Below are 72,089 nucleotides of genomic sequence, written 5' to 3'. Positions count from 1 at the left end.
ACCTTTATTTTATAGAAATGCGAAAGCTTTGTATAATTTGAGGCAGAGATCTATTTTCAATTATCAGAGTAATATGTTTTACAGGAAGTTAGACATACTTCTTTCAAAGAGGAACAGGTTAGGAAAACAAAAGTGCATGACCTGTAAGGTCTGTAGGACCTGGCCCAAGTACACGTGTGCAGCCTATGCCCTCCATGTTTTCCATCTCACTCCACCCACATTGGCTGCCTTTTGGTTCCCCAAAGTTTCAGTTTTCTAATTTTTGTGCATCAGTAATTTAGTTTTATCTCATTTTAAACTAGTTTCATACTTAAGCTCTTACTTTTTCACCTCCTCTTGTTTGGTTGAACTAATAGTTTCTACAAGAAGACTACATGGATTAGAGATATTTTGAAGAGTTTATCTGATAAAGTCATGTGCCTTTGCACATGGAAGACACTTTATTGGGTATGAAATTCATGATCTTTTTCCAAAGTCTCTAGGTAAGATGATCCAGAAGTTTCTGACATTTAGCATTGAAGAGATGAGTCCTGTTAGGGTAATTTGTTGTTATTGTTCTGCATGACCCCTTATGAATTTTTTCTCTTACAATTAAAAAATGACAATTTAGATACTGTCTTTATCTAGCTGGTACAGTTCTGTTTTATTGGTTTTGCCTGACAGGGAAAGCTTACTTTCAAGCTGCATGCAGAAGTCTTTCCTTAACTCACTAATGTTTTATTCTGTTATGTTGTTAATTATTGTTCTGCATTCTTCTGTAATGCTTACCAAAATCTGCAAGTACATATTTATTTGTGTATTTGCTTCTGTACTATCTAATTAGATAGAAACTTAATTGAAGGAAGTAATCATATTTAATACGCTCATTGCAGCCTATGCAGCACATAGCACAGTGCACAGCACATGGTAGATAGCTCAATAAATACATGTTGAATATATGGGTGAACTAGTATTATTTTTGTTTCATTATGTCTTGCCTTCTTCAAGCAAACCAATTATCTTTGTATTCATTGTTCTATATTTATGATTTTTTTTTCCTTCAGTGTCACTTTTTAGCATATTTCTTTGCATTCTGGGAGAGTATCTTTACTTTAACATGTTACTATTTATATTTCCCTTGACATAACTTCCCTATACCAACAATATAAAGAAGTATAGAATATCTTTATAGAAGTATATAACAATATAAAACAATACATAACTTCCAATTTCAATGGAGATATTGGTTTTGTTGCTGAGATTTTCGTTTCCATGCAATACTTCCTTCTCATTCATTTCTTTTATTTCACTTTCTTTTCTTCTCTTTTTGTTGCCTTATCACCTTAGCCTGCTCTCTATGACTTTATGCTATTGATTCCTAGAGACTCTGTGTTAGTTCTTTCTTACACTGCTACAAAGAAATCCCTTAGGCTGAGTAATTTATAAGGAAAAGAGGTTTAATAGACTCACAGTTCTGCAAGCTATACAAGCATGGCACCACTATTTGTTTGGCTTCTGATAAGAGTGTCAGGAAGCTTACAATCATGGTGGAAGGTGAAGTGGGAGCAGGCACATCACATAGCAAGGCCGGAGCAAGTCAGAGAAAAGAGAGGTCCCAGACTCTTTTAAATAGCCAGATCTCGCATGAACTAACTGAGCAAGAGCAAGCTTCTCATGAAGGGGATGGTGCTAAAGCATACAGGAGGGATCTATCCCCATGATTCAGTCACCTCTCAGCAGGCCCCACCTCCAACATCGGTAATCACCCTTCAACATGAGATTTGAAGGAGGCAAACATCCAAATCATATCAGACTCCATACTTAGCACTCTATTAAGAATGCTGACTAATTTCTCAGATTTTTCCCCTCTGGGTCCTATAACAGATCATTTTCAGAAGGGTGCTCATCCCTTGAATCTTCTAGATGTAATTCCATTTCCTTTTCCTTCAGTATTTTTTGAAAAACCCACAAGTTGGTATTTTTCTCTCTATCCTCAAACAGGGTAGATCCATAAATATGAGGGTGAATAGATTTCCTTGGTTTCTATCAATTTTTTTTTTCAAATCTCTGTCTGAAGGACATGTTAATGTCAGCAACAGCCAGTGCCAGTTTTAGGAAGCCTTTTGTGAAACACTCTACCTGCCTAGTTATCTGTGTTCTAAATCATGTATCACATGAAAACAATAATTCTATAGGTAGACTTTTATTAGGTTTATTTTCTGTTCTCTGTACAGCCAGTGGTGTTTCTCTGGTGGTTACACCTCTCAGAATTGGTTACCTCATTTCCGTTATAAATTTCATCACTACCATCATAAGCAACCATCAGTGTTTCAGGTGTAGTTAGTGTCTGGGATTCGCAGTCTCTGCCTAGAAGTGGATAGACAAGGTAACAGAAGCAAGGTGGGGACAGAGGAGAGGGATGGAAATACGAAGTTACAAAAAGAATATAATTGTTCTTGTTTCGTGGAGAAGCCCTTAAGAAGGCCAGTGGGCAATGGCTCTGGAACTCTGGCATATTCATTAAGTGTATGCTTACGCACTACTTCTCAGGCTATCTCTGTTTTATGAGAGACGTGGAGAAGTTCTTTATGGCACTGGAGTCAGACAGGATTTCTTGACCAAGACCTCCCACAAAGTACAAATTAGGAAAAAGTGATGAATGTTATTATCACATAGAAAGTCAAACTTCGGTTTAATTATAATCTCCCTAATTAAAGTAAAAAGACAAACCAGAGAGTGGGAAAAGATATTTGCAATATGCATGCCTGACATACATAAAGAACTTCTGCATATCATTTAGAAAGAGATCATCAACCCAACAGAAAAATGGGCAAAAAATATGAGCAGGCAATGAACACAGGAGAAAACCAATGGGTCAAAAAAACCTAGGATAAGGTGCTTAACTTCACCAGTTATCAAAGAAATGCAAACAAAAGCAATGAAGCACTATTTTGCACCTATCACTTTGACATTTTAAATCTTATAATACCAAGTGTTTGCAAGACTACAGCTTACCAAAAATCTTATTAACTGCTTATCAAAGTATAAATTGGCATAGCCTTTGGGAAGGTCATTGGCGATGTCCTATAAAAAGTGAGTTGCACTTAACCCTGCAATGAACAATTCTACTTCTAGGTTTACACTCTAGAGCTGCGCTTTGCAAACTAGAGCATGCATAAGAATCACCTGAAGGGCCTGTTAAAACACAGAGTCCTGGGACCTAACCCTAGAGTTTCTGATTCAGTATGTCTGGGGTGGGGCCTGAGAATTTGCATTGCTAACCAGTTCCCAGATGATGCTACTGGTCCAGGAACCACACTTTGAAAATCAATGCCCTTGCAGAACTCTTACGCATATGCACAAGGTTTATGTACAACCATGTCCATTGTAGTAGCATTTGTTGCAGCAAAAAGAACCCAGAAAACAATGTAAATATTCATTGACAGAGCAGATAAGTATACTGTGATATAGTCACATGCTGGGAAAGAATTCTGCAATTTAAATGAACAAACTAGATTTCCACGCAGATTGAGAGTCACAGCCTTTCTAACAAGTTTTAGAATCAAATTGTTACAAGCCATTTTGGTTGCATCACTTATTCATTCACAATTTCATTGATTTGTGTTTTCTATCTTTTGTTTTGTTAAACTGGTCAGAATATTTTCTGTTTTATTGTTTTGCCTTTTTCAGAGAACCAGCTTTTAAAGGTATTTATCAGTTCTTCTGCTTTTCTGCTTTCTAATTAATTAATGTCTGCATTTTATCATCATTAATTTCTTTTCTTTATTTGATGTTCTTTTTAGAGCTTATTGAATGGAATCAGGAGCTCATTTATTTTCATTCTGTCTGTTTATTAATGGCAGCATTTAGGGCTACTGATTTCCCATTTGGTAATGCTTTGGGGCCCATTCCACAAATGTTGCTATGTTATTAATTATTCCTATTATTCTAATTATAGTTTGAATTTTCTCTTTGACCCAAGAGTTTTAAAGGATAGCATTTTTTAAATTTCCATGTATTTAGAGGTTTTTGTTATTACTTTAAATCTTGTGGCATTATGAACAAAGAGTGTGGAATAGTGTGTGTGTGTCTCTGTGTCTGTGGGTATTCTATATGCAATAAAAAAGAATATATATTCTCTATTTAGAGAACACAAAGATCCTTGGACGCTTATTTAATAATTTGTATTGATTTATTATTCAAATCCTCTATCATAATTAATGGTTTGCATAATCTTTCAAAGACTCAGATAGAGCCTGTATAATTAAACAGGAGAGTGTAACCACTGATATTTCTTCAGTTGATCTCCTTTCTTCTTTGATCTCATTTCTATTTTCTGCTTTATGGGCTCTGCCTGCCTATGGGTGCCAATGAGGGCCATTGTTATGGACTGAATTGTGTTACCCCAAATTTATATACTGAGGCCTTAAAACTCCATGTGACTATAATTTGGAGATAAGGCCTGTAAGGAAGTAATAAGGTAAACGAAGTCATAAGGATAGGCCTCTAATCCAGTAGGACTCTGGCTTTATAAGAAAAGGAAGAGACACCAGTGCTCTCTCTTCACGTGTGTACAGAGGAAAAACCATGTGAGGACACAGTGAGGAGGTGGCCATTTGCAAGTCAAAGAGAGAAGCCTCTGGAGAAACCAACCCTTCTGGCACCTTAGTCTTGAACTTCCAGCTTCCAGAATTGTGAGAAAATGAATTTCTGTCATTTAAGCCTTCTGGCCTACAATATTTTGTTATTGCAGCCCAAGCTATCTAATACAGTTACATTAACATTAATAACCCAAATTTATCAGCACTTGACCACACATATTTGTGGAAGACCTTAGTTTCCTCTGCAAAGGCCTCCTACCCACCCAGTATTTCTGAGAGTCACAGGGAGTATCACATGGGCTTGTTTCCTGTAGGTACTGTACAGCCTTCAAATCTCTCCCTGGGCACAACAGTTTCCCACTAACTTCTGCTGCTGTCTGAGCCTCTAGATGGACACTGCAGGCTCTTGGCACAGATTGGCAGGGTTCCTCTCTCTGTTTCACTAAGAACCCTGGGGCACCCGAGCCCCTAAAATGACCAGGATTTTTTGTAGCTTGTGGATAGTATCCACTTTGTAGAGAACCAACTCAGAACACAGTCATGTGAAATAAAATAATAACAATAATGTATGTAATCATCATACACGTTTTACTATTTTAATATAAAATATGAACAATATTTACGTGAAACTGATATTATTTTGTATTATTTACTTTTCTACAACAAAAGGCTATTGTTTAAACAAAACAACAGCAGGACTAGCTAACAGCAGCATTGAGCAAATAATCGTAGGACCAATAAAATAAATATGTAATAAAATATAACATTTTTATAATTTTTTTCTATCTTCTGATAGGGCAACTTATTTAAACTCTTTTTTTAAAAAAGCTTTGAAATCAATATTCAAATTTTATAGGCTATATTGTGTATTCTTAACATACATAAATGTAGGACTCCTGAAAAGAAACAGATAATACAATGATAGTTATTAAAGGGACATTATCTGTATTTAATAAAAAATAACAATGAAATTTTTCTTTTTGTTCCATGATACAATAGGGTATTTTTATCCTTGATTTTTCTTTGCCAATAATACTTTTCTGAACTCCCTGGAACCTTTAGGATATTTTTTCTTTTCTTTTATGTAGGGGTAAAACTGAATATAGTCAAACATAAGAGTTACTTTGACTTGTAGTTCTGTTCTTATCAAATGTATGCTATATGGATTCTGATATAGGTTCAATGTGATGACATCAAGCTAAATATACTTTCAAGTCTCAGTGAAAGTGTTTGGCATGGGTTACTTAATATAATAAAAATATTTTGCTTACTAGCAGCAGCAGGTTTTTAGATTGATAGGAATCAGTTTCTAGCTCTTCAAAACAAGCCCGTATTTACCAAATGGATGGACATTTGTGGAGATCTGGAAACTAATTCCTACAAGCTGTTGCTGGTTTTCAGGATAAGATGCATTTTTTGATACAAATGCATTTTTGATAGAAAGTATGACCATTGGTAAGAGCTGAAAAAAATCTGTGCTACACTGTAATGTGTCAACACCAACATCTATTATCAAAATTTTCCATTTGGTTTACTCACAGGACATTATAATTGTGTTTAATTGCTATTTTAATCAAGAAAGGAAATTTCACTCAATTTCAGGTAACAGAGGAATTACATGATAATGCATGTTTGTGTGGTTATCTCGAGTTAATTCAGCAGGTGCTGTTTTCAGCTAAGCTTTATTGTATTGTTTAGAGATGAAAAACTATTGGATTGATTTAGAAGTATGTATCTGTCTCTTTCTGGACTTGAGGGATTCAGTGTCCATCTGTTTTCATATCTCCTTCCCCATCAGGCACAATTCAACATTTTTTTTCACATATCACATAGTATGCTATGTTTTGATTCTTTATCTCCTTAATCCAGTTGTATGTGTCCTTACATCTTTCATTAAAATTACACAGTCAATGAGCCTTTTGTTTTCCCAGTGATGTCAAGGTTATGCTGGCATTTGTATTGTAGTTGTTCTCATTTTTATTACATAAACTCTTAGAAAATGTAATCACACTATTCACAATATTAAAAAATTAAATAAGATTGGACATCCAAATTGTTAAAAGAAGGGCCTCCATAAATCTGCTCTTCCAAAAAGAAATAAAACAGTCCCAAAAATGTTTTAATCAAACTTTTCAGAACTCTAAGATTAACCAAAGCCTTGCAACAACATGAAGACCATTCATTTGATGAAAACTGATTACCCTCAGTAAGAACGACAGGGTTCATGGCACTTTAATTTGACCTACTCTCATTCCCATCTTTCTAACTCTACAGTAGCCTTGAAAATCAGCAGCCATTTAGTCAACATGTACTGCATTTGGAGCTTCTCAAAAAGCCCCACCCTAGGGTGTTGTCACTATGCGATCTACCTCATAGTTCCCTGGAGAAACCCCATGTGCAGCATGCTGTCGTTACTTAACTCAGAGCTCACCCTAGAGGAAAAGCCCTTACTCCAGAAGATTTGTCAAAATAATCAGTGGCAATAGTAACAATAATACATAGTTTCAAATAGCTAGAAGGATAATATTGAATGATCCCAAAGAAATGATAAATGCTTGAGATGAATATGCTAATTATCCTGATTCAAATATTCTTCATTATACAGATGAAAGCATTGCTATGTACCCTATGAATATGTACAGTTATCTTTAGTCAGTTAAAAAGTTTTTAATGAAAAAGTTTTTTAAAAAATCAGTGTCGATTATTTAACATCACAGCTTCCCAAACCTGTAATACCAGTTGAGGTAAACAAGAACCTGACCAATAATTAAAAGGGAGATCTAGGGAGCAATATGTCATAAAGGACCTTGAAAATCTCTAACATATTCCTGGGGACCTAGAAGGATGCATGCCATGCAATGCTATATGCATTGAAGAAAAGACCTGAGAATACCCCAATCACTCCTCACTGGCTCACCTTGAGGCCCTGAGCTATTAGAAAGTAAAGTCTAAGGTAAAGGTGTAAACTGTCTAAGTGTTGAAAGACATGATTTTAAACAGAGTCCCTCAGCAAAAACTGGAATATGTATTGGCTCAAAGCATTAAAAAAAAAAAACTCTGACTGGCCAGGCACAGTGGCTCACGCCTGTAATCCCAGCACTTTGGGAGGCTGAGGAGAGCAGATCACAAGGTCAGGAGTTCAAGACCAGCCTGGCCAACATAGTGAAATCCCATCTCTACCAAAAATACAAAAATTAGCCCAGTGTGGTGGCGGGCACCTGTAATCCCAGCTACTCGGGAGGCTGAGGCAAGAGAATCGCTTGAACCCAGGAGGTGGAGGTTGCAGTGAGCCAAAATCATGCCATTGCACTCTAGCCTGGGTGACAAGAGCAAGACTCCGTCTCGGAAAAAAAAAAAAAAATCTCTGACCAAACATCATCTAATCACTAAACTGACTGAGCAGAAGCTTCACAAACCACAAAGAATACAGACAATAGCAACAAAAGTATGAACAACAACAAACCCTCAGGAAAGGAAGAAAATTATTCCCAAAATTACCATATAATATTATCTAAAGTACCCAATTTTCAATGAAAATTGTGAAACACACAGAGAAATAGGAAGGTGTGACCTATACAAAGAAATGAAAGCAGTTAATGAAAATTATCCCTGAAGGGGGACTAGATGTTGAAATTACCAGACTAAGATGTTAAATTTTATCAATATATTCAAAGAACTAAAGGGATTACAGCCAAACAATTAAATAAAGTATGACAGCAGTGACTCATTATGTAGAAAATATCAAGACATGAATAGAAATTATTTTTAATAAAGAGCCGAAATACAATTATTTGAACAAAAAAATACTATCAGGTTTCAACAGCAGACTTGAGTGGGCAGAAGAAGCAACAAACTTGAAAATCATTCAACAAAGATTATCTAGTCTGAAGAATAGTAAGGAAAAGATGGAAGAAAATGAACAGAGCCTTAGAGACTTGCAAGACACTGTCCAACACATTAAGATGTGTACAATGGGAATTTCAGAAAGAGAGGAGAAACAAAAATCTTTAATCAACACATTCAAGAAGCTGAACAAACACTAAGTAATGTAATCTCAAGGAGATACTATAATCAAACTGTTGGAAGCCAAAGCCAAACACAGAATCTTGAAAATAGCAAGAGAAAAACAATCCATTACATAAAAGAAATCCTTTATAAGATTAGTAGCTGACTTCTCAACAGAATTCATGGAGGCCAAAAGATAGTGGAATGACATACTTAAAGTACTAGAGGGTGAGGGGAAGAGAATGTCTGTTAACCAAGTATTCTGCATACAGCAAAATTACCCTTAGAAAGGAATTTAAAACATTCTCAGACAACCTGAAAGAGAGAAAATTTATCAATAGTAAATCTGCTTTACAAGAAATAACAAAGGAGTTCTTCAGGCTGAAATGAAAGGATATTAGATGGTAACTCTAATTCACACAAAGAAATAACGAGCACCAGTAAAGGTAATTACATAGACAAATGTAAATCACAGTATAAATGTACTTTTTGTAATATTTTCTTCTGCTATCTGTTTTAAAAGTGAGTTTCACAAAGCAATTATAAAATGGTATGGGTGGGCTTATAACATATCAAGATTTAATTTGTGATTAAAACACAAAAGAGTACAGATAGAATCAAGCAATACTGATACTAAGCTTCTAGATATTAATAAAATTAATATTAATCCAAAGTAGGATTTTTTTAGAACAAAAAGAAAACTGTTTTATTACAAAATCAAACTTGAATGTGACATGCATCATAGTCAATCTGCTTAAGAGACTGCAGAGACAGAAAGATGGCCACCAAAATTAGTCCACAAGTGGAAGAATTTACAGCACCATGTCATACATAATTCATCCTAAATTCACATGGAGATTGAAGAGGCTATCTGTGTATGCTAATTGTTTATATTCAATGACAAAAAATCTTTTCACATCTGCATAACAGGAGATAGTTTAGCAGCTTGAAGCCAGGTACTTGCTGAAGGTAGGCTTTCATTCTGCTACAAAAATGGTTGAAAAGAGTTCTATCCTTTTGGCTACTTAATTTTAGAGCAGTGGCTCTGCGCTCTATGGCATTGGCTACAGCACTCCTGCTTGCTTTTCCTGGTTGCCGGTGTCCAAAGTAGGATGTTTTAAGATGCTAATTATAATTCTCAGTGCAACCACTAAGAAAATAACTCAAAAAATATGGTTAAAATGGAATTATAATTATATATTAGAAAATATCCTTTTAAAACAAAAGAAGGCAATAATGGAAGAATAGAGGAACAAAAAGTCATAAGGCATATAGAAAACAAATAGCAAAATGACAGCCATAAATCCTATTTTAACAATTATATTAAATGTAAATGGATTAAACCCTCCAATTAAAAGTCAGAGGTTGGAAAAATGGATTTTAAACAAATATGATTCATCAGTCTGTTGGCTATAAGGTTCCACTGTAGATTCAAAACACAAATAGGTTAGAAGTAAAAAAAAAAACAGAAAAAATGCATCATGCACATAATGGCAAAAAGAAAGCAGACACGTTTGCATTAATATGAGACAAAATCCATTTTAAAACAAAAATTTTTACCAGAAACAAAGCAGGAAATTTTATAATGATAAATTTTCAATATATCTGGTAGACATAACAATTATAAACATATGTGCACCTAACAACAGAGCCCAAAAATATATGAAAGAAAAACTGACAGAATAAAAAAGAGAAATAGACAATTCTACTGTAACAGAGATTTCATTACCCCATCTTCAATAATGGATGCAACAATAGACAGCAGTTCAATAAAAAAATAGAAGACATGAACAAACTATAAACCAACTAGATCTAAGAGATGTATATAGAAAGTAATCCACCCGACAACAGCAGAATACACATTCTTCTCAAGCACACATGGAACATTTTCCAGAATAAACAATAAACATAAAGCAAACCTCAATAAATTTTCAAGAAATCATACAAGGTATATTATCTAACCACAATAAAATAAAATTGGAAATCGTAACAGAAGGAAACTTGAAAATGTACTAATATGTGAAAATTAAACATGCTTCAAAATAACCAATGGATCAAAAAGTAAATAACAGGAAAATTAGCAAATACTTTGACATACATGTAACTAAACACAACAAATGAAAACTTTTGTAATGCAGCAAAAGCACTGCTCAGAGGGAAATCTACAGCTATGAACAGCTACATTAAAAAAGAAGAAGAATCTCAAATCAATAACCTTACCTTCCACCTTAAGAAATGGAAAAGGAAAGAGCAAACTTAACTGAAAGCAAGGAAATATTGAAGCAGAAATAAATGAAATAGACAATAGAAAAACAACAGAGAGAATCAATGAAACAAAAAGTTGGCTTTTTGAAAAAGTCAATAAAATAGACAAATCTTTAACTAGCTTGACCAAGAAAAAATAGAGGAAACTCAAATTACCAAAATCAGGAATAAGAAAGGCTGAGGTGGGAGGATAGCTTGAGCCCAGGAGTTTGAGACTGCAGTAAGCTATGATTGTGCCATTGCACTACAGCCTGGCAACAGAGAGAAGCTCTGTCTCTAAAAAAATGAGAGAGGATATTACTACTGACCTTAGAGTAATATAAAGAATTATAAGGAAATATTATGTGCCATTGTACACTAACAAATTAGATAGCCTGGATAAAATGAACAAATTTATAGAAAGACACAAAACACCAAAACTGACTCAAGAAGAAATAGAAAATCTGAATAGCCCTATAACAAATAACAAGATGGATTTGCCAGTTTAAAAATTATCCCCAAAGTGAAGTCAAGACCCAAATGGCTTCATTAGTGAATTCTAACACACATTTGAAGAAGAAATAATACTAATTTTTTACAAACTCTACCAAAAAGAGGAGGGAACACTTGCTAAAGCATTCTATGGGGCAATATTTCACTGATACCAAAACAAAATAGGTATCACAAGAAAATAACACTACAGACCAATATTCTTCATAAATATAGATACAAAATTTCTTAACAAAATATTAGCAGGCAGAATCCTGCAACATGTAAAAGTGCCCAAGTGGAATTTATCTCAGGAATATAAAGTTGTTTTGACATCCAAAACTCTATCAGTGTAATCAATTAATATGTACATTATAGAATGAAGGACCAAAAACCCTCCTACTTGATCTTCTTAATAAATGCAGAGAAAGTATCTGACAAAATCCAATACCATTTGATGATTAAGTAGATAACAACATCTATGAATAAAAGGGAACTTCCTCAACCTGATAAAGATTACCTATGAAAAACCCACAGTTAACATCATACTTAATGGTAAAAGACTAAATTATTTCCACCTAAGATCAAGAACAAGACAATGATATCCACTGTCATTACTTTTCAATCAACATTGTACTAAAAGTTCCAGCCAGGGCAATTAGGCAAAAAAATGAAATTAAATTAAACTAGAACTGGATAAGTCTAGTTCTTATCCAGACTAGAAAGGAAGAACCTAAACTATGTCTATCTGTAGATGACATTATCTTTTATATAGAAAATGCCAAGGAATCCACAAAACACTACTAGAGCGAATAAATAAGTTCAGCAAGATTGGAGGATACAAGAACAATGTACAAAAGTCAATTTTTTAAAAAATCTGAAAATGAAATTAAGAAAACAATTCTATTTACAATAGCATCAAAAAGAATAAAAAACTTAGAATTAAATTTAAAAAGTGCAAGACTTGTCCAGTAAAAACTGTGAAATACTGTTGAAATAAATCTATAAAGGACTAAGTACGTAGAAATGCATTCAAGTTATGTGGCAGAAGACTTAACATTGTTAGTCAGGCAATACTTGCCAAATTGATCTACAGATTTAGGGTAACCCCTATTAAAATCCCAGTGACTTTTTTTGCAGAAATTTGCAAGCTGATTCAAAAATTCACAGGAAAATATGATGTATCCATAATAGCCAAAACAATCTTGAAAAGGAAAAACAAAGTTGAAGACTTCACATTTTTATTTCAAAACTTACTATAAAGCTACAGTAATTAAGACAGATTGGTAGTGGTATAACAATAGACATACAGATCAATGGAACAGAATTGAGAGTCTATAAAGAAATTCTGACATTTACAATCAATTTTAAACAAGGGTGCCAAGACATTTCAATAAGGAAAGAAAATCTTTTCAACAAATAATACTGTAACAATTGGTTATTCACATTTGAAAAATGATATTGAGTTTCTACCTCATAGCATACACAAAAGTTAAAATGGATCACAAACGTAAATGTAAGAGTTAAAACTATAAAATTCTTACAAGAAAAATAGAAGTAAATCTTTGTGTCCTGAGTTAAACAAAGGTTTCTTAGATATGACACCAAAAGCACAAACAACAAAAAAAGATAAATTGGGCTTCCTCAAAATTAAATACTTTTTACAAAGAATATCATCAAGAAAGTAAAACAAGGCAATCTATAAATTAAGACAACATTTTTGCAACTTACACATCTAAGTTCCTAAGTTACTTGTATCCAAAACATATAAAGAACCTTCATTATTCAGTAATAAAAAGACAAATAACCCAATTTAAAAAGGGACAAAGGATCTAGATAAACATCTACCTAACAAAAATATACAAAAAATAGCCAATAAGCATATGAAAAGATGCTCAGAACCATTATCCTTCAAAGAAATGTGAATCAAACTATAATGAGATACTATTTTACACTCACTAGGACAGCTACAATTTAAAAAATCAGGTCTACCCTCTTTGGGTCTCCTCCCTTTGTATGGGAGCTCTGTCTTCACTCTGTTAAATCTTGCAACTGCACTCTCTCTTGGTTCAGCTCAAGCTGAGTTGCAGCTCAAGCTGAGCTTTCGCTCGCCGTCCACCACTGCTGTTTGCTGCCATCGCAGACCTGCCGCTGACTTCCATCCCTCCATATCTGGCAGGGTGTCTGCTGTGCTCCTGATCCAGCGAGGCGCCCATTGCTGTTCCCGATCGGGCTAAAGGCTTGCCATTATTCCTGCACAGCTAAGGGCCTGGGTTCATCCTAATTGAGCTGAACACTAGTCACTGGGTTCCAAGGTTTTCTTCCATGACCCACAGCTTCTAATAGAGCTATAACACTCACCACATGGCCCAAGATTCCATTCCTTGGAATCCATGAGGCCAAGAACCCCAGGTCAGAGAACACGAGGCTTGCCACCATCTTGGAAGTGGCCCGCTGCCATTTTGGAAGCAGCCCGCCACCATCTTGGGAGTTCTGGGAGCAAGGAACCCCCCGGTCATATTTTGGTGACACAAAGGGACCTCCAAAGTGGTGAGTAATATTGGACCACTTTCACTTGCTATTCTGTCCTATCCTTCCTTAGAATTGGAGGAAAATACCAGGCACCTGTTGGCCAGTTAAAAACGATTAGCATTGTCACTGGACTTAAGACTCAGGTGTGAGGCTATCTGGGGAAGGGCTTTCTAACAACCCCCAATCCTTCTGAGTTGGGAATGTTGGTCTGCCTGGAGCCAGCTTCCACTTTCAATTTTCTTTGGGAAGCCAAGGGCCGACTAGAGACAGAAAGCTGTTGTTCTGAACTCCTGGCATTAGCCAGTTGAGATCATGGCACAGCCAGAAGTCTCTACTCAACAGTCGCCCATGCGTGCACCCCTACCTTTCCTTCTGACCCATACCTCCTGGGTCCCAACCACGACTTTCTTGAAAATGTAGCCCCAAAATTCTCCTTACCTCTGAATCTACTTCCTCTGATTCCTGCCTCCTAGGTACTAATGGTTCAGACTTCTATTTCCTCTAGCAAGTTGTATCTCCAAAGGAATCTAAGGAAGCTCTACGCTGCATCCTTAGGCATCTAGGCTATAAACCCAGGGAGTCTTATCCCTGGTGTCCCTCCCAATTTAGGTATACAGCTCTTGACATGGGCAGTTGTGTGAGACCTGTTCCCCAACACCTTTGCTAGGGCCCCAAGTTTGTAATGGTTAAGAGAGAGAGAGAGAGATGGAGAGAGAGAGAGAGAGACAGAGAGAGAGAGAGAGACAGATGGAGAAAGAGAGAGACAGAGAGAGACATGGGGAGAGAGAGAGATGGAGAGAGAGAGAGATGGAGAGAGAGACAAAGAGGGAGTCAAAGAGAAAAAGAAAGAGAAAGATAGAAATAGAAAGCACACACACACACACACACACACACAGTGTGCCCTATTCCTTTAAAAGCCAGGGTAAATTTAAAACCTATAATTGATAATTGAAGGTCTTCTCTGTGACCATATAACACTCCAATCCTACCTTGTTGTCAGTGTAAACAAAGGCGTAGACTGAAAACACTGAGACCACTGACAACCTATAGATTTCCTATCAAAAATCCTTAACCCAGTAACCCGCGGATGCATTCAATCTGTAGCGGCAACTGCTTTGCTAAAGAAGAAAGTAGAAAAGTAACTTTTAGAGGAAACTTCATTGTGAGCACACCTCACCAGTTCAAAATTATTCTAAGTCAAAAAAACAAAAAGGTAACTTACTAATTCAAAAATCTTAAAGTATGGGGTTATTCTGTTAAAAAAAAAAAAAAAAAAAGGTAATTTAACACTAACCACTGATAATTCCCTTAGCCCAGCAGATTTCCTTACAGGGAATTTAAATCTTAATTACCATACAAAGGTCCAACCAGACCTAGGAGGAACTCCCTTCAGGACAGGAGGATGGATGGTTCCTCCTAGGTGATTGAGGAAAAAACCACAATGGGTATTCAGTAATTGATAGGGAGACTCTTGTGGAAGCAGAGTTAGAAAAATTGCCTAGTAATTGGTCTCCTCAAACATGCGAGCTCTTTGCACTCAGCCAAGTCTTAAAGTACTTACAGAATCAAAAAAGGACTACCTCAATCCTGACTCAAAAGGTTACCTACACCCTCTCTGAAATGAATTTGCATAAAAAACTATTGTTATGGGAATGCATCTTGATGAGGCAGCTGGGTTGTTACGAAATACTCAGGAACCCAGCCCAACTCTAGGACTCACCCCTGAGCACAAAGGCAATGTTGGGCATGCTGGTAAAGAACCACTAGAATCCAGCAGCCCGGATGCCTTTCTTTGTGGTTAAGAAAGGTGGGAGAAGGGGTGCAGGACTGCGACATCGGTGAGCGTAACTAATCCGATAAGCAGAGGTCCATGGGTGGTCACGCACCCTGGAAAGGAATAAGTATTAGGACCATAGAGTATGGTCTAGGACTAATGCCCATCAGAAAATGACTAGAGGTGCTGGCATCCCTAAGTTCTTTTTTCAGATGGAAAACATTCCCTCCCGAAGGCAAAAATGCCCCTAAGATGCATTCTAGAGAATTGGGACCAATTTGACCCTCAGACACTAAGAAAGAAATGACTTACATTCTTCTGCAGTACTGCCTGGCCACGATATCCTCTTCAAGGGGGAGAAACCTGGCCTCCTGAGGGAAGTATAAATTATAACACCACCTTACAGCTAGACCTCTTTTGTAGAAAAGAGGCAAATGGAGTGAAGTGCGATATGTACAAACTTTCCTTTCATTAAGAGACAACTCACAATTATGTAAAAAGTGTGATTTATGCCCTACAGGAAGCCCTCAGAGTCTACTTCCCTACTCCAGCGTCCCCCTGACTCCTCCAACTAATAAGGACCCCCCTTCGACCAAAACGGTCCAAAAGGAGGTAGACAAAGGGGTAAACAATGAACCAAAGAGTGCCAGCATTCCCCGATTATGCCCCATCCAAGCAGTAGGAGGAGAATTCAGCCCAGCCAGAGCGCATGTACCTTTTTCTCTCTCAGACTTAAAGCAAATTAAAATAGACCTAGGTAAATTCTAAGATAACCCTGATGGCTATATTGATGTTTTACAAGGGTTAGGACAATCCTTTGATCTGACATGGAGAGATATAATGTTGCTGCTAAATCAGACACTAACCCCAAATGAGAGAAGTGCCGCCATAACTGCAGCCCAGGAGTTTGGCGATCTCTGGTATCTCAGTCAGGTCAATGATAGGATGACAACAGAGGGAAGAGAATGATTCCCCACAGGCCAGCAGGCAGTTCCCACTGTAGACTCTCATTGGGACACAGAATCAGAACATGGAGATTGGTGCCGCAGACATTTGCTAACTTGCGTGCTAGAAGGACTAAAGAAAACTAGGAAGAAGCCTATGAATTATTCAGTGATGTCCAATATAACACAGGGAAAGGAAGAAAATCCCACTGCCTTTCCGGAGAGACTAAGGGAGGCATTGAGGAAGCATACCTCCCTGTCACCTGACTCTATTGAAGGCCAACTAATCTTAAAGGATAGGTTTATCACTCAGTCAGCTGCAGACATTAGAAAAAAACTTCAAAAGTCTGCCTTAGGCCCAGAGCAAAACTTAGAAACCCTATTGAACTTGGCAACCTCGGTTTTTTATAATAGAGATCAGGAGGAGCAGGCAGAATGGGACAAATGGGATAAAAAAAGGCCACCGCTTTAGTCATGGCCCTCAGGCAAGCAGACTCTGGAGGCTCTGGAAAAGGGAAAAACTGGGCAAATCAAACACCTAATAGGGCTTGCTTCCAGTGCAGTCTACAAGGAGACTTTAAAAAAAATTGTCCAAGTAGAAATAAGCTGCCCCCTCGTCCATGCCCCTTATGTCAAGGGAATCACTGGAAGGCCCACTGCCCCAGGGGATGAAGGTCCTCTGAGTCAGAAGCCACTAACCAGATGATCCGGCAGCAGGACTGAGGGTGCCTGGGGCAAGCGCCAGCCCATGCTATCACCCTCAGAGCCCCAGGTATGCTTGACCATTGAGGGCCAGGAGGTTAACTGTCTCCCGGACACTGGTACGGCCTTCTGAGTCTTACTCCTCTGTCCTGGACAACTGTCCTCCAGATTTGTTACTATCCGAGGGGTCCTAGGACAGCCAGTCACTAGATGCTTCTCCCAGCCACTAAGTTGTGACTGTGGAACTTTACTCTTTTCACATGCTTTTCTAATTATGCCTGAAAGCCCCACTCCCTTGTTAAGGAGAGACATTCTAGCAAAAGCGGGGGCCATTATACACCTGAACATAGGAGAAGGAACACCCGTTTGTTGTCCCCTGCTTGAGGAAGGAATTAATCCTGAAGTCTGGGCAAGAGAAGGACAATATGGACGAGCAAAGAATGCCCATCCTGTCCAAGTTAAACTAAAGGATTCTGCCTCCTTTCCCCACTAAAGCAGTACCCCCTTAGAACCGAGGCCCAACAAGGACTCCAAAAGATTGTTAAGGACTTAAAAGTCCAAGGCTTAGTAAAACCATGCAATAGCCCCTGCAATACTCCAATTGGATAGCTACTAGTTAGGAGTACAGAAACCCAACAGACAGTGGAGGTTAGTGCAGGATCTCAGGATTATCAATGAGGCCATTGTCCCCCTATACCCAGCTGTACCTAACCCTTACACTCTGCTTTCCCAAATACCAGAGGAAGCAGAGTGGTTTACAGTCCTGGACCTTAAGGATGCCTTTTTCTGCATCCCTGTACATCCTGACTCTCAATTCTTGTTTGCCTTTGAAGATCCTTCAAACCCAACATCCCAACTCACCTGGACTGTTTTACCCCAAGGGTTCAGGGATAGCTCCCATCTATTTGGCCAGGCATTAGCCCAAGACTTGAGCCAATTCTCATACCTGGACGCTCTTGTCCTTCAGCACATGGATGATTTACTTTTAGCTGCCCGTTCAGAAACCTTGTGCCATCAAGCCACCCAAGCACTCTTAAATTTCCTCGCTACCTGTGGCTACAAGGTTTCCAAGCCAAAGGCTTAGCTCTGCTCACAGCACGTTAAATACTTAGGGCTAGAATTATCCAAAGGCACCAGGGCCTCCTCAGTGAGGAATTTATCCAGCCTATACTGGCTTATCCTCATCCCCAAACCCTAAAGCAACTAAGAGGGTTCCTTGGCATAACAAGTTTCTGCCAAATATGGATTCCCAGGTACGGTGAAATAGCCAGACCATTATATACACTAATTAAGGAAACTCAGAAAACCAAAACCCATTTAGTAAGATGGACACCTGAAGCAGAAGCAGCTTTCCAGGCCCTAAAGAAGGCACTACCCAAGCCCCAGTGTTAAGCTTGCCAATGGGGCAAGATTTTTCTTAATACGTCACAGAAAAAAACAGGAATAGCTGTAGGAGTCCTTACACAGGTCCGAGGGACCAGCTTGCATCCGGTGGCATACCTGAGTAAGGAAATTGATGTAGTGGCAAAGGGTTGGCCTCATTGTTTACGAGTAGTGGCGGCAGTAGCAGTCTTAGTATCTGAAGCAGTTAAAATAATATAAGGAAGAGATCTTACTGTGTGGACATCTGATGATGTGAACAGCGTACTCACTGCTAAAGGAGACTTGTGGCTGTTAGACAACCATTTACTTAAATATCAGGCTCTATTACTTGAAGGGCCAGGGCTGCGACTGCACACTTTTGCAAATCTTAATCCAGTCACATTTCTTCCAGACAATGAAGAAAAGATAGAACATAACTGTCAACAGGTGATTGCTCAAACTTATGCCGCTTGAGGAGACCTTTTAGAGGTTCCCTTGACTGATCCCGACCTCAACTTGTATACTGATGGAAGTTCCTTTGCAGAAAAAGGACTTCGAAAAGTGGGGTATGCAGTGGTCAGTGATAATGGACTACTTAAAAGTAATCCCCTCACTCCAGGAACTAGTGCTCAGCTGGCAGAACTAATAGCCCTCACTTGGGCACTGGAATTAGGAGAAGGAAAAAAGGTAAATCTATATACAGACTGTAAGTATGCTTACCTCGTCCTCCATGCCCATGCGGCAATATGGAGAGAAAGGGAATTCGTAACTTCTGAGGGAACACCTATCAAACATCAGGAAGCATTAGGAGATTATTATTGACTGTACAGAAACCTAAAGAGGTGGCAGTCTTCCACTGCCGGGGTCATCAGAAAGGAAAGAAAAAGGAAATAGAAGGGAACCACCAAGCAGATATTGAAGCCAAAAGAGGCGCATGCGGGACCCTCCATTAGAAATGCTTATAGATGGACCCCTAGTATGGGGTAATCCCCTCTGGAAAACCAAGCCCCAGTACTCAACAGGAGAAATAGAATAGGGAACTTCACAAGGACATAGTTTCCTTCCCTCAGGATGGCTAGCCACAGAAGAAGGAAAAATACTTTTGCCTGCAACTAGCCAATGGAAATTACTTAAAACTCTTCACCAAACCTTTCACTTAGGCGTTGATAGCACCCATCAGATGGCCAAATTATTATTTACCAGACCAGGCCTTTTCAAAACTATCAAGCAGATAATCAGGGCTTGTGAAGTGTGCCAAAGAAATAATCCCCTACCTTATTGCCAAACTCCTTCAGGAGAACAAAGAACAGGCCATTACCCAGAAGACTGGCAACAAGATTTTACCCACATGCCCAAATCTCAGGGATTTCAGTATCTACTAGTTTGGGTAGATACTTTCACTGGTTGGACAGAGGTTTTTCCCTGTAGGACAGCAAAGGCCCAAGAGGTAATGAAGGTACTAGTTCATGAAATAATTCCCAGATTCGGACTTCCCCGAGGCTTACAGAGTGACAATGGCCCTGCTTTCAAGGCTACAGTAACCCAGGGAGTATCCTAGGGTTAGGTATACAATATCACTTATGCTGCGTATGGAGGCCACAGTCCACAGGGAAGGTCGAGAAAATGAACGAAACACTCAAATGACATCTAAAAAAGCTAACCCAGGAAACCCACCTCTCATGGCCTGCTCTGTTGCCTATAGCCTTACTAAGAATCCGAAACTCTCCCCAAAAAGAAGGACTTAGCCCATATGAAATGCTGTATGGATGGCCCTTCCTAGCCAATGACCTTGCACTTGACGGAGAGATGGCCAACTTAGTTGCAGACATCACCTCCTTAGCCAAATATCAACAAGTTCTTAAAACATTACAAGGAACCTGTCCCCAAGAAGAGGAAAAGGAACTATTCCACCCTGGTGACATGGTATTAGTCAAGTCCCTTCCCTCTAATTCCCCATCCTTAGACACATCCTGGGAAGGACACTACCCAGTCATTTTATCTACCCCAATCACAGTTACAGTGACTGAAGTGGAGTCTTGGATACATCACACTCGAGTCAAACCCTGGATACTGCCAAAGGAACCCAAAAATCCAGGAGACAATGCTAGCTATTCCTGTGAACCTGTAGAGGATCTGTGCCTGCTCTTCAACCAACAACCAGGAGGAAAGTAACAAAATCGTAAATCCCCATGGCCCTCCCTTATCATATATTTCTCTTTACTGTTCTCTTACCCCCTTTCACTCTCACTGAACCCCCTCCATGCCGCTGTACGATCAGTAGCTCCCCTTACCAAGAGTTTCTGTGGAGAATGTGGCATCCCGGAAATATCGATGCTCCATCATATAGGAGTTTATCTAAGGGAACCCCCACCTTCACTGCCCACACCCATATACCCAGAAACTGCTATAACTGCCACTCTTTGCATGCATGCAAATAATCATTATTGGACAGGGAAAATGATTAATCCTAGTTGTCCTGGAGGACTTGGAGCCACTGTCTGTTGGACTTACTTCACCCATACTGGTATGTCTGATGAGGGTGGAGTTCAAGATCAGGCAAGAGAAAAACACGTAAAGGAAGTAATCTCCCAACTGACCCAGGTACATAGCACCCCTAGCCCCTACAAAGGACTAGATCTCTCAAAACTACATGAAACCCTCTATACCCATACTCACCTGGGAAGCCTATTTAATACCACCCTCACTGGGATCCATGAGGTCTCAGCCCAAAACGCTACTAACTGTTGGATGTGCCTCCCCCTGCACTTCAGGCCATATATTTCAATCCCTGTACCTGAACAATGGAACAACTTCAGCACAGAAATAAACACCACTTCTGTTTTAGTAGGACCTCTTGTTTCCAATCTGGAAATAACCCATACCTCAAACCTCACCTATGTAAAATTTAGCAATACTATAGATACAACCAACTCCCAATGCATCAGGTGGGTAACTTCTCCCACACAAACAGTCTGCCTACTCTCAGGAATATTTTTTGTCTGTGGTACCTCAGCCTATCGTTGTTTGAATGGCTCTTCAGAATCTATGTGCTTCCTCTCATTCTTAATGCCCCTATGACCATCTACACTGAACAAGATTTATTTATGCAATCATGTTGTACCTAAGCCCTGCAACAAAAGAGCACCCTTTCTTCCTTTTGTTATTGGAGTAGGAGTGCTAGGCAGACTAGGTACTGGCATTGGTGGTATCACAACCTCTACTCAGTTCTACTAAAAACTATCTCAAGAACTAAATGGTGACATGGAATGAGTCGCTGACTCTCTAATCACCTTGCAAGATCAACTTAATTCCCTAGCAACAGTAGTCCTTTAAAATCAAAGAGCTTTAGACTTGCTAACCGCTGAAAGAGGGGGAACCTGTTTATTTTTAGGGGAAGAATGCTGTTATTATGCTAATCAATCTGGAATTGTCACCAAGAAAGTTAAAGAAGTTTGAGATCGAATACAACGTAGAGCAGAGGAGCTTCAAAACACTAGACCCTGGGGCCTCCTCAGCCAATGGATGTCCTGGATTCTCCTCTTCTTAGGACCTCTAGCAGCTATAATATTTCTATTCCTCTTTGGACCCTGTATCTTTAACCTTGTTAAGTTTGTCTCCTCCAGAATGAAAGCTGTAAAGCTACAAATGATTCTTCAAATGGAGCCCCAGATGCAGTCCATGACTAAGAGCTACCACGAACCCCTGGATCGGCCTGCTAGCCCATGCTCCAATGTTAATGACATCGAAGGCACCCCTTCCGAGAAAATCTCAACTGCACAACCCCTACTATCCCCAAATTCAGCAGGAAGCAGTTAGAGCGGTCGTCGGCCAACCTCCCCAACAGCACTTGGGTTTTCCTGTTGAGAGGGGGACTGAGAGACAGGACTAGCTGGATTTCCTAGGCCAACTAAGAATCCCTAAGCCTAGCTAGGAAAGTGACTGCTTCCACCTTTAAACACAGGGCTTGCAACTTAGCTCACACCCGACTAATCAGATAGTAAAGAGAGCTCACTAAAATGCGAATTGGGCAAAAACAGGAGGTAAAGAAATAGTCAATCATCTATCGCCTGAGAGCACAGTGGGAGGAACAATGATCAGGATATAAACCCAGGCATTCAAGCCAACAACAGCTATCCTCTTTGGGTCCCCTACCTTTGTATGGGAGCTCTGTCTTCACTCTATTAAATCTTGCAACTGCAAAATAAATAAATTAATTAATTAATTTAATTAAATAAAAATCAGAAAATAGCAAATGTTGGCAAAAATGTAGAAGAATCAGGATACTCATACAATGCTGGTGGGAATATGAAATATTGCATCTGCTTTGAAAAATGGTCTGGCATTCCCTTAAAAGTTTAAATACAATGTTGCCAAATGACCAGGCAGTTTCACTCATAGGTATATACCCAAGAGAATTAAAGCATATTTCTACACACAAATTTGTACACAAATAGAAATATTCATAGCAGCCTTGGTCATAATAGACAAAAAGTGGAAACAACCCAAAAGTCCAACAACTGATAAATGGGTAAATAAAATATGGTATATTCATACAATGGAATATCGTTCAACACTAAAAGCAATAAAGTATTGATAGGTGCTACAGCATGGATGAACCTTGAAAATATGATGCTAAAAGAAAGAAGCCAGTCACAAAAGTCATATATTGTATAATTCAATTTATACAAAATGTCCAGAATTGGCAAATCTACAGAGATAGAAAGTACATTAGTGATTGCCTAGGGTATGTGGGAATGGGATGGAGAAAGTGACTTCTAATGAGTATAGGTTTTCTTTTGGGGTGATGAAAGTGTTCCAAAATTAGATACTTATTCTACTAATATATAGTTGACTCTTGAACAATATTAACTGATTTTCCATGCAATTGAATATCTGCTTATAACTCTTTACTACCCCAAAACTTAACTACAAATAGACTTCTATTGATCAGAAGCCTTACTGATTACATAAACAGTTGATTAACGTGTATTTTGTATGTTATACGTATTACATATTGTATTCCCACAATAAAGCTAGAGAAAAAAAAAGTTAAGAAAATAGTAAGAAAGAGAAAATATATTAACTACTCATTAAGTGGAAGTGAATCATCCTAAGGGTCTCCATCCTTGATGTCTTCAGGTTAAACAGACTGAGGAGGAGAAAGAGGAAAGACTGGTCTTGCTGTCTCAGGTGTGGCAGAGGCAGACAAAACGAAGGAGGTGGAAGGGCAAGCAGGAGAGGCAGGCACACTTAGTGTAACTGTGGAAATACATGATAATTTCTGTCTGACATTTTGCTTTTTCATTTCTCCAAAAATGTTTCCATATGGTACCAATTATTCTTCCACCATTTGCTTTAGCTTCAGTGCCTATATCATAGAAGAGCCCATGTCACAAAAGAAGTTGTAAGTACTCTTGAATAATTAAGGCTTTTCTGCCAGATTGTCTAAAGTTTTTGGCACTGGTGCTTCCACATCTTCTTCCTCATCATCTGACACTGGTTCAGATGCACTCATCTTTATAAAGTCATCATCTGTTAATTCCTATGGTGTGGTGTCTACTAGTTCTTGAATTCCTCCAAAATCCATATCTTGAAACCCTTCACCTAGCACTTTGTTTTTGCCATTATCCACAATCTCTTTCATGAATTCCTTGCCTGACTCTGTTGTAAATCCTGTGAAGTCATACACAACATGTGACCACAGTTCTTTCCAGCAGAAAGTTATTTTATGCTTGATGGCTTTCATGGATTTTTCCTATGACAATGATGGCATTTTCAGTGGTGTAATCCTCCCACACTTTTATGATGTTCTCCCTAATAGGGTTCTCTTCCATAGCATTGACAATTCTTTCCATAAGGTACCATGTGTAATGATTTTGTAAAGGTCCTTATGATGCCCTGATCTGGAGGCTGAATTAGAGACATTGTGTCTGGGGGCAAATAATCCACTTTAATGCCCTTGGTATTGAACTTGTGGAATTCTGGGTGGACAGAGGCATTGTCCAATATTAAAAGAACTTTAAAAGGCAGTCTCTTACTGGCAAGGTACTTCCTTACTTCAGGGACAAAGCATCAGTAGAAGTAATCCAGAAAATGGGTTCTTATTTTTTATGCATTTTTATTGTATAACCGAAAGACAAGCAGCTCATGTTTGTCCCTTCAATTCAAGGCCCAGGGGTTAGCAGCTTTGTAGATAAAGGCAGTCCTGATCATAAACCCGACGGCATTTGTACAACATAGAGTTAGCTTATCTCTTTTTGTCTTACATCCTGGTGCTTACTTCTCTTCCTTACTCATAAATTTCTTTTGTGGCATTTTCCCCTAGAATAAGGCACTTTCATCTGCATTAAAAATCTGTTCAGGCAAATGTCCTTTCTCCTTGGTGATTTTTTTGAAGGTGTCTGGGAACTTGTCTGCTGCCTTTTGGTTGGCAGAAGCTGCTTCTCCTGTTACCTTGAGATTTTTAAAGTTAGGCCTTTTTCTAAAATTATCAAACCATCCTTTTCTGGCATTAAATTCTCGGGCTTTAGATTCTTTGCCTTCCGTTTGCTTTAGGTTTTCATGTAATAACTTCACTTTTTCTTGAATCATATTAGAGTATAAAGGTATGCCTTTCTTATATCAATCCTGCACCCGCAGAAAAGCCACATTTTCAATGTGAGATAAAAAGTACTTCACAAAAAGTGCAAGGTTTCATGCACTTTTTTTTTTTTTAATGTAGTGATGGCTTCATGAAATTGTTCATCCTTCCTTCCTTCCTTCCTTCCTTCCTTCCTTCCTTCCTTCCTTCCTTCCTTCCTTCCTTCCTTCCTTCCTTCTCTCCCTCCCTCCTTCCTTCCCTCCCTCTCTCTTTCTCTCTTTCTTTCCTTCTTTCCTTCTTCTTCCTTTCTCTCTCTCTTTCTCTCTTTCTTTCTTTCCTTCTTCTTCCTTTCTCTCTCTCTCTCTTTCTTTCTTTCCTTCTTCTTCCTTTCTCTCTCTCTTTCTTTCTTTCCTTCTTCTTCCTTTCTCTCTCTCTTTCTTCTTTCTTTCTTGCTCTCTTGTTTTCTTCTTTCTATGATCTTTACACTGGTTTCATTTATCTTGAAATGGTGGACAACTGCAACCACTGACCTCAGTTGATGGTGCATATCAAGCAACTCAGTCTTTTCTTGTAATGTCATGACTTTTCTCTGATACTTGGGAGCACTTCAAGTACTGGCAAGTTTGTATGTGTCCCATGATGTTATTCAAGGTTTATGGTATTGCACGATGAAAAATACATGCGAACCACAAGAGATCATTTTTTAATGTGATATGCAATTTACTGGAGAGACAAACTGTTCACAAGGAGATGATTAGCAGCACATGGTGTTTTAAGCAGATACTCCCAACACTTGAGCTGACCCAACAGTAACAAGAGGTAAATACAAAATTATTACAGCAGTACAGTATGTATTATAATTAATGTTATGCAGTTATGATTTAATATTGCATCTTTACATTTCTTTACATTTCTCTCAACTGCAAAAGGCACCATGTATGGCCTGTATGTGTATGCATAAGTTTTGATAAATTTAAACTTTTAATAATAGATGAGTATAATTTATGATAGTAAATGATAAAAATAGACTACCATCTATATATATTTTATGCATTCATTACATACCTGTTTCTTAATTTTTTTTCCATATTTGTAGGCTATATGATTCATCTGCAAGTTTTTTTAAGCTGTTGCAAATCTCTGGGCATCAAAATGGACTGCTTGGATCCCAGTAACTTGCAGAATTTTATTCCCAAGATATCCCATCTTCTTTTTTGCTTTCATGACAGATCTCTCCTTTTTTATCTGTTCAGTCTTTTGCTAATTTTTATTATTAATACATTTTTAACAGCAATATTCATAAATGAGTTTGATCATCTTCCTTGTACTCTGATTTGAGTGGTGGTGTTAGTTTTGGCTTCCCGTGGAAGCTCTTCCTATCTTGCTGTGCTTTGAGACAATTTAAGTATTGGAATTCTTTTTTCCTTGAACATTTGAAATTATTTACCTGAGAAACTATCTGAGCCTGGTGATTAGGGGGTGTTTTGGTCTCAATTTTTGATTATTAGTCCATTAAGAGTTCTTATTTTCTTTAGGGTGAATTTTGGTAATTTCTATGTTTTCTAAGACACTCAGTTATTTTATCCAAGTTTCAATTTAATTTGTACCCAGGTTTGCCAAACATTCCCTGAAAGGTTTTTGAGTGTCTTCTGTATGTTTCATTAATTCTTCTTTCTAATTTGTTGTTTTTTATTTCTAATATGATTTTTGTCAAGTTTTTAAAATTTGTTTCTTCTTTTTCAGTCTTGTAATTCATTAATTTCTGCTTTTACTTTATTATTTATGCTTTCCATATGTTACTCGTGATTTTTTCCCCTAAATTCGGAGCATGTTTTAAAATTTTTTCATTTGTAGTGTCTAATATATGTGTTTATGGCTTTATTTTCCTGTAAAATCAGCTTTGACCATCTTTCATTAATTTTGACATGCAGTATTTTATTATTACTAAGTCTTAGAGTTTGAAATTTCAGCTTCAATTTTCTCATTGACCCAAAAATTGTCAAAGAGGAAAATTCAGGGTTTTCCATCTATTATTACATTATGAGACAATTTAATTACTCTAATAAATATGAGTGTTTACTGATCTATAATAAATAGTATTCATCATGCTGGATGTATTAGTCAAGATCCTGGCAGTAAGACAATACGCCGAAAAATATTTAACTAAAGAGAATTGAACAAAGAAACTAAGCATAGAGATGTGAGCGGGGTTAAGGGAACCACACAAAGATGGTGAGGTGTCCAGGGACTAGCAACAGTGGGAATCTGTGAATACCCGTAAACGTGAAGGAATAAAGGGAGGGAAAATTATCACTGGAGCCTGTGAGAGTCAGAGCCATGCCAGAAGGTCTGCCTAGACGAGCTGTAGTTGAGGAGGAGCACATCCACTGCTGAACACTTCCACTGCTGAAACTGCAGTGGGTGAAAGGGATAGAGGAGACAAACATTCCAAGCATCCTTCCCTTCGCCTTCCTTCCTCTGCCCATACCCGATAGCGGAGCAGAGTCTGAAGACAGAGGATCTGAGAGCCTGAAAGATGCGGTCTGTGGAGGTCAGCCACAGAAGGACACAAAACAGGAATTGAAAAGGGAGGAGAAAAACAAATCTGGAAGCAAAAACTGGGAATAACCAGCACCTCAAGTAAATATCATTCTACTCGTATTTAAACATCAGGAATAGAGGTAGATTGTGTTATGCTCTGTACTCTGTGGTCTATTTACGTGATTAACTCTATTTATAGCTTTCCTGATTTTGAAGCATTCTTGCATTCCTAGTACCCTGAACCCTACTTGCATACCTGCATATTCTTTTCACTATACTTTTGAGTGGTAGCCTCTCTATTTGGAATTTTTATATCTATACTTGTAAATGAGATGATTGGTTCAGCATTTTCTTTTGGGAATGCCAGTTGTCATAGTTTAGTACTAGGGTTAAATTTGCTTTGTGAAATGAATCAGAGGAGCTTTTCATATTTTTATATCCTAAAATAATTTATACAATAAAAAAAAGATTCCTTAAAAGTTTTTTCTAATTACTCAATTATATTCCTACTGGAAACTGGTGACTTTTCTTTCAGTTAATTCTTGGACAATGTTTTTGGGTCCTCCATAATTATTGGTCTGAACAGGTTTTCTAATTTTGAGCCAATTTTGGTCACTTATAATTTTCTAAGGAATGGCTCCTTTCCTGGATATTTATTTTCTCCTGGTAGATCCACATTTTATTTATCCAAACTTGGGGGTTAAATCATCTTTGTAAAAGGTTTTTGCATCTCCCATGGCTGCCCATAGGATTATTGTAGTTGCTGCACGGAGAGCTCCTCAAAGGCTTGGTTAAAACAGTTTAAACTCTTAAGAGGGGTTTTATCCTGCAGATAGGATTGTTCCAGCTTCTCTGCAGCTGTAGAAAAATGCCACATCCTGTGGAGCTGACCACATGAGAATGTGCTTGAGCTGTCCTTCCAGAATGATTCACCATGTAGTTGCATAATCTCAGCACCTGCCTACCCTGGAAACTGACCTCTGAAAACTGGCTGTGATTTAGCCCTCCTGCTCAGCAAAAGCAACAAGGAAGTGTGTGAGAGGAGGAGAAAGAAAGGGAAGCAGGGAAAGCATGCATGAGTAAGCCCTGCTCTAAGAAGGATGTGCCTTCCTTGATGATGCTTTCCTTCTGGCCTTGGCTTTGCCACTTTGGATGTGTCGTTGTGAGTAACCTTGCTGGGCTTTAGTTACCTGACTGTGAAATGAGAGACTCTGAGGGCTTCCTATATTTATGCTTCTATTAACAGATTCCCCCCCAGGATCATACCTCTCTCTCAAGAAACTGATGGAATTGTGTAAGTAACAGTGCCTGAGAGCTGAGATCTTATTCAGGAGGGACCAAAAGACCCTTCTGCTCCCCCTGTATCTCCCCGCCAGCCTGCCTTGAACTCAAAGGGCTCCTATGTGGGGTTCAAAGTATCAACAGCCTGGGCAAGAGTCTTGTCCCGAAGAAACAACCCTTTGAAGTGTTTAACACCTTAATGTGCACTAACCCATCCAACTGGCAAAGTTCTAAGCAGACAGGATGTTTCTGATGAGGAGGGAGAGGTCTAGTGCATGGACCACTGGAGAGAGCCAGCCTGGAATGACCACCAAAGTTGCCAGGGATGGATGGGGAGGTGTGCAGTGGGCAGGCAGGTGACAACATAGTATTTATTGAGTGTGTGGTCAAGGTAGAAGTGAAATACAACACTGTCTTAGCTTGGGCTACTATAACAAATTATCATAGACTGGGTGGCTTAAACAATAGACATTTCATACACTTCTGGAGGCTGGGAAGTCTAAGAAGGTGCTGGTGGATTCAGTTCCTAGTGAGACTTTCTTCCTGACTTATAGACATCCACCTTCTTACTGTGTCATCACATGTTCTTTCCTCCATGTATGAGCATGGAAAGAGAGAAAGATTCTTTCTCTTCTTGCAAGGGCACTAATCCCATCATAAGAGCCCCAGCCTCATGACCTATTCTAACCCTAATTACCTCCCAAAGGCCTTACCCCCAAATAGCATCACACTGGGGATTAGGACTTTAACACATGAATTTTGGGAGGACACAAGCCTTCAGACCATAACAAACACAAATTAGTCTGCAAGAGTTTGAGGAATGTTTAGCATCAAAGACTCTGGCAACGTAGCATGAAAAACATGGTCTTTAGAAGCCAGTAGAGCTGGGTTTCTATCCCAGTTTTGCCACTTACTTAGCGAGCTCCTAAATCTCTGTGAGCCTCTTTCCTCACTTGCAAAATGAGAATAATAATGCCTATCATTAGGGCTAATGAGAATTAAGTGAAAAAATGTTTTAAAAGTACTTAAGCACAGTGACTGGTACAAGTGAGAATTTAATCAACTTATCTGTTATTAAAATGAATCCCACTTTTACCACCATCTCTCTCTAGAAGCTATTCTTAATCATTTAATTAATCACAAGAATTTTTGTGTTCCTGTCAGGCTGGTCACTCTAGGGTTACAAGGAAAAATATTCCCTGCACTCAAACAGCCTCTCATCCAGGGGAGTAGAGAGATTTGCACACAACCAAGTAAAACATCAAGCAAAACTAGCATGAGTATCAACTAGAGGTGTCCCAGCACATTGTGGGAAGGCCTAGGAAGGAATGATGAGCTCTCAGAGTGAGAGTAGGGGAGTGGGTCAGGGAGCATGTGAATTAGGTTTTACGATCTGATAAGGTCATCTAGTCTAACACCTTTGCTTTACAATTAAGGACCCAGACAGGTTAAAAAGGTTTTAAAATTCTCCACTCACATACTGCCATTTTTTTAAGCTTGACTTCGTTTTCTTTTCTTTTTTTTTTTTTTTTTTTGACAGAGTCTCCCTCTGTCACCCAGGCTGAAGTGCAGTGGCCGAATCTCAGCTCACTGCAAGCTCCACCTGCTGGGTTCACGCCATTCTCCTGTCTCAGCCTCCCAAGTAGCTGGGACTACAGGCGCCTGCCACCACGCCCAGCTAATTTTTTGTACTTTTTGTGGAGACGGGGTTTCACTGTGTTAGCCAGGATTGTCTTAATCTCCTGACCTTCTAAGCTTGACTTCTTAAACTTCACAGGAACCCTACAAGATATTCTTGCCATCACCATTTTATGGATGAAGAAACCAAGGTATAGAGAGGTGACATAACTTGTCCAAGGTCATATAGCTCATGGGTGACAGAACAAGAATTTGACTCCCTGTAGTCCTCTCCAGGACCAACACGACTGCCTCTCTTAGCAGCAGAGCTGGAGCCGAAGAGCCCAGCTTGCGACTGAAACCCTAAGCTTTCCCATTCTCCTACACAGCCACTTCCAGCAAGTCAAATATTTCAGAAGGCAATTCTGGATGAGCTTTTCCAGGTTGAGGACAGCCTAGAAAAAGTATGGAGGACAGCAAGAGAAAAAGCATGGAGACCTAAATGGTCATGTTCTTGGAAGAGTGCAGGGAGTACCACAATTGAAGGGTGGAATGAAGTTAATTAATAACAGTAGTGTAATACTTGCACCATTACAGTCAAACCTCAGATGAAGAAGCAGCAGCAACAGCCACATTTTTATACATTTTAGAAGTAAGAAAAGGCAAAGAGTGATCTCTCAGGCATTAGTGTCTCCCCTGTCATCACAGAAACCATAGAGATATAAAGAAACCCTCAACTCTAAACCTGCTCCTCTCTTGGGTTCTACCATCCACCCTCCTGCTACTCAGAAGCAGGGGAGTGGTAGTATACTCATTTCTCCCTCATTCCTTTGCAAATTCTATTTTTAAAATATTTTTGGCTGGGCACAATGTCTCATGCCTGTAATCCCAACACTTTGGGAGGCCGAGGCAAGAGAATCACTTGAGGACTGGCCAATATGCAAGATTCTGTCACACACACAAAAATTTTTTGAAATTGCCCTTGTGTTGTTCCAGGTTTGTTAAGAAGCAGACACCAAGGTGAACTTAAACATGCAAGGATTTTTGTTAAGGAAAATATCTATGAGAGAAAATGTGGAGGAAGCCAGTAGAAGTTCATGATGAGTGTGACCTCAAATGAAGGAAAGAGGGAGAGAAGGTTGGGTGGAAGTGTCACACTGTTGTGCAGTGCAAGGAAGGTTCCACAAAGCCACTGGGGAGTTTTAAGCCACAAACACCATTAGGGGAGCTCCGGGTCTTCCAGAAACATCCCTTGTTTGGGAGCAGTTGTATTACTGCCACCCTTGGTAACTGGCTGACATTGGTTCATGGGAAGCATGGCTTCAACACAAACGTGAGGTTGGATTTACATCACAGCAATAGGGCCCGTGGTCCATTATGTGCCCTGTAATTGGGGAGTCTAGACTGATGCCAAGGCACATAGCTCCTCATCAACTCTACAACTCCTGGCCCAGTTCAGACCCTTGCATTCTCTGGAGAACCCCAACTGGTCTCCCTGTTGCTAATGTTTATCTCTCCAAGCCTTTTTCCACACCACAGTCAGAAAGACCTTTCTAAAATACAAATCTAACATGTCAATCCTCTGCTTAACACCTTCAATAATGATTTTGCCAATTCCCTTGAAATCCATAAATGGAGCTCTTGCTTTGTATAAGAGATTGATTGAACATTTAATCAAACAAGATGCCCTTGAACTGGTAACACATACTTTATTCCAGCACTCTAGTCTGAGTGAGGTAAGACTCTATAGAGACTGAAAATACAATTTAACTGAGACACTTACACATTACCTTTACTGAGAGTCATTGAACTTCTTGCTGATCTTGTTGGGAAATTAAAATCTTCATAAAATGTGACTTGGTTAAGCTTATCAACAGCTGATTATTAATGACATTACAGCAAAAGCACAATCAGACTCAACATACTACATTATGAGTTATGGATTTGGAATTTTATTGAGCTTGGGACTTTCTCATACTTTATGAACATCCTGCCATCTAGAATCCACCCAGGGGGTGGAGGGTGCTATCTTTTGGGAATGTATTAACTGTCTTTGCCCATTCATGAGGTAAACCAATAATTAGTTCATGGCAAGATGGCAGGAAGTTCCAGTCACAAAATGTAAGAATGACAATGTAGCTCCCATTATTCATTCTTCAGGAACATAGTGTAGACCTTCCTTCTCATCTCAGTAGTTAAAAACGTCTGTAACTCCTGGGACAACCGGAACACTACAGGTGGCACTGATCACAAGTTTTTATCCAAAGAAAATGCCATAGTTTTAATTTTTGCTCTGATCTATGCAATGCTGAAGTCCTTTGACTTAGTGACACACCTAGAGGAGGAATTCCTAATATAAAACTTTGAATGTCACAGCATGTCCCAGATTTAGATATTCTCAGGGTGATCATTTTGCACAGTTAATTCCGTGAAATCCAAAATTGGTTCATAATGTCACTTGAATATTATTTCTAATACAAAGGATTTGAATCGTTCTTAAATATTAGGACCAGTTTATATCTGCCCCCAAAGTATCACAGTTTCTCCAAAAGGCACTCACCATGTTAGTCTAACCATCATACAAGTGGTCCTTCTAGGAAATGTCCACAAGAAAGTTTGGAGAAACCCTACACTTGATGCCCCATTATTAATCCCAATATTGCAAACACTTACAGGGGATATATCTTATGCCAGTGGACTTATGACACTGGCATCTAATATTTTCTCTTATCAAGAACTCATAACAACCATTTCAGATAACAGCTTTTTGACCATGGCAGATTCTTATTCAAAATTCCTCTAATTTATTTAAAATTGAGGAAGAGAGGACCAAGACTCCTAATCTCCCACTCCTTTGCCACTTGCTTGCACCTACTTCAGGTTCCTAGAGGAGAGATAAGAAAGAGGCCAGGGTGAGAAAAATGCAAGTTTTCTCTTGCTTTGTTCCCAAAACCATATAGAAAGAGTCCAACCTTGGTGGCTGAGCTGGACCACAAGAGGATGACAAGGACAACCTTTGTGCATCTGACCAAGGCTACATTAAAAGTCAGCTGTGATGGTTTTATGTGTGATATTGTTAGGCTTTATGTCCCCACCCAAATCTCATCTTGAATTGTAATCCACAGGTGTTAAGGGAGACACCTGGCAGGAGGTGATTGGATCATGGGGGTGGTTTCCCCATGCAGTTCTCACGATAGCGAGTGAGTTCTCATGAGATTTGATGGTTTTATATGGCAGTTTTCCCTGCTCTTGCTTGCTCTTTCTCACCTGCCATCATGTAAGATGTGCCCGCTTCCCCTTCTGCCATGATTGTAAGTTTCCTGAGGCCTCCCCAGTCATGTGGAATTGTGAGTCAATGAAGCCTCTTCTCATCTCAAGCAGTTCTTTGTAGCAGTGTGAGAATGGACTAACACAATGTGTCAACTTGGCTTGGCCACAATGCCCAAATATTTAGTAAAGCATTACTTTTTATGTTTCTGTGAAGGTGTTTTTGGATGAGATTAACATTTAAATTGGTGGACTTTGAGTAAAATGGATTGCCCTCCAAATGTGGGTGAACCTCCAAGGAGTTTAAGGGCTCAATAAAACAAAAGACTGACCTCCCTTCAGCAAGAAGAAAGTCTGTCAGCAGACAGGCATCAGTCTTGAACTGAAACATCAGCTCTTCCTGGATCTACAGCCTTCTGGCCCACCCTGCAGGTTTTACATTTGCCAGACTCCAGATACACACACACACACACAGACACACACACACACACACACAGAGAGAGAGAGAGAGAGAGACAGAAGGAAAACCCAAGAAACACACACAGACCCATGGAGTGGGACCCTGAGGCTGTCCCAGGGTAAAGGGACTCTTCCCAAGCAGGCATTTCACAGTCAAGTGGGTTCTACCCCCAGTGTTATGGCCTAATTATATGCTGGATCCATGTCATCTGGATGTCCAGAGCCCCCAAGATGTCTCATGCTGGAAGTGTTTTATTTGCCTCTTTAGATCCAATATCCACCTGCCTTTACCAGCACTCTGGCCAAGACACTGATCTCTGTGAGCCACATCACAGGGTTTTCTAACTTCCAGCTGGCCACCAGTTGGGTCCAGCCTCTCATGCAGAGGTTGTTGCTCTTCAGGCAGCCATCCCCATGGAGCTTCCCTGTCTTCCAGTTCTGAAAGCCTCTGCCTCTCCTTGCTCCTGTGGGGACAGAAACTGAAGCTGTTGTTTCTAACTCCAGGTACTGCATCATCCCCTGTTTTCCTGGGGCTGACTACACCTTTGTAAATAATCTCTTTTCAAAACCCTCCTTAAACTACCCCGTATAAGTGTTTCATCTGTTTTCCAGCAAGACCCTGATTGACACCCACCCCATTAGGATTGTCAAATTTAGCAAAATCAAAAGACAGGATACCCAGTTATAACTGAATTTCAGATAAACAATAATTTTTTTTAGTATAAAAATTTTCCAATATTCACTGTTTATCTGAAACTCAGATTTAACTGGGCACCTTGTATTTTTGTCTGGCAACCCTAGCCTTGCCATCAACTATGAAAATATTTTGGGAATCTTGGTGAACTTCAGCTTATCCCTGAAATAAATAAAGTTAATGACAGTCACAGAATATTAATACTCATGATGCAGATATGGTCCTAATTTGTAGGACTGTTCTCTGAATTGTTTAACTTCCCCTTTGTCTCTGTGTGTGTGTGTGTGTGCACGTGTGTGTGTGTGTGTGTGTGTGTGTACGTAAGTAGAGAGAAAAAGAAAGTGTGTGAGAAAAAGTGAGAGTAAGAGAAAATAATGAGAGATAAGCCTGGAAGGGAAGATTGATGCTGGCTCATCAAGAACCTTAAATCCTGGGCAGGCAACAAGAGGCCTCTCTACACTATAAGACGTTCTCAAACTCTTGTATGCATGATAAGAGTTCTGGCCCTCACTGTATTACCCACATTTCCTTACCTATCTTTCATGGTTGATTCTGATGAATTTAGCTCTCCAAGGTGTTTTTGTATTTTTTTAAAAATCTCCTGAAATTTATATCAAAGGATGAAATTGGACCCTGGGAATCTTGCTAGTTCTACTAACTGCAAAACCACATTTGGATACTATGCCACATTATATTTGTAGAACATATTCTTGATAATAAGATGAGATAAGGAAGACTTGATTTAATTTCCCTTTTCTTATTTTTTCTTGTAAATACAAGAAAGGAAAAGAGAAAAGAAGGAATGAAAGAAAAAAGGAATGAAGGAAGGAAAAGAAGGCATTTATAATAAGTTTTAATAGTTCAAATAAGTGTGCAGAAAAAATCAAGTTTTGGCTCTTATAATCTATGTTTAAAAATAAAAACATTATGTAATCATGAAAATAAGTGATTAGTTTTTACAGCCTCTAGTTATTATAATTTCACTAGATATTTTTGAGATAGTCCAAGGCTTCCTGCGAGACCTCATGAAGAAAAAAATTGCCCCAAGTCTAGAAGGTGTTTGATGAAGTATTATAGTGACTGTCTTTTCAGTCTTTGACTAGGGAGGCACCTATGTGGGTCTGTGAAAAAGGCTGTCACTTGAGCAATGAGCATAAGCAGCTCTCTGTGCTTTTTGAGATGGATTTGAAATTAAATCACTTAATGTTCCCATTTTCCATGGCTCTCAAACAGACACTTCAGAGATAGTTTCAACAGTGTATTTTAGGCAACAACTTCTGCTTTCGATGACTGGGCAAACATTACATTTTGCCCCTCCTAGGCCAAATCCTAGAAAGGATAGAAAACATAAAAATAATATATTACATATCTACATAAACACATTAAAAAATAAGAAGAGGGGCTTGCAATGGACAAAAAGCTATGAGAAACATACCAACAACAGAAAGTACAGGATCACACTGAAAAGGAAGACAGGAGGGTGGGTATGCAAGACAGTGAGGCCGCAGAAAGGGAAGGCGGAATGAGGCCCAACATAGTGGAATCCAGGAGCAAGAAGCGGTACCCTTAGCTGGGATACTGCCATCGAGCTACCACACGGGGTACCCCAGACATTCCTCGCCACCCCCAGTCTTAAGCAACCCCGTTACAAGTGTGAGTGCAGGAGCTCCAAGCAGATGGTCAGACCACCAGACCTTCATGAGACTGGTCACAACACCCTGTCTCTTGTGAGGTTTGTGGTTGTCAGGCCCCCACGGGAAACTACCCCAGAAATGTCCTCAGAAGGCCCTTCAGCCTATGCATGAGCACCAGTTTCCTTTTGTCTAAGAAGTCCAGCTTGCAATAATTTTGAATCTTTATCTATCAACATTTCTTCTTTGTGCCTCCTGGCTTTATGAAATGTAGATCAGGGTCATTTACTCAAATGTTACCCACAACTATGCCAAATACAGAGCCAGTTGGCAACTACTACAAACCTTTCTCCAAGTTCATTTGGAGGCAGGAAGCAGTGCTCTTTGAGCCAGGTTGAACTAGCTGTCAGTCCATCTTACTTGTCAACATTTTTGTTTAATCTGCTTACTAGCTGTGTGACTTGAACCAGCCACTTGGTCACTCGGAGCCTCAGTGTCCTCTTCCTACCTCAAGGATTGATATGAGGATAAAATAGGATAATATGCTTTGCACAGTCATTGGAATATAGGAGGAGATCAATAAATGTTCAGTTGTTATTACTATTTTGAGCATTTGGGGTACTCAATGGTTTTCCCGGAAGTTAGTCTTCCTGAAGCCCTCGTGGCCCATGTTTTACTTCTGTCATATACCTTGGCTGTGCCCCTTCTTCTAGCTTTTCCTTATATACTCTAGAGTAGAATTTATCTGAAAGCGTCATGTACAGGCACATTTCTTTCTGGAGGTGACATATGCTTGGATTGTAATAATTTTAGCTTTAAAGTCTCCATGTTTTCTTATGTCATATCATCAGTTAGATTTTCTAGCCACAGGATTGTATCCATTTTTGGGGAATGTTTTGGAAATCTGCCTTCCAAAGTCTAGAACCCATTTTCTTACCACCCTTAAGATTTCGTTTATGAATCCTGGGGTAAAACGGTCACTTTATGCAAAGCTTTTATCGCTTCCATTTTACCAATTAGATTTTTTTTGTTGGTGGTCATAATCAGTTCCAGAATAATCTTTCTTCCTTTGTGGCTTCCCCTGCCTGGCTAGGAGTAGAAGTTGTCAGCAGGGCACTGTAGGAATATGCCCTGTTTTCAGCAGAATGAGGCTTGTGCAAAATGCTGGAGAGCTGAGACTCTAGCCCCAGCGCCAGCCCCAGTCCCACTGCTAAAACTCCGAAAACAATTGTTCTTCCCACATTTTAGTCTCACCAGAATAGTCTCCACTGTGTTTCTCCACATGGATCCATGAGTTTCTGGGTCATCTTCTATAGTGTGATTCTGTCTGTCTTTCTTCTGAACACAGCGTCCTTCTAGTTGTATTTCAGTTGATTTATTTACCAGAGCTGAGTGTATTTTATGAGACTCTTGTTCCCTCTTTACATTAAAATTTTAGGTCATCTTGATTTTCCCTGAGTTTTATTCCTCCCTGCCTTGGTCAAGGCACAGTCTAGCTCCCTCTTTAAGCAAGTCCTTATGAAACACTTTTCTCTTTTTCTTCATGAAATGCCCTCCATCCCCAGCCAGGAATCCCTGCTGTGTCGTCAAAGGTCACAGTCCAGGAAAAAAAATAAAATGCCTTCTTCTTGCTGGTGGCTGGAGTCAGCTGTTCACAGCCCACATGATCCAGTTATTCCTTAGGTATGACAGGTGGAAGAAGTGAAAGTGCTGAGTTTTCAAGCCCTTCAGTTCCTTTTTTTTTTTTTTTTTTTTGACGGAGTCTCACTCTGTTGCCAGGCTGGAGTGCAGTGGCACGATCTTAGCTCACTGCAACCTCCACCTCACGGGTTCAAGTGATTCTCCTGCCTCAGCCTCCTGAGTAGCTGGGACTACAGGCTTGTGCCACCACACCCAGCTAATTTTTGTATTTTTAGTAAAGACAGGGTTTCACCATGTTGGCCAGGATGGTCTCAATCTCTTGACCTCTTGATCCGCCCGCCTTGTCCTCCCAAAGTACTAGGATTACAGGCATGAACCATGGCCCCTGGCCAAGCCCTTCAGTTCTTTAACTGAGATTTCAGACCCCAAGGCAACATTCCAAGTCAACTCCGAAAGGATTCATGTGAATCTGCAGAACGAGGAGCAGCTTGTTTTTTCTGGCAAACTCTCAATGAAATCAGCCTCAGCAGACGTTAATGGGCCCACATATTGCCTCAGCATTCAACATTCCCCTGTACACCAATGGCTTCTTAATGTGAGCACCTATAAGTCTTTGCCTGAGAACTTTCATCAGTCCATGTGGGAACAAGCAAGAAGTGTTAGGGACCCCCAAGAGCAGCCGTCAACCAATAACAGATGAAAACTCCAACTTTCCTGCCCTTCAGGTGGCACATTTCGGCAGCCTATCCCACACTGTTTCCTAAAGACCCTCTGTCAGCCTCACCCCCAATTAACCACAGTGGTAACTTGCTCAACAAGAATAACTTTCCTTGCCTCTCTGTCTTCTTTGCTTCTTTACACTCCCAAATAAACAACTGCATTCACATAAGTTTGAGGGTCTGCTTCTGCAGAACCCAGACAAAGACACAAGCTGACATGTGTTATCTGTTCATGTGTACCTTGGTTCATAGCAAGAAAGTTGGAACCATGGTTGTATACTGTATTAATTTCCTATTGCTGCTGTAACAAATTACCATAAACTAATTGGCTTAAAACAACATAAATTTATTGTTCTGTAGCTCAGAGTTCTCACTGGGCTAAACTCAAAGTATTGGCAGGGCTGTTTTTGTTCCTGGAGGCCTAAGGGAAGAATGCATGTCCTTGCCTTCTCCAGCTTTTAGGGGCCACATGCATTCCTTGGCTTGTGATCCCTCCCCCCTTCTTCAAAGTCAGCAGCATAGCATATTCAAATCTCTCTTTGTTGCTCTTGCCTCCTTCTTACAAGGACTGTTGTGATCATGTTGGGCTCATCCAGATAATCCTGGATAATTTTCCTATTCAGAGATGCTTAAATTAATCATACCTGTAAAGTCCCCTTTGCCACAGAAGATAATATATTCTCAGATTTCAGGAATTAGGACATGGATTTGGGGGGAGGGGTTGATATTTTGCTATCAACGATATTCAAAGGTCCAAATTACAACTGTGAAACTGGATCTATTGCCAGCATTTACTCTGCATGGTCCATGTGGAATGTGGATTAGTACCCCAGATCCAGGTCTTCTCCCAAATTCCTCTCCACAAGGGGCAAGCGGGCACTGTATTCCAGCTTGCCCGGAATAAGGCTGACCTAGCTTGCTGAGAGTATGCTGATTACACTTGTCTTCTGAGGGCTGGTTTTCCCACCTATAAAATGAAAATATTTCAATCTATCTTCCAGGGGTGTTAAAAGGTTTAAATGAGATAACAAAGTTAAAATTGCTTATTAAATTATTTTTGTCTCTTGAGGTTATATATTATTTTGACTAAGTCTACACTTCTTATGTAGTGGTAAAAAAAAATTAAGTATATAATTTAAGGCTCAGTAAATACATCTTTGCCTCAATTAGCCATTTTAGGCATTAGGGATACTGAGATTTCCTGTCTAATTACCACACTCTGTTCTGCAGCTGCCTCTCCAGAGGACCCAAAGACAATTCCCTCTTCCTGATCAGATGACCTCTTGTCTCTCCTTCCAGGGAGGAATTAACTTCATTATCTGAGTGAGGAACTTAAAGCCATGGGGACTTATGTGCAGCTAATCACATGGCATGAAAGAATAGAGATTCAGTCAGGATCTACATGCATGGGAAGGGATGCTACCCAGATTAAATAGATTGTTCCCCTCAGCATTTCAGGGTCTTCTCTAGTGACTGTGTGGCAGAGGACACAGATTTACTCCTCTCTCTGGTCCAGGGCACAGAACTGGTACCAACAAGCGGAAATTGCTGGAAGGTAGCTTTCAGATCATTCCAAGGAAGGATTTTCTGGCATGTAAGGCTGTCTTATAATGAAGTGCTTCCTTTGGAAAGTAGAGCTTGGCCATACACATTGCTCAAGCTGGTGGCTCAGCAGGTATCTTAATCTATTTTGCATCACTATAAAAGAATACCCAAGGCTGCATAATTTATAAAGAAAAGAGGTTTATTTGGCTCAGAGTTCTGCAGGCTGTTACAGGCATGGCACCAACATTTGCTTGGCTTCTGGTGAGGACCTCAGGAACGTTACAATCATGGTGGAAGGTGAAGGGGGAGCCAGCAAACCACGTAGCAAGACAGAGGGAGAGTGGGGAGGTGTCGAACCTTTGTAAACAACCAGATTTTGCAAGAACTCACTCATTACCACAAGGAGGGCACCAAGAAATTCATGAGGGATCTGCCCCCATGACCCAGACACTTCCCACTAGGCCCCACTTCCAACATTGGGGATCATATTTCAACATGACATTTGGAGGGGACAAACATCCAAATCAAACTATATCATTCTTCCCCTGGGGCCCAAAATCTTATATTCTTCTCACTTTGCAAAATACAATCATCCCTTCTCAATAGTTTTCCAAAGACTTTAACTTTTTCCAGCATCAAATGCTGGATGTCTAAGGTCCAAAGTCTCATCTCAGAATCAAGGTAAGTTCCTTCTACCTATGAGCTTGTACAGTAAAAAACAAGCTATTTACTTTCAAGATACAATGGTGGAACAGAAATCGGGTAAATACCCCCATTTTGAATGGGAGAAGTTGGCCAAATAAAAGGGGCAATAAGCCCCATACAAGTCCAAAACTCAGCAGGGCAGAAACTAAACCTTAAAGCTCCAAAATAATCTCCCTTGACTCCATGTCCTGCATCTGGGGCACACTGGTGCAAAAGGTGAGCTCCCAAAGTTTTGGGCAGCCCTGCCTCTGTAGCTGCAGGGTGCAGAGACTGTGGTTGCTCTCACAGGTTGGAGTTGAGTGCCTGTGGCTTTTCTAGGATCAGAATAAAAGCTGCTGGTGGCTCTACCGTTTTTGAGTCTGCAGGACAATGGCTCCCTTCCCACAGCTCCACTAGGCAGTGCCCTGGTGAGGATTCTGTGTGGGGGCTCCAACCCTACTGTAGGCTTCTTCCTGGGCAGCCAGGCTTTCTCATACATACTCTGGAATTTACATAAAAACTGCCAACCCTACTTCATTCTTGTATTCTGTGCACCTATAGGCTTACCACCACATGGAATCCACCAAGGATTACTCTCCAAAGTGGCAGCCTCAGCTGTGCCTAAGGCCCTTTGAACTGCAGCTGGAGCAGCAGGGATAGGGAGGGAAGCCTCCTAAAGTGGCTCAGGGCAACGGCACCCAGGGCCTGGCCCTTGGAAGCCATTCAGTCCACCTAAGCCTCTGGGCCTATGATGGGAAGGGCTGCCTCCAAGATTTCTGAAATGCCTTTGAGGCCTTTTCCTCACTGTCTTGGATATTAGCACTTGGCTCCCTTTTAGTTACACTGATCTCTCCAGCAAGTGGTTGCTCCACAGACTGCTTGAATTCCTCTCCTGAAAATGTTTTTTCCTTCTCTATCACATGGCCAGTCTGCAAATTTTCCAAATTTTTATATTCTCCTTCTCTTTTAACTTTAATTTCAACTTTAACTCATTTATTTGCTCCTGTATCTGCTTGTAGGCCATTAGAAGCAGCCAGATCACATCTTGAATCCTTTGCCATTTAGCAATTTCTTCCACCTGATACCCTAGGTCAGGGGTCCCCACCCACAGGCCACAAACCAGTACCAGTCCATGGCCTGTTAGGAACTGAAGGGCAGGAAAGCTGGAGTTTTCATCTGTTATTGGTTGATGGCTGCTCTTGGGGGTCCCTAACACTTCTTTCTTGTTCCCACATGGACTGATCAAAGTCCTCAGGCAAAGAGTTGCAGGTATTGTTCATGTGATTAAGTTGCATTATATGCCATGGTTGACTCTAAGAAAGGAAGATTATTCAAGTGGGCCTGACCTAATCTCATGAATCCTTTAAATCTGGGTCTTGAGATTAGAGACAGGGGATATAAGAGACCCAATATATTAATATAAGAGGGAATCATTGCAAGGGACAGTCTCTACTGCCTACCTGAAGATGAAGGGGTCATATGGCATGCAGTGGGCAGCTGGCCTCTAGGAGCTGAGAATAAGTCCTGGTCAACAGCTAGCAAGAAGATGGAGACCTCAGTCCTGTAACTGAGGAACTAGACTCTGCCAATGAGTTCAATGAGAATGAGCTTGGATTTCTGCCCACCCCTCCCCCCGGCCCCAAAACCTCCAGATAAGAAGGACCCCTTAAATGTGGGACCTGAGCAGGGAACTCTGTCAAGATGGGCCAGGAATTTTGACCTACAGAACCATGAGCTAACAAATGGATATTACTAAGTTGGTACAAATTGATGGCGGTTTTTGCCATTAAAAGTAATGGCAAGAACTGCAATCACTTTTTCACCAACCTAAATATTTTAAATCCTTCAGTTTGTGGTAATTTGTTATGCAGCCATAGAAAACTGATACACTGACCCATAAAGCAATTCTAGACCTGTTTGCGCTTGTTCTCACCAGTGGTCACCAATGACTATCATGGAGCAGCCATTACCACTATAAGGAGAACCAAGCAGGAAGAAAAGCCTTGGGTATGAGGCAGGATTAGGGGATTGAAACCAAGAGAAAGGGGAGGCACAGTAAGGCTGCACTGGCTAATTGTATGAAACAGCTGCACGAGCAGAGGAACCACTCGGAACCCAAAGCAGTCATGGGAAAGCTTGCAGCAGCCTGGTGGGGTGAGTCAGGAAAGGGGGCTTCTTTCTTAAGAGCAGGAACTATGCTTGAGATCACTGTTTGAAGGAAGAGACGTGAATACAGGCCTTTTATGAGAAAATATACAACTGGGATGACTCAAGGAGCTGAAATTTTTGAGATGAGTATAGCAATAAGAAGGTAATAGCTAACCTAAAGGAGAGAAAGATAAAGAAGGGGAGGAGGAGGAGAAGAAGGAGAGGGAAAGAGGGCTATAAGGAAAACAAAAAAGAAAGAAATATCCACAATAAAAATGCCCATACAGGGCCACGCATGGTGTCTCATGCCTGTAATCCCAGCACTTTGGGAGGTCGAGGCAGGTGGATCACAAGGTCAAGAGATCGAGACCATCCTGGCCAACCAACATGTTGAAACCCCATCTCTACTAAAAATACAAAAATTAGCTGGGCGTAGTGGTACATGCCTGTAGTCTCAGCTACTCGGGAGGCTGAGGCAGGAGAGTCGCTTGAACCCAGCAGGCAGAGGTTGCAGTGAGCCGAGGTCGCACCACTGCACTCCAGCCCGGTTCACAGAGTGAGACTCCATCTTAAAAAATAAATAAATAAATAAAAATAAAAGCCTGTATCGAAGTCTTTAAGCAATTTCTATTAATTTGTGTGTTTGGGAAGCAATTCAAAATAACACAAATACCTTTTGTTAAACCCAATTGCTAGTATACAAATTTTTGTCACAGCATACTAAATTAAAACATCTCTTAACACCACAAAAAAAAGTACCTTTCTGCTTTAAATAAATTACCTTTGTAGAGCAGTGGTTATCTTATTCCGTAACAGTCAACAAATCCACCATGTTGGTGAATTAACACATTTTCCCCTTATTAGAATGAAAGATCCCAAAGACGTGAAAGAAGCAGGTATTAAAAAGGTGGTCTCCTTAGAATCTCTCAAATACAAGTTTTCCCCAGTATTAAACAACAAAATGTCACTTAGGTCAGGATTTCTAGAAATAGAACCTGAGACAGGAATTTCAAGGTACACAATTTATTGAAGGAAGCTCTTCAGGAGAAGGGGAACAGGATGGAATGAGAAAGCAGCTAATCAAGGATGTGGTCTCAGATGGATACCAGCCTCAGTCTTGTCCCAAAAATGGGCTGGGAGCTAGCCTTTTGTAGCCCTATAGAAGTTAGTTATGCTGCCTTTTGGGACTGCGATGCAAAACCTCAGGTTCAGCCAAAGGCAATTCTCTGGAGCCACTCACAGGAGCTGGGGGAGGAGTGCGAAAGCAGGTTAAGGAAATCTGAGTGGGGTCTCACTCCAACTGTGAGCAGAGTTTGAATCTTTTCCAAGGAGGTTCCTCAGCCTCAAGATAAATCAGAGGGTAGAGACAAGGGGGTATCCAATTCCATATGCCAGAAGCATACAGGTATCCAGCCCTAGCAAAACACCTGTGACACCAGTTTTAGACCTGATCTTTGATTGTTCCCCCTTCCTGATGGCCACAGTCATCACAGTTCTGGCCCTGACTTTTATGCATTCCTGTTAACTCGCAGTCCTCTCTTTAACCTTGGCTTAGAGTCTCTTGGCCTCCAGTCTCCTCCATGGCAGGCACTATATCCTGGTGAGTCCTCATCTCTGCTGGGATCTGGTTTCAAGAGACTGTAAGAATCTTTAGGCTTAGGAAAGAAATTACAGAACATTCGAACTTGAGGGACCTTCAGAATCTCACGTAGTCTAACTTGTTATTCACAGCGGGGAAGGACCTTGCTACATGCTGGTTTAGTCTCTTGCCATAGAGTCCAAGAATTTTGTAAGCGCAGACCAGTTCAGATGTCCACTCCTAGTCTAAGTACTTGTTGTCATAGTTTTAAGGTACATGGAGCAGCCTTGTCCAGGCAGGGACTGTGGGTAGAGCGAACATCCTCCTCTGACCCAAAGGCAGCCTATCCATTGTCAAGCCAAGAGCCAATCAAATTTCCTTCTTCAAAGATATGAACTGAGATATATATAGAGAGATTATGGTTAGCAAAAATGGATACTCCCAGCACTCCAAAGAGATTATGGTGTAGAGAGGGACCAGAGGAGGTCACAGCAATATTTACAAGTCGGGTACATTTATAGCTTAAGGGGTATTCATAGAAAAACATTTATAATTATGGAGGCAATCATGAAAAATTTATGCAAGTTTCTGTTTGCTTTTACTTATCCAGATAGCAGAAAACTGGGTTCCTGGGTCCCCAGACGGGCATTTTGGTTAGGTCTTTTAAATATCCTGCTACTTCCAAATGACAATTAACCAGTTTCTCAATTTCAAAAAATCTAGCCTGCCCGTGAATTGAGTGAGGAATGGTGGAATTTGTCTAAGGAACTCAACGGTTTAATGCATTTTGCCATGGAGATTACAGCTATTGCAGCATGGGGACAGGGCTGGCTTGAAAAAAGATGAGCCCTCATTCAGCATTCTGTTCAGGCAGCTGCCCATTATCCAGGGGGTGGATGATCCAGTTTGGGGATTTTTCATGCCTCTGGCTTCTCCTCCCTTCTACTGTCTGCCCTTTGGCCACATTACAGATCAAATTAGCATGTCTTTGAGAGGATAGAAGGGGAAGGGACAGGTAGAATTCAAATTGGTCAATTTTGTAGCTTGTTCGCTGCTCTAATACATGAGATCAAAACCAAAGGCTAATGTGGGGTTTTGGATTATCAGTGGATTATATTTAATCTATACCAGACCTCCCCTCCATTACTAGAGAAATTGAAGTCTGATGGGGACTCTCTGTATTTCATATGGATGCCAGAGCTCAGCACATAGAGGCTTGTCCAGAATCTCAAACACATACATGTTAGAAGTTTGGAGCTGGAAGGGGACTTAGAGATGATCCAGCCTTGGAAAATCGAAGCTCGGAAATCTGAAGCAATGTGCTCAAGTCATACCATGAGATGGTTGCCAGTAGTTAGTGAACAACTTGAGAGGAGACCTGAAACCAGTCAATTTTAAAGTGACATAACTGACAGGTTGATATGTGAGATATTAATTAAATGTGCTCCTTCATGACCCCTGGTGGCTTCTTGTTGGGACTCTCCATCAAATGGAAACTAAAATCAGGATCATCCATTGCTGCAGACATCCCCCCAGCACTGAGAGCAGAGACTCCTAACCCTAAAGTTGCTGAAGAACACAGCTCTGAGTTTGAGACTAGACAGACTTGATGCAAAGAGGTAGCAAGAGACAGGTTTTCCCTCTGCCTGAGGAGAGAAGAGTTTAAAGATCAAGAATGAGGAGTGATACATTCCATCATACACACACAGAGGTTGTCATCATCATCATCATCATCATCATCATTATCATCATCATCATCAAAGGAAGGAGCAAGAAATGGGAGAGGGCTCCTCATGAGGGTTGGGGACAGCTGAGAGAGAAGAGGAAGGCCTTTGCTTCTCTTCCAGAGGTTTCTGACAGTGGCAATCTCATGGAACTACCTCATTGGAGCCAGCAGAGTGTTAGAGAGCTGGTACAGGAGAGGTACAGGAGGCAGGCATCAGGCTGTCTTCAGCCCCCAAGTGGTGTGGAGGAGACTCTGCAGGTCCCACATAGCCAGCAGAAAGAGTCAGCATGCTCTTGAAAGTTGCCAGATGAGTGAGGTAAATTCAGGAAGACAAACACCAAAAAAGGGTGCAGCTTATATGGTGGTTGGGATAGGTAGAGGAAGGGAAGCATGGCTGATTTGATTCTAAGAGAACTTTTTGGAAACCAGACCACCCACTTGCCACACCCAGAATGTGAATTACATGAGCAACACTCCTCAGCAGACTGCCCACGTCCAGTCCACCCGCACGGAGAAGGTGGTTACCACCCTGCATGCAGACACCCAAAGTAGAAGAGGTCAAGGTGGCTGCTCCCTCCCACACATCCAGTCACGAAGACCTCCAGTCCCTCCCACACATCCAGTCACGAAGACCTCCAGTCGCCACCTGCTCCTCAGAGACTAAGTCAGGACAAAACAGGGGGAGAGGCAAGAAATCCCACAGTCATTTTGGGCTAGACTGCGACCAAATTGCAAATTGCAGATCCTAAGTTAACCCTAACAATGACTGGAGTCATTACACAAACTGGATGATGTTTCCTGCCACCCAGTAGAACTGGGGCTTATATTCCATGGGGAGAAAGAAAACGAGTTTCGTCACTGTACTTGGTGTCTGGGGGGCTGCTTTAACTGCGAAATTCCATATCCAAGACAGTCCTTTATGGGGTAGCAGTCCTCTATTTCCTGAAAATCAAGTAAGAGAGGCAGAACCCCACACTCCACCTCCAGGGACAAACCGGTAGGAGGAAACGAATATTCAGTAAGCACCTGTTATGTCCCCGCCCTGTAGTAAACACCTTCGCCATCCTTCGCGTCGTAAACACCTTCGCCATCCTTCGCGTCGTTTCTATCTGTAATGTCTCTGCAAAGAGGAAGCGCTCATCTTTGTTTTAGGGAAATGCAGCTAGGACCTAAGAGCTACATTTACATCGGTCTCAGTGATGCCAAAGCCCTTTCCTCTTCCGCCAAGCTGCCTCGGGGCAGAACTTAGGCTGAGAAACATCCTCAACCCCAGCCTCATTCCTCCCTCCGCACACTCCCGCCCTGAGTGCTTTAAGAGTAGGACAGTCAGCAGCTGAGCACACAAATGCAGCCCTGTCTGGGAACAGGGAGTCCAAGGGGATGCAGCGGTGGCCTTTGGAGGGGTCAGTGACAGCTGTGTAATCGGGGAAGCACCTTGTCCAATTGGAAGCCCACCCTCCCTTTGAACTATGCGCAGTCCCCCCCCAGCTGCCTGCCTCATGCTCCCTCCTCCCAGGCTCTGGGTTGAGTTTTTTCCTTGGCAAATCACACCATTCCGTTGGGAGGGCGGCTTGCTGAGTTTGGCAGTGTTGACACAGCAGTCTCTGGACACGTTCCGGGAAAGCAGGCTACAGCATGTGAGATGAATTTTCTCCTGAACTGTGTGGTTTCCAATGTGTTAGAAAAACAAACTTGGAGAAGTCTGTTTGGCGTGTGTGCATGTGTAGACCCCACTTCCGGAGTCGAAAATGCTGTTGGCCTTCGCCCTTGTTACTTAAAAAAAAAAAAAAGAAAAAGAAAAAAGAAAAAAAAGTCCGTCCTCCCAGCGTCTGGTTCCCTGAAACCTGAGGCAGCGTGGACAATGGGAGCCCTTTCAAGTCGCAGCCCCAGGGGCCACGTGACTGCGCCTTTGTCCCGGGAGTGGAGGCAAGTGGAAGCTGCCTGGGTGTCTGGACATTGGAGCCCTTTCAGTGTTGCTGAGCTGCTGGGCCTCACCTCTCCACCGCCTGCCTCCAGGCCCTTGGCTACCCCTCTTCCTCCCAAACATCCAGTTCCTGTTCCCAAAATAACTGCCCACAGGAAACTGCCTCGAGGTGGAGCCTCTGCAGTGGGTGAATTCTTAGCGCCTCTGCAGGGATCTCGGGACCTGGTAGGGCCAGTGAAGAGAGCAGACTGCCTATCACTGCTACAGTTCACAAGCTGTGATGCCAGGAGGGCTGGCAACACCCACTCTTCATGCTCCTCCCATCCCATAACTTCTGTTTTTCCCATAAAAGCACGGCCAGGTCGCAGCCAAGTCTGACTCCTTTCACTGCTTTTCCATCCTTCAGGAAAGGTGTTCAAGTACTTTTGACCTTCCGATGCACTGGCCAGTAATGCCTTCTTTCTCCACAGGGCCTGTGGCTACCTGGCCACAGGGCAGTGAAAGCACTCCGGCTGGAAACTACTGCTCCCTCACCTCCCATCTTCCCATGAAACAAGCCAAAGAAGCCCCCTTTGTTGCAGAAGAGAGAGGTCCCCGCTCCTCCTTGCCAGGGAGAGAGGAGGCAGAGCTGACTCTGGAATCAGAGTCCTGGAGGGGAGTCATCCTCGGCACTCTAAGTGATAGGATGCGCACGAGGGGGTCGCTCATCTAGATTTCATCAGTGTAGTTAAAGTAGGTGTTATCCAATTCTCTAAGCCAGTGATTCTCAACCCCAGCAGCAGCACACCGGGATCACTGGGGACCTTTCACTACTTCTTTACCCAAGCAACCTCCAAACCGAGAAAATAAGAACCTCCAGGGGTAGTACCAGGCACTTGTATTTTAAAAAACCCCCCAGATGGTTCCAGCATGCAGCCAAGTTTGAGAACCACTGGCTTAACAGTCCTTCTCAAACTCATATATATGTGAACCACCTGGGATCTTGTTAAAAAAATAAGTTCTGATTCAGCCTGAGATTCTGGAGGCCTAACAAGGAGTGCTGACTCCGCTGGTCTATAGATCACACTTCAAGTAGCCAAGCCTAAGAGTCTGTAATGATACCCTGTACCTCTCCCTGGTTGAATGGGCAGAAACAACAAGGAGATAGGATGGGAGGGTCTATAGAGGACTTGTGGACTTCTAGGTCTTGAAGGGATTGCTGAGATAGAAGTCACATCCATGCATTTGGGAAATCTCTTCAATGGTGGTCAGTGGGATTGTGTCTGAATTCAGGATAGAGTAAAATATAAACTTCACCCTTCAAAGCTTGGATGAGAGAAATGACATGGGAGGAAATCACCTCCTGTCTTCCAGCTCTTGGCCTGATGCTAAGGATAGTGACGGTCTTACGCTGACACACAGAGTGACATAAAGCCCTATTTGGGATTGTCAAAAACCATCTGGCCTGAAGAGGGCCATGGGATCTCAGGGAGCTCAGGCAATGAGGGGGATGAGGCAAATGTGGTTCCTCCTCTCAGGGTGTCTCGGTGTTTCACATACAGCTGACGTGCTCTGCCTACAACAGGGAAATCCTTTTTGTTGCCTGTTTCCTTTCTGATTCAGAGCTAGTCAGTGCCTTCAAAAATACAAATAACATCAGAGCCTCATAACAGGTTTCTCAGAGTTACACAGCCACAACATCCAGAGCCTTTGAGCCACAGTAACAGACCCTCTGGTCTAAAGGACCAAAGCAATAAGGCACTGACACAGGTGGGATTTGAGACTCATAGTTCTCCCCAAGCCTCATTTTCTCATTGGTAAGATGGGCGTAACAAAAGTATATACCTTTTCAGATTATATGAAAATTAAATAGTGTGTGTAAAGCACATTGCACAACAGTTGGTAAATAGTAAATGCTCAATAAATGCTAGCTGCTATAATTATTATTATTATTAAAAGAATATTCATCTCATAGAATGTGAAAGCTAGCATAATGCTTAGCACATAGAAGATGTGCAATAAACACTTGCAAAATCTAAGCCAAAGATAAGTTTTTCTTTTATGCTCCCTTTTGCTTTCTTAGGGTATCTATCAGCCTTTAGTTGGCTTCCATCTTCCTGCCCCTTCTTTAATCATCCTGCAAATGCAGAGAAGGTTTAGAATGCAAATTCTCCCTGGAAGAAGTGTGACAACTGCCTGCTTTACAGAAAAGAGCTCTTCCTGGTGGGGGCGGGGGGAGGAGGAAAGGATAGGACTTGGGAAAGGAGCTCTTATTTACAGAGACCCTGTAAGTGAAGAGCGCAATACCAGGTGCTTTATAGACATTACCTCAGTCAATGCCCGAGTCCTTTCCTCCTTACATACAAAGGAAGGGGCAGCATCTTCTTAAGCGGAAATACCTCCCTTTGCATGGTAACACTCTGCACACATCCATGCTCTCAGAGTATGGTTTGAGGAATCATTTCTTCATCACTGAAAGTTTCTGCCTTTGTTGGAAAACACATCTTTCCCTCTTAAGTCTTGGAGGATTAAGTCTCGAGGAGTAAGTCCAGTAGGCTCAGAGTGTCTCTCTGAATTTAAATACAAAGGAAGACGTCTATGGAAAGGTTGGAGCTAGGCAGGAGCCATGGCTCTGGAATGTGACAGCACAGGGCACAAGGAATTGCAGTGTTCCCTCTTGGAGTTCTCCTTCCTGATAACCGTGTGTAGGAGGGATCTGCTTTCTGCCAAGCGTGGTCTCTGCATGTCTGGAGACATTTGGGGATGGGAAGTAGTGGGGCAGGCCTTCTGAAGACCACAGAACCACATGGGAGGAAAGCATCTGTGATGGCTCATTTTATCTCAATCTGACTTGGTTAAGGAATGCCCAGATAGCTGGAAGAACATCACTTTGGGGTTTGCCTGTGAGTGTTTTAGGAAGAAATGAGCATTTTTATCAGTAGACTGAGTAAAGAAGATTCCCCTCACCAATGTGCCATCATCCAGTCCATCAAGGGCCCTGCTAGGACAGAAAGGCAGAGGAAGTCTGAATTTGCTCTTCGCTTAGGCTGAGACTTCCATCTTCTCCTTCCCTCAGACATCAGTGCCCTAGTTTTTGAGTCTTCTCACTCAGATTGGGATGTATGCCACTGGCTCTCTTGGTTCTCAGGCCTTTGAGTCTGGACTGGACCTATGTGACCTGGGCTTCTAGTTTGCAAATAGCAGATTGTGGAACTCCTCAGCCTTCATAATGGCATGAGACAATCCTTCCTAATATGTCTTTTTCTGTGTATCTAGATATAGTCTATTGGTCCTAGTTCTCTAGAGAACCCTGACTACTACTCCATCTGCATGGTGGGTCATGCTTGGCCTTGATTATTAGAAGCAGAATGATGTGGAGTGATTATTAGAAGCAGAGTGATGCGAAGTACAGTGTAGTGGCTGGCCCTGGGTCTGGCCCCACCCAGCCCCATGGATTCATGTGATCGCTGGAAGAAAGAGTGCTATGTGGGAAAATGGAAAGGGCTGTCGAATGAAGAGTGGAGAAGTGCTGGAGCACGAGCAGCCCAGCTCTGGCTGTCCTTGGTCTCCATGTGAGGCAGAGTGGAGAGGTGCCTTCATCTTCTCCATGTTGCCATAGGCCATTATGCATTTTGTCATATGGAAGGCTCTAGCACTTTCTCTGGCTAGGGTGGCAGCTATCAGCGTGGGGCAGAAGCAAAACCTGGAAGAGGTGGCCATGCCCAGCAAGCATGGCAGTGCACAGGACAGGCTGCAGTGCCCAGTAGGAGGGAAGGAAGAAGGTGCCCACTATGCAGAGAAGGACCCACTGGAAATGAGAGTGGTGACCAGGAAAACTGCAGTGACCAGTGAGAGGAAAGAAGAGCAGTGCCCTGCAGAGGCCCAGCCTGGACCATAAGCCAGAGAAAGAGACAAAGGAGCCTGGGGGAACGTTGTGTGGCAGCTGAATGGACTTGGGCTCGAGCTCCCAAAAGACACCAATAAATATAATATGGGGAGGCTTTGACAGGAGCTGAACTCCTGTCATGGCTGGTGGTAGGTGGAGTGATTTCTGCTGAAGTCTCATTTTTAACCCTGGGGTTCCTGGAATGCCGAAATATTTGTCACTACCCCAATATCATTGGGATGAAGCCTCTTTTCTGTGCGTGGCTGTGAGCACAGCACTCACGCCTTCATCCTCCCCACCCCTCCCTCCCTCTCTCCTTTATCTCTTTGGATTTTTGTCTGCCTCTGTCACCATCCCTCCATCTCCGTTGTCTGTCCCTCTCATCCCTGCCTCTATCCTGTTCACCCTATTTCCCATTCCCTACGCTATTGCCTGACTCATGGTAGGCATTTAACAATTTTTTAAACTTCATATTATGGAAAATTTCAAACATACACAAAAGTTACGGAATAATATAAGGAACCACCATGTTCCCATCACCCAGTTTTAATAATCTTCCATTGACGTCCTCACCCACCCCTCCCTGCATGTTATTTTGAACCAGGCTCAGGCATTGTATCATTTTACCCCTAAACATTTCAGAAAGTGTCTCTAAAAGATAATGGCTCGATTAAAACATAACAATACCATGAACACACTCAATAGTTAGGAATAATTTCTTGCTATTATCAAACACTGAATCAGTGCTTCAGATTTATTCAACTGACTCCACTTTTTTTTTTTTTTTTTTTTACAGTTTGTTCATTCAGATGAGCATCTAAATAAGATTCATACATTGTGTTGTGTTAATAAGTCTTGTTAGGCTATCGTCACCAAATATTTTTTGGCTGACCACATCTCTTTCTGTTTCTCTGTGTCTTTCTATTTTTCTGTCTTCCCTTCCAGAAACATCTTGGTTTCTGCAGGCTTGGTTTCTGTCTGTCTAGGTCTGTTTCGGTGTAACTTTATCTCTCTGTGAATATTTTTTCTGTCTGTCTGTGCCTTTATCTGTATCTTACTCTCCTCTCTCTCTCTCTTTTTCTCTCTCCCTCCTTCCCAAGTCCTGTCTGTCTTTGGGTCTCACATGCGCGCGCACACACACACATATACATGCACAGCCAGGATATCCTGTAAGGGAGTCCTGCACACACCTGTGGCTGAAAGTGTATGAACTTGGAGCTGAAGAAATAAACAAGGTCCCTAGCTTAAACATGAGTGCAGCTTTATCGAAGCATCTTCTGCTTTTTGTGCTATATCCCTTCCACTGGCTTTCTTAAGACTCTCTTGTTATTTAGTCCTCCTTCAATAACCTGCACATAAGAGACAGGACCAAAACAAATTAACAAATATGATGGCTGAATGTCCTGCACAGATGTCCATGGTGTTTGTTACTTTATCTGTTGTTCCAAGTAAAATTCCTGAAGGATCACAGCTTGGTGAATTCTTAAAACACTGTCTGTAAAGAAAGCTGCTGAAATAGAATGCTTGTCAACTAAGTGCTACTTCACATCAATCACAGGGATGGCTCTGAGTTTTGAAAGAAATCTTTTACAAAGTCTTAAATTATTTGTTAGAGCTGGAGGCAACAAACCCAGTGTTTTTCCATTCTTTTCTGTAGTGGAATTCTTTTTTGAATAAAGTCTTACATAAAACCCAAATATATAAAATGCATAAAAACAGAACTTGGTAAGTGTGGGTTGGTGGGTGGAGGGTGAATTGCTATGGAAAATAACTTAAACAAAGCAAAGTAACAAAAACCGACCTGACCAAACTTATTTTGCAAGGAAGTGTGCATTAGTATAGAACCAACAGCAGAATTCAGCACCTCCTACCTTACTCCTTGCAGGCAAGTTCAGAATTTCACGGAGACCTTGAGTCTAGGGCTTTTAGTATTTTTCAGGTAACCATTTTGGAAAATGAACTGAGCCAAATAGTCATTTTGGAGGTTTCAAGTCCTCAAAACCTTGAGCCATGGCCCCTTTGTTTCCTAGGGCAGAATCTGTTGATTGACTCCTTGGCAAATGACTATTAGCAGAACAACTTTAGAGTCTGATTATCAAGGTCAGAATTGCAGGATGTGAGTCTGCCTCTTAGGAGAGTTGCCTGTGCTTGTGGGAAGGTGAGTCCTGTATGTTTGGATAACAGAGCTGGAGAGTCAAAGATGAGAATAGTGACACTCCTTGATTAGGGACAGTTGCCATGAACCCACTTTGAAATGGAAATTCCAAGTGATGGGAAGAAACATGCTGGATGAGAGGCAGCTTGGATGCCTGGTCTGCAGCTACACACCTAGGACCCTAGAGAACCCACAGATGAAGCTGTAAACCTGGAAGAGACTCAAAGCGCTTGCTGTCTGCACACGTGCATCTCCAGGGGTGCTGCCAATGAGAGCTGCTGAGGAGGCAGAAGTCTCTGGTTCATACTGAAGGTTGACTGTAAGTAAGCTCAGGGAGAATGACTGCATACAGCTGCGAGACTTGAGAAAACTCACTCAGCTCAATATTGGATTGAGTTTTGGGGACCAGTGAGGTATACTAGAAAACACATGAGCTTCAAGGCTAGAAAGACTGAGTGTGTATCCCAACACCATCACTTTCTTTTATTATTATTATTATTATTATTATTATTATACTTTAAGTTCTAGGGTACATGTGCATAACATGCAGGTTTGTTACATATGTATACTTGTGCCATGTTGGTGTGCTGCACCCATCAACTCGTCAGCACCCATCAACTCGTCATTTACATCAGGTATAACTCCTAATGCAATCCCTCTCCCCTCCCCCATCCCCATGATAGGCCCCGGTGTGTGATGTTCCCCTTCCCGAGTCCAGGTGATCTCATTGTTCAGTTCCCACCTATGAGTGAGAACATGCGGTGTTTGGTTTTCTGTTCTTGCGATAGTTTGCTGAGAATGATGGTTTCCAGCTGCATCCATGTCCCTACAAAGGACACAAACTCATCCTTTTTTATGGCTGCATAGTATTCCATGAACACCATCACTTTCTACTTGAGTGACATTGGGACTATTACTTAACCTGCTAAGCCTTGGTTGCCTCGTCTGTAAGTAAGGATGATGCCACTTACCTAGTTCACAGCATATTTGCACAGTTGACTCTCAGCAGCCTTGCAAAACTGGTCTTGCAATGCCTGCTAGTCAGTGAAGAAACTAAGATCCAAAAGGAGTCCCCTTCTCAATCTCACTTACCTGGTGAGTGTCCCAGGTGAGCAGATCTTTGCTTCGCTCCTGGTCCACGATTTATCCACCACCCCATGCTGCCTCTTGTCTAATCTTCAGTTGGACAAATAAAAACACAGAGGCCAAGAACTGCATTAAAGAACAGCCAAGATTCAAATTTATAGAGAAAGAAAATATATTGGTAGTTGCCTTGGGCTGGGGTGGAAATGGAAATTAATTGTAAGTTGGCACAAGGGATCATATTGAAAACCTCGTAAAATTGATTTATAGTGATTGTTGTACAACTCTATAAATTTACTAAAAATGCATTGAATTATACACCAGAAATGTATAAATTTTATAAGTAAAATATACTTTGCTAAAGTATAGCGTACATATATTGCTAAAGCTGTTTTAAAAAGCCAAGATTACAAAATACATTTTTTTTTTTTTTTTTTTGAGACGGAGTCTCGCTCTGTCGCCCAGGCTGGAGTGCAGTGGCCGGATCTCAGCTCACTGCAAGCTCCGCCTCCCGGGTTTATGCCATTCTCCTGCCTCAGCCTCCCAAGTAGCTGGGACTACAGGTGCCCGCCACCTCACCCGGCTAGTTTTTTGAAAATACATATTTTCTTAGAAAGAATTGTCTATTTTACCAATCATATTTGGAAGTCATTCATATTAGTTTATTTCTTTTAAAATGTGTGCCCTGTAATTACTGATTTGAAAAAATAGAAGGGTCCAATTTCCTCTACAGTAGTCATTCATTAGCAACACAGTTAATATTGGCTCCATTTTATTCTCCTCATTTGTAAGACTACAGTTTGGCAACCATGAGATTGGTCAATATTAGAAGTACCACTTGTTAACAGCTGGTACAGGAGGTGGCACATTGTGGGCTCTCACTAGTAGCAGGGTTAGAGATCTGGAAACTCCTATATACCCTAAGATCACAGGATAAGGAATTAGCAGTCTGCATGGCTGTTGTGACAACTAGCAATACTGTATGAAGGCAGGTACCACCTTGTCTGACACTCAGTAAATCAAGGCAATGAGCATTTTTATACCAACCCAGGGCTACTGAGTCACTGGACTTCACTTGTGCTGCAGAAACCCTCACTCCCATGTCCCCATTCTAGCTGGATGAATCCTAGCCTTTTATTTTAATTTAATTTTTTTTTTGAGACATGGTCTTGCTCTGTTGCCTAGGTTGAAGGGCAGTGGCACAGTCTTGGCTCACTGCCTCCTGGGTTCAAGCAATTCTTGTGCCTCAGCCACCTGAGTAGCTGGGATTACAGACAAACACCACCACACCTGGCTAATTTTTGTACTTTTAGTAGAGACAGGGTTCCACCATGTTGGCCAGGCTAATCTTGAACTCCTGGCCTCATGTGATCCACCCACTTTGGCCTCCCAAAATGCTGGGATTGCAGGTGTGAGCCACTGCACCCGGCCAAATACTAGCCCTTTAGAAGGCTGCATTGTTGTCAGTAACATATGGGAGTGTTCCATCACTAATTTTCGCCAGTGAAGGATGAGAAGGAGAAAATCCAGCAAGGTTGTATTTTGAGAAAGAGCGACACTTGCAGGGTGCAAATATGAAGTTTATAGTTAGTATTTTGTGGTGGCTGATTCCATTTCTTCATTTAATTGTAATTGAAAATGTGACAAAGCAACTCTTCATTGTTGTTGTTGTTGTTGTTGTTGTTTGAGATGGAGTCTCGCGCTGTTGCCCAGGCTGGAGTGCAGTGGCACGATCTCGGCTCACTGCAAGCTCCACCTCCTGGGTACATGCCATTCTCCTGCCTCAGCCTCCCGAGTAGCTGGGACTACGGACGCCCGCCACCACACCTGGCTAAGTTTTTGTATTTTTAGTAGAGATGGGATTTCACCGTGTTAGCCAGGATGGTCTCAATCTCCTGACCTCGTGATCCACCTGCCTTGGCCTCCCAAAGTGTTGGTATTACAGGCGTGAGCCACCGCGCCTAGCATTGTTGTTGTTGTTGTTGTTTAAAGGAAGTGATTTTTGTGGTTTGGTGACCCTGGTACATTTTTCAGAGTGGCCTGGCCACGCATTGGTACTGGTTGGTGCCTTTGGTTGGAACAGCCAGTTTCAATGTTGGTATGTGGGCTAGCATATTACTGCAGCTCTGGGAGATATGAAGTGTGTCTTCAGGGTCTTAGAGGCTAACACTGAGAAGCTGTAAGCTTTTCTTTTTCTTGGCTTTGATAGCAATGACCATTGACCTAACACCAGGAATCCTGTGTCTCCAGTGGAGAGTGAAACCAGGATTAAAGTGGAAAATCTTGGGGGCCCAGATCACCACATGTACGCTCCAGGGGTTGCATTCCTTATCTGTGAATGGAGCCTGCTGGGCTGACCATGGAGGACCTGAGGGAGGGGGCTGAGAGCTCAGACTGACTGATTGGATGTCTGTGTTCCAAATTCCTGCATCCATGAGTCTGAGACATTCCTGCTCCTCACTGTATTCCATATGGTTGCCCCTCTGCCTTTATGGGGATACTCCTGACATTTATTGTCTCCTCTATGCCAGGCACTGTTTTGAGCTGTTGCACTACTGTTAACTTACTCAGTTCCCACTACAGCCAGCTGAGGTTTATCTGCCTTTCTATCTATTGAGGGTCTCAATGGGGTTGTGCATTAATACATGCAAATATATGTGGTTTGTATTAATACATGCAGATATACGTGTATGTGTGTGAATATATATACATGCATGTATATTGCATGTATATGTATACATGAATATTCCAAATTGCAACAACTCTACCTACTTCATTGCCAGAAATTCTCATAAATTTTTCTCCAAAATACAAAGTTAGTGCTCACTGCTTTGGCTTGCGGAAGGGCTGGATGGCGGTAGCCTTACTTGAAACTGAGCTCAGCAACTTCTGGCTCCCAACATCCTTGCCAGCCTCTGGCTTCAGTTACTTCAGTGTCTGCCAGGCTGCTGGGGGAGAGGAGAACCAGCGATCTGTGGCGCTTTTCAAACCTTCTGGTAAGATCACAGGAATTTGGTTTTTACCAAACCATCCCCTCCCACTGGCACTGAGATCTTACTCCTCAACCCTGCAGTCACTGCTAAGCCGCCTGCTTCTGAAAGCTCAGGTAGAGACCCTTCTTTCTCGTCCTAAGGATTTCACACGGTGAGAAATAGGACACTCATCCCTCTGTATCATCCTCGCTGAGGGGTGCTCCATGGCTGAACATCTGATCCCCTAGTGTCACAGCTCATAGATAGGTTACAACAATTACAGTACACACTGGTGGCCATTTGGTCTGGCATGTGCCCTTGGGGTGGTGGATCTGGGCATATGCTATATCTGGGAGCAGCAGCCTGCTCCAGTGAACCCTCAAGGGAATGCAGTTTACTGAAACAAATGTACTAAGCCCTCAGGGAGGCTGCTGCCCTCTCTTGTAACTACTTTCCTATAATTTGATTTACCTTTGAAACTCAATGTCAAGTGAGTGATCAGCATCCCAGTCCCTTTCTCCCAGAGTTTTCATGGCCTCTGGGAAAATTCTTGCAGCAGAAATGTATTAGGAAAGGAGATCTGCTGTCCTTCAGGAGGCATCATTTAGTCCCTAAATACTGAGTGTACTAGAAAAGAAGACTGAACTCCACTCACCCACATCTTTTGATTCTTAGGCCTTCAGTCACCAAAATTTAGGCTCTCAGTTAGAAAACTTTAGCTCAATGAGGTTAAATTACTGGCCCAAGATGGTATGACCTATCAAGGGCTTTGCATCAACCTACATTGCTTCTAGGACCAGCTGTGGCTATAAAGAAAAAGAAACCTCAGATGTGTTTGGAGCCCTTGGTACTATTCAGGTTGCTGCAGAAACAGGGGAACAAGGATTTGAGGGCAAGTTGTTTATTCGGGAAATGATCTCAGAAATCACCAGTCAAAAACTAGGAAAGTAAGAGAAGCAGACAGAACAAGCAGGGTACATTAATAAGCAGGTTATCACAGAGCAAACAGGGCTTTGAGGAAGCGCTGGAGACTGTAAAGGGTTGATCCTCAAACTCATGCGTGCATCAAAATCACCTGGAAGGGATATTGAAACTGACTGCTGGGCCCCACCCTCAGAGTTTCTGATGAGTAGGTCTGAAGTGAGTGGGCCCTGCAAATCTGCATTTCTTTCAGGTTCTCGGGTGATGCTGATGCTGCTGGCCCTGGGACCGTACTTTTGAGAGTAACAGTGAAGCACATGCCTCAGAGTGGTCCTGCCTAGAGGTAAAGAGTTGCATATTCATCTGTCACTTCTCATCTGTCATTGACTGAAGGCTGCTCCTGGGATGTTTAACTCCTTGGTGCCTTGCCTACTCACCACGCATAGCCCTGCAGCCAGAGGTAGCACTCAGGCTGAGTAACAGGCACCGCTGTAAGGAGCCACCGGGTGTCAGAGAACAGAGAGTGTGGGGGCCACACCACCTGAAGGAACAGTGTATCTCTGTGGCCCCAAATCATAATACCCTAGTTAGGGAGGCAGAAAGAACCCTAAACCATAGCGACAAAAAAAAAAAAAAAAGAAAAGAAAAAGCACTAGTGTTCCAGCTGCTCTTGTACTCATGGTTGTGTGACCTCAAGCAAATCTCTTACCCACTCTAGGACCCCAGCTAGAAGATTTCCAAGGTCATATCTGTCTTGAAAATCTCAACTTTCTGTCCACAAAAGCCTTGCAGCCTGACAGCTAAATCCAAGTTATCATATTCAGCCACAGCCTGTGAAAACGTTCAGCCCTAGCCAGAGCTCTGAGAAAGCAGAGGTTTGAGAAAGCACCAATGTTCACATTTGTTGCCCCTGCCCACTCTTTCCCTGCAAGGTGCTACTTTGCTCAGGCAAGTGTTGCCTCCAGAGTGCCAAGCAGTGTGCTCCACTGCCCTCAGGCTCGCTAGGGTAGACATCCTGGGTGGGGCTCTCAGCCCGCTGGCCCCCAGCACCAGGCTCACTGCCTTCCTCTGAGTCCTTGGCAGGTGTATCAAACATTAATGAGCCACGTAGTCTCAATCAAGGAGGGCTATAAAACTATGCATTTTATTTTAATGAGTTATGCAGTTAAAACAATAAGCTGCTTAAGCTCTTCATTTGGCGTAGGATGATGCATTAGGGCAGACTTAATTGTTCTCCTACCTCCCACCTTTCCCTGAACAGCCTAGCAATGACCACTGACTGCTTGTTGAGCACCACTGGTTGAGCTTTCTTGGCACCTGGTCATAAAAATCAAACCTGGGCTTTCCCAGGGTACCGGAAAGGGCAGCTGATGTAGAGGAAATACATGAGGCTTACATGCAGATAAACTAATGTAGTGGGCATCTATGGGTTTATCTTCCAAGTAGCCAGAAGCCCTTTTGTCAGAAACGGTTCCCAAATTTTCCTTGGAAATCTCACGTCTCCCCCTTCTTAATCCCAAAGGTTTGAGACAGTGAGGCCCACCTGATCCCAGCCAAATCAGCATATTTCATAACTCCAGTCCAATGACTAACTCAGAGATGAGCACATGACCTAAGTCATCCAATCAGAGTTTATCCTGGGACTTCTGCTGAGTCAACCAGGAAAGAGACACTTTGTTTATGCTAAACCTGGAGCTGTGAGGATGAGCATGTGAAGTTTCCAGGGGTCACCGTGAGAGACAGCCTGCCTGAGAATGAAGGCAATCTGAAAGGCAGCGGAGCCAAGACGGGGGGAGAGGCAGCTTCTTAGGGACATTTTTCAAGTGCCTTGATCCAATTGTCCCCGATAGCTGTGCCTACCCTTAGACTTTTCAGGCATGTAAGCCACAAATAACCTTGTTTCCTCAAGACATTCTGTGTCTTGTATCTGGAAGAATTGGGTCTAGCATATTTGTGTTCACATGATACCCTGCTCTTGCCACAGCTAGCTGTGTAACCTTAGGTAAAATCCTGACCCCCACCCCTCAAGACCTCCACTCCTGCTGTGCCTCTCAGGTGCCTCTTCCGGTGGGGACATTCCACAATTTGATTCCCAGTGCTATGTCACCATTCAGAGAAATGGCAGAAAATCCCAGGATTAAGGTTCTGCATCTGTTAATTCTCTTGGTGCAGTCCTTATCTCTGGAAGGGCCACACCGTCACCATGCTTGACTCACTCGTAACAACCTCTTCCATTTTTAAGATTTCCCTTACAACTCTGAGTATAAAATCTCATGCTGCCATAAATACCTTTTATTGCTTAACTTGTCTTCAAATCATGGCATGAAGAGCCATCAGAGGAGCAGGAATTCATTATTTCAATGAATAACTGGAAGGCCCAGACCTTCACTGAACATCACTGTAAGAGAAGGGCAGAGGACTTGGAGTTTTTCCATGCCCATCCCCCAGTGTGGTCCACCATCTCTCCTGCTCCCTCAAGTAGCAATATCCGCTCCTCTCTCAAGATTCACTCAATATAGCACCTTTCTGAATCCAATCCATGTTCTCCTGGGCAGGACCAGATGTCTTCTTTGTTGGAGGTCCTCTTTCTCTGTCTCAGAAATCCAGAGAGTGAGTAGGGAGTCCAAGGTCATGAGTCCAGCCCTTCAAGGTCATCCTGTGACCTAACCTGCCATCTTTGTGTTTCCCTTGTCCCAAAGTAGACCTGGCCACCTTGGTAGACCTCGCTGTATGTGTGTGGGTGTGTACAAGCACATACACGTATGTGTGGTTCTTTTTAAGAGACCTGAGCACAGTGCCTGAAGACCTTCCCACACTATCAGAAGGTTAGGAGAAAGGTATAGGTTGGGGTCATGCTTCTCATAAAAGTGCTATCTGTTTATAAGCATATGATTGGTTGCCACTTGGATGGGAAGTTACTTCGTTCCTCCTGTCCCATGAAAGTGGCTGAAAGTTCCTTGCCTGACACCTGACCTGCTGCCAAGCTCTCTTGGGTCTCCCAAGTTTTGTGATGATAGGTCCATGTGCCAGGTCACCCTTGTTAATTCCCTAACATTTCAAACAGGAATGCACCCCAGGTCATACTTCCTTTCAAAACATGTGTCACCCTAATCATACGGAACACTGGAGGACACCAGGTTTGATCACATTTTTATATCCAAGCTCTGATTTTAAATCCGAACTAAGGAGTCACTAATGTATGGAAACTTGAGGACCCTCAATATCATTTTTTCCCTTCTTTGTAATTTGACCTTTACTCTCTTCCACTTTTTTTTCCCTCTAAACCTTGAAAGATCTTCTAAGTTCATGTTAACTTAATTTAGTATGTTTAATAACTATATGCTGCTTTTCTCTTTTGTGGGGGAAGAAAGCTTCTGAGTGTCCCAAGCTCATTGTCCTATGTTTAGGGTCTTCTCCACCACTTTGTTTCTCACAATAGAAGCCAATAAGCCATGCAGGTAGGGCACAAGCAGGTGGTCAGGGCTTGGTCACTCACACCCACAATCTGTAGACTTTCAGTTGGAAGTTGGCCACCCAAAGAAGCAGAAACAGAGGAAAATTTCTTTTGATGATGGTGGGGATGGTGTGAACGCAGAATTCAGAAGCCAGTGGCCCATTCAGAGTAGCAGGGGCATCCCCCATTACACACCTATTTCTGTGGCACAATAGTGACTGTAGTTCTCTCAGTGAAGCCACCATCTATCCACATACAACGCCAAGCCTGAGTCTCTAGAGCTCTCAGGGATCCTGTCAGCTACCCAATATTCTTTCAGTGAATTTCTTTTCCTGGTCATATCACTCAGAGTCTATTTCTGTCATATGCAACAAAGAGCCCCAGTCATGAACCTGCTACTGCTTTCTCTTCCTGCCTCCCTCAACAAAAAACCCCTTCTGTCCATTGTTGGCACAGCCCTTCATGATCTGCTCCATCTCCCCTGAGGCAGCACATATATCCTCAGCATCCCCTCTGAGGTCCCACCATACCCAGACATATCTCACATTACACCAAATTAGGAGCATTTACCTGTCTGTTTTGTTGCCAGAAGTATCACCCAAGTCATTGATAGAGAAGGGATGATACCTTCTACCCCATGCCCACCCACAAACTCAACCTGTCCTGCAAGACTTTTCTCTGTGGAACTGAACTGGGGGCAGCTGGGCATTTGTGTCAAGGTTGGTAGAATTATCTGTACTTTATAGCAACCCAAAGAGAAACAGAAGTGGCTTGGCTTACAGACCTGAGAACTCTGCTCAGAGTTCTCAAATGAGTCCAGCTTTCTCACACCCCAACAGTATTCAAGCCAAGAGTCCCAAGAGATCCTCTTATCGTATTTTTGGGCAAAGAGAGACCCACCGGGAAAGTGGTTTATTCTGAGTCACATGTCAAGATAGCAGCTGCTGATTTTAGATCTCTGGAAACCCTCAACTCAGTTAATCAAGCATTTGTCACACCCTATCAACCCACTAAAATCCTTTTCGTCTTCTTCAAGCTCTTCTTTTCCTCCATTAGACAGATCTATCAATTAAGTTCTTTTCTTTCCAGGGACCAAACACATCTCTTTTCATAAAAATAATTTTTTAATTAAAAAATCTTTACTGGGGATGATTACGTGTTTTTCTTTCTTATCAGCCTTTGCTTTTTCTTTTAGGACCTGATCAAAGCTTCAGCTTTTCCAAGGAAGAAGCAAGAATGTATCTTCTAACCCAATATCCTCAAGATTGGGAAGAGTGTCCAGAGTCAGTAAGGGAGGCTTAGCCAATGCAGAAGCCTGGGTATTCCACTAAGCACTGAGCCTCACCAATCTAGAGACCCAGCAAGCATTTGGTTAATCTGATCCACATAGATGGATGGGTTTGATAATTCAAGCTAAGAACCACCTGCTCTGGTTCTAGAACTCTCTGAGGACAATAACTGCTTCTGGTTCTTTAGAGAAATTTCAGGAGAAGCCTGAGGATAAAGAAGGGATGGAATGGAAGGTGCAAATGAAGAGGCAGGCTAAAAGCTCTCAGCTTGTTCTTTTGGCATCTGAAAAGCATGCTACAGCAGTGGTTCTCTGCAAGATAAGAGCTGGGACACAAACGAGAATTTTACACAGGCAGGGCAGGGACTCCTACATGCTCCTGATGCATAGGCATCCCACCCTCCCAATGAGAACCACCACTCTGTGGTATTGGCCATATCCAAGAGTCAAAATTCTTTATCCTTTTCTTAAACTGTTCATCTCATGAACAGATGAGTCCAGGGTAGAGTGTCCAGGGTTGTGAACCAATTCACTTTCTTAGAACAAGAGTGAAAAGATATCTCCATCCACCCAAATTTGCAGTTGATCTTTCCGATTGCTTTGGAGAGTTTCAGTGGGAAACTAAATGCCTGAATTACTGGTTAATGTATTGTTTGTGTTCCACTTGCTCCCACAAAAGACTCAAAAGAACTTACAATAAAAACACACATGGTAGTTTGGGAAGACCGCAATAAAGATAAGAAAGATATTGGGTATTATGTGGACAAAGAGGATCATTGTTTCATTTACTAAGGAAGAGAGTTGCTTTAATCAGGAGCTTTGAGCTTCCTGAGATGGGGGTAAAAGTGAAACCTCGTGGGTCCTTTAGAACCTTATTGATCAAAAAATGTTTTATCAAGGGAGATAAGCTTTAAAAGATCAATAAATGTAGACACAACTGATTCTTTTAAATGTTGGCATATTCTATAGTATGGATGACTCATAATTTATTCAGTCACCTATTGATGGCTTTCAAGTTGTTTCAAGTTTTGCTTATTTTTTCTTTCTGGATCACTTGAGCAATACTTCAATATCTACAATGCATTATCAAAAGAGAAAAGCTAGAAGCAGACACATTTATTGACTCCATTTTTAAACAATGTACTTAAAAAATTTTACATATATGTATATGTGTTTGTACATGTTTGTTTGGCCTGTAGAAATATGTGAAAGGAAACACCAAGATTGCCAATATTTGCTATCAAGTAGAATTAGGTTCTATCATAAGCAACAGAGACTAGAACAACAGGTGATACAAACAAGATAGAAGCTCATTTCTCCATATGACAAAGAAGCCTAGAGCCAGGCAGTCCAGTATAGTGGCTCCACAAAGTCACCAGGGACAGGGCTTCTTCCGGGTCACCACTGCAAAGTGCCATGATATAGCCCTCATCCTCATGGCCTGGCTATTTTCCTCATGGTCCAAGATGGTTGCTAGAGTCCAGCCATCATATTGACATTCAAGGAAGCAAGAAGGAGGAAAAGTTGTTAGAAAGAAAGGCTCGCTTTTAAAGGAGGGCTCTGAGAAGTCCCATGTGACAATTCCACTTACATTTCATTGGCCAGAACTTAGAAAGATGACCATATGATATTGCAAAGGAAGCTAGGAAATGTAGTCTTTTATTTGGGAAGCAATGTACCAGCTAAAAATATGGGGCTTGTTAAACCAAGATGAAGAGTCAGAATGGATACTGAGAAGTCTTCAGCAATCTCTACAATACTTAATAGTTAATTTGAAGTATGAATAAGGAAGTGATATTGTCAGAGAAGGGAGGAATGGAGAGGCAAGCAGGTGGAAATGGTTAAACTTTTTTCTCTATATATGTGTTACTTTGTATTACTTCATTAGTTGTACTGAGTAATATTTTTAAAGTAACTTTGGTAAAGTTTAAAATTTTTTTAATGTTTTAATTTTATATTTTAATTTTTGTTGGTACACACTAGGTGGATATATTTATGGGGTACATGAGATGTTTTGATACAAGCGTGCAATGAATAATCACATCATGGAGAATGAGGTATCCATCACCTCAAGCGTTTATCCTTTGTGCAGCAAACAGTCTAATTATATTTTTTTAGATATTTTTAATTGTTTAATTAAGTTATTATTGGACTATAGTCACTTTGTTGTGCTATCAAATACTAGGTCTTATTTATTCTTTCTAATTTTTGTGTCCATTAACCATCCCCACCTCCCCATGCCCCACCACACCTCTACTCTTTCCAACCTCTAGTGACCATCCTTCTACTCTCCATAAGTTCAATTGTTTTGATTTTTAGATCCTACAAAGAAGTGAAAATATGCAATGTTTGTCTTTTTGTGCCTGGCTTATTTCACTTAACATAATGATCTCCAGTTACATCCATGTTGTTGCAAATAACAGAATCACATTCTTTTTATGGCCGAATAGTACTCCACTGTATAGGAATATGACATTTTCTTTACCCATTCATCTGTTGATGGACTCTTAGGTTGTTTCAAAATCTTGGCTATTGTGAGTAGTGCTGCAACAAATATGGGAGTGCAGATATCTCTTTGATATAATGATTTACTTTCTTTTAGTTATATAGCCAGCAGTGGGATTGCTGAGTCATATGGTAGCTCCATTTCTACATAGTGGTGGTACTAATTTACATTCCCACCAACAGTATGTGAGAGTTCCCTTTTCTCTACATCCTCCATAGCAGTTGTCTTTTGGATACAAGCCATTTTAACTGGGGTGACATGATATCTCATTGTAGTTTTGATTTGCATTTCTCTGATGATCAATGATGTTGAGCACCTTTTTATGGGCCTGTTTGCCATTTGAAGTATCTATTTGACTCTTTTGTTCAATTTTTATCGCATTATTAGAGTTTTTTTCTTGTAGAGTTGTTTGACCTCCTTATATACTCTGGTTACTAATCCCTTGTCAGATGGGTAGTTTGCAAATATTTTCTCCTATTCTGTGGGTTGTCTCTTCACTTTGTTGATTGTATCCTTTGCAGTGCAAAAGCTTTTAAACTTGATGTGATCCCATTTGTCCATTTTTGCTTTGATTGCCTGTGCTTATGGGGTATTGCTCAAGAAATTTTTGCACAGACCAATGTTCTGGAGAGTTTCCCCCAATGTTTTCCTGTAGTAGTTTCATAGTTTGAAGCATTAGGTATAAGTCATCCGCCAATATTGATTTGACTTCTGTATATGGTGAGACATACGGGGTCTAGTTTCATTCTTCTGCATATGGATATCCATATGTTCCCCAGTATATGTTCTTGCTACCTTTGCTGAAAATGAGTTCACTATAAGCATGTGGATTTGCTTCTGGGTTGTCTATTCTGTTCCATATGGTCCATATGTCTTCTTTTATGCCAGTACCATGCTGTTTTGGTTACTGTAGCTCTGTAGTATAATTTGAAGTCAGGTAATGTGATTCCTCCAGTTTTGTTCTTTTTGCTTAGGATACTTTTTGCCCTTTTGGGTCTTTTGAGGTTTCATATAAATGTTAGGATTGTTTTTCTATTTCTGTGAAGAATGTCATTGGTATTTTGATAGGAATTACATTAAATCTATAGATTGCTTTGGGTAGTTATGGACGTTTTAACAATATTGATTCTTCCAATCCATGAACATGATCTATTTTTCCATATTTTTGGTGTCCTTTTCAATTTCTTTCTCAGTGTTTTATAGTTTTCATTATAGAGATCTTTCATTTCTTTGTATGTAACTGTATTTGTAACTGTATTTGTGACTATTGTAAATGGGATTACTTTTTAAATTTTTTTCAGATTCTTTGCTCTTGGCATATAGAAATGCTACCAATTTTTATGTGTTGATGTTGTATGACACAGCTTTACTGAATTTGTTTATCAGTTCTTTGTGGAGTAAGAATTTTGTGGAGTAAGGTTCTTCCAAATATAAGATCATATCATCTGCAAACAAGGATAATTTGACTTCTTCCTTTCCAATTTGGATGCCCTTTATTTCTTTCTCTTGTCTAATTGCTCTAGCTAGGGCTTCCATTGCTATGTTGAATAACAGTGGTGAAAGTGGGCATCCTTTGTTGTGTTCCAGATCTTAGAGGAAAAGCTTTCAGTTTTTCCCCATTCAGTGTAATACTAGCTCTGTATTATCATATATGGCTTTTATTATGCTGAGGTATGTTCCTTCTATACCCAGTTTTTTGAGGGTTTTTATCATGAAGCAATATTGAATTTTATCAAATGCTTTTTCAGTATTAATTGACATGATCATATAGTTTTTGTCTTCCATTCTGTTGATGTGATGTATTACATTGACTGCTTTGTGTATGTCATACCATTCTTGCATCCCAGGGATAAATCTCACTTCTTGGTCATGATGAATGATGTTTTTAATGTATTATTGAATTCGTTTTGCTAGTATTTTGTTGAGGATTTTTGTATCAATATTCATTAGAGATATTTGGCCCACAGTTTTGGTTTTTTGGGGTTTTTTTTTGTTTTTTGTTTTGTTTTGTTTTGTTTTGTTTTTAATGTGCCTTTGTCTGATTTTGCTATTAGGGCAATACTGGCCTTAAAGAATGAGTTTGGAAGCATTCTCTCCCCCTCTATTTGTTGGAATAGTTTGAGTAGGATTGGTATTATCTCTTCTCTAAATGGTAGAATTCAGCAGTGAAGCCATTGGCTTTTCTTACTGGGAGATTTTGAATTATGGCTTCAATCTCCTTACTTGTTATTGAACTGTTCAGGTTTTGGATTTCTTCATGGTTCCATCTTGGTAGATTACATGTGTCTAGGAATTCATCCATTTGGTGTAAATTTTCCAACTTATTGGCATATAGTTGATCATATGGTATCAGTTGTAATGCCTCCTTTTTCATCTCTCATTTCATTTATTTGTATCTTCTCTCTTTTTCTCATAGTCTGGCTAAAGGTTTGTCAATTTTGTCTGACTTTCCAAAAATCCACCTTTGTTTCATTAATCTTTTGTACTGTTTTCTTCATTTCAATTTCGCTTATTTCTGTTCTGATCTTTAATATTTCTTTTCTTCTACTAGCTTGGGGTTTGGTTTGCTCTTGCTTTCCTAGTTCTTTAAAATGCATCATTAGGTTGTTTATTTGAAGTTTTTCTTCTTTTTTGATGTAGGCACATAGCTATAAACTTCCCTCTCAGTACTGCTTTTGCTGTATCTTATAGGCTTTTGGTATATTATGTTTCCTTTATTATCTGCTTTGAGAAATTTTTCAGTTTCCTTCTTAATTGCTTCATTGACCCACTGATCATTCAGGAGTATATTGTTTAATTTCCATGTATTTATGTAGTTTCAAAAATTTCTCTTGCATTTTATTTCTCATTTTATTCCATTATTATCAGGAAGATACTTGATATTATTTCAATTTTTTAAAATGTTTTGAGACTTGTTTTGTGACCTAACACATGATCTGTCCTTGAGAATGATCCATGTGCTGAGGAAAAGATGTGTATTCCACCATTATTTAATATGTTCTGTAACATATTATCTGCACTATAGAAGATGTTCTATGGTGCAGATTAAGTCTGATGTTTCTTTATCAATTTTCTCTCTGGACGATCTGTCCAATGCTGAAAATGGGGTGTTGAAGTCTTCAGTTCTTATTGTATTGGAGTCAATCTCTCTCTTTAGCTTTAATGACATTTGTTTTATATATCTGAGTGCTCCAGTGTTGGGTGTATATATATTTACAATTGCTATTTCCTCTTTCTGAATGGGCCCCTTTATCATTTATATAGAGATGTTTTTTGGCTCTTCCTATGATTTTTGTCTTGAAATCTGTTTTGTCTGATGTGAGTATAGCTACTCCTGCCCTTTTTTGGTTTCTATTGGCATGGAATATCTTTTTCCATCCCTTTATTTTCAGTCTAAGTGTGTCTTTATAGGCGAAGTGTGTTTTTGTAGGCAACAGATCAATAGATCTATTTTTCAATCAATTCAGCCATTCTATGTCTTTTGGTTAAAAACATTTTAATAAGCATGATAGGGACAGTTTTTCTATAGATCTTTATATAGAACTCATGGAACAGCTTGATAAGCCAACAGCTTCACCAGGCTTAAAAATACAGGAAAGTTAAAAATGAAGGGCTGAAATCCTTTTAGGATCCTCATGGGAACCTTCCATTGAGGCACAAATGCAGGTGGAGAGGCTGGTTATGAAAGGAGCTGAAGTTTAGAGCAGAACTGAGTGTAGGGAGGGAAACACTGGCTACTCAGAATCTGAACTCAAAACTTCTTGGGAACCATTTGTCTTTCCTCACCTATAGGTCCCAAGAAGATGAGCAGGGAAGGAGAAGTCCTTTAAGACAAACTGGAAAATGTGGGGCTTGGAAATGTTATGATACCAGGTTCAGAGTCCATCACCAAACTCACTGGTGTCCCAGAGAAAGCAAGTCAGATGGACATGTTTGACCCAACTCCCCATTTTACAACTGAGAACAGTCTAGGGAATGAAGGGTTTCACCCAAAGGTCCTGGCTATTGGTAGCAGAACCTGTATTAGAACTCAGACAACTTGATTCGCAGGCAGCACTCTCCTCCCTGCTCTGCTCCACAGCCCCTTTCCCTCACAACAATCCCTAAGAACATTTCCATGGAGAGAAGCAAGACATTCATTCTTGGGTTCTTGTTCTGAAAACTGTGACTTCCCCATGGGTGCTACGAGTCCAAAGTGGAACCAAAGGCTAACTGGTGTTCTCCTACTGGTTCCCATTCAGGTGCTCCACTCCCCAAAAGATAATAGAGTATGTGGTAACCTGGGGTTCCAGAAACAACCCTTTATTAATTTCCTAGGGCAGCTGTAACAAAGTACCACAAATTAAATATGTCAAAGCCATCAATTTTCTCACTGTTCTGTGGGCTCAAAGCCTGAGATCAAGATGTCAGCTGGGCTGTGCTCCCTCTGAGACACTGGGTGGAATCCTTTCCTAGCTTTTGGTGGTGGCGGCCAACACTTGGCATCTCTGTACTTTGCAGCTGTGTCATTCCAGCCTCTGCCTCTCTTGTCACATGGGGCTCTCTCCCTGCATGTCTCTCTTCTCCTCTTTTATAAGGACCCTAGTCATATTGAATTAAGGACCTGCCCCACTCTAGTAGGACCTCATCCTAATTTACATCTTAATTACATCCTACAAAGATCCTAGTTCCAAATATGGTCACATTTAGAGGTACCAAGGTTACAAATTCCATATATCTTTTGTTGGGGCCATAACATAACCCATATCAGCCTCCTTTAAGTTCTTCCCTAAAAACTTTCTGGGCCCACAGCATCTCAGTCAGTCAGGGCCACTGTAATAGTTCATTCTCACACTGCTAATAAGGACATACCTGAGACTCGGTAATTTATAAAGTAAGGAGGTTTAATTGACTCACAGTTGAGCATGGCTGGAGAAGCCTCAGGAAACTTAAAATCATGGTAGAAGGGGAAGCAAACACATCCTTCTTCACATGAGGGCAGCAAGGAGAAGTGCCAAGCAAAAGGTGGAAATGCCCCTTGTAAAACCATCACATCTTGGCCAGGTATGGTGGCTCACACCTGTAATCCCAGCACTTTGGGAGGCTGAGGTGGGCGGATCATGAGGTCAGGAGATTGAGACCATTCTGGCTAACACGGTGAAACCCCGTCTTTACCAAAAATATTAAAAAATAGCCAG

General features: G+C 41.2%; 1 long non-coding RNA gene and 1 pseudogene across 1 annotated transcript; both read left to right on the top strand.

Moving 5' to 3' along the window:
- The first annotated feature begins 14,937 nt into the window (after positions 1-14,937).
- LOC139361454 (uncharacterized) lies at positions 14,938-16,924 on the top strand (annotated as a pseudogene).
- Positions 16,925-27,707: 10,783 nt separating this feature from the next.
- LOC105480253 (uncharacterized) lies at positions 27,708-65,329 on the top strand. The gene is made up of 3 exons (XR_986370.2): positions 27,708-27,852; positions 59,918-60,007; positions 64,314-65,329. It is a non-coding gene; the product is annotated as an uncharacterized lncRNA (long non-coding RNA).
- Positions 65,330-72,089: the final 6,760 nt, after the last annotated feature.

This window comes from Macaca nemestrina, chromosome 2 (genome assembly GCF_043159975.1).
Source record: "Macaca nemestrina isolate mMacNem1 chromosome 2, mMacNem.hap1, whole genome shotgun sequence".
Taxonomy (NCBI): Eukaryota; Metazoa; Chordata; class Mammalia; order Primates; family Cercopithecidae; genus Macaca; species Macaca nemestrina.
This window is presented reverse-complemented; position numbering and strand designations above follow the sequence as displayed.